The sequence below is a fragment of the Canis lupus genome, chromosome 14, assembly GCF_048164855.1.
Source record: "Canis lupus baileyi chromosome 14, mCanLup2.hap1, whole genome shotgun sequence".
Classification (NCBI taxonomy): Eukaryota; Metazoa; Chordata; class Mammalia; order Carnivora; family Canidae; genus Canis; species Canis lupus.
In genome coordinates, this window is record NC_132851.1 from 9,503,365 (window position 1) to 9,575,453 (window position 72,089).

At 36.5% G+C, this 72,089-nt stretch overlaps 1 long non-coding RNA gene across 1 annotated transcript; it reads right to left on the bottom strand.

Moving 5' to 3' along the window:
- Positions 1-388: 388 nt before the first annotated feature.
- On the bottom strand, positions 389-18,593 carry LOC140603362 (uncharacterized). Its single transcript, XR_012006340.1, has 3 exons — positions 18,528-18,593; positions 7,851-7,956; positions 389-713 (listed from the first exon to the last, which is right to left on the bottom strand). It is a non-coding gene; the product is annotated as an uncharacterized lncRNA (long non-coding RNA).
- Positions 18,594-72,089: the final 53,496 nt, after the last annotated feature.

Consider the following 72,089-nt stretch of genomic DNA (forward strand, 5'->3'; position numbering starts at 1 on the left):
TTCATTAGTCTTATACCTGGGTTTTCATTGTGTTTGTTTTTTTAACTCCTCAACCACTAGTTTTATCATCCATGGATGATTCTTGCCTGAATCAATTCTTCCATAGATGGTACGAAATGGTAATTCCCTACTCCCCCAATTCTATCATTTGTTCTACATTTATTAGTTGTCATTCCACTGTAAGGTAAATCTTTACTTTCTTAATTTATTAAATTATTTATATTAATGTTGGGTTATGGATTTTTGTTCTATTCAAAGGATTAGTATATATTACTATCACTACTCATTTTAGTGCTCAAATTTCCCAACATTTAGTCAGTCTCTCTATACTGATTCTTGTGTCCCTTTGATGTGCCCTATTATTCTTTGAGTGGTTTCTTACTTTCTAACACAGGAAGATGTTCCAGGCTTATCTTCTACTTTCCAGGCTCCATGGTTTCCAAGAAACTCTAATTTCTTTTTGTGAGAAAAAAAAATATGCTAGGTATGTTCATTGCTCCCAGAGGGTCAATGCCTCTAAGAGCTGTGAGTATGTGTGTATCTTTATTTATTTGCCATATCTGTTTATATCAAACACCATGAGGTCACACTAATATTTTCAATTCCAGTCCAGACTTCTCCATTTCTGTATCTGTATCTGTAATTTCTTCTCCTGTGAGCAGTGAGCAAATTGGTTCCTGTTATTCTCAGTATGTTGACCCATTTCCTTAATCCTGGAATAGACACAAAATAGTTTCAGAATTGCTAATGCCTATCACCGTGAAAAGCAAACTATTAACTAGAGTTCAATATTTGTTGTTGTTTTTTGTCTTTCGACTGAGGGGAGATTTTGAGTTTTATTCAGGGCAGTTAAATTTGATATGCCTATTACATATCTGAGTAGAGATGTAGAGTAGGCTTTCTGGATCTCAAGGGAGATGTCAGGAATAGAGCTAAAGATACAGGAATCATCAGCTTAAAAATGATGATTTATAATTTAAAACAAGAACACCAAGGAAGCTCATTAGGGAAAAGGAAGTTAGAGAAGAGAACTGAGGAGGAGGATCCAGCAAAGGAGGCTGTAAAGGATGGGCCAGTGAGTTGGGCATATTTAAAGCACATATTACTTTGGAGGCCAACTGTAGAAAGTGTTTCAAAAGGAGAACATCCTTAGCTGTGTCAAATACTCCCAAGAGGCTGTAAGAGATGAGATTTGAGAATGTGTTCATTGGTGATATTGACAAGTGAGGTTTCTGTGGATGATTAGAATAAATGCTTACTTAGAAAGCATTAAAACCTAGCCAGTGCCTTCCTAAGAATGGGAAATGGAAAAATGGAGACAGTGAGTATAGGCCAAATCTTACGAGATGTTTTGCTGAAATGTAATGCATACTTAACAGCATTGTGTGTGAGTTGGTAAGAATGACCCTATGGAGGCTATAACAGATTGATGTAAGTGAGAGTGAATTATTCAGAGCAAAATCTTCAAAGAACTGGGATTATAAGGATCCATTGTACCAGTGGAGTGGGTTGGATTTAAGAGCAGAAAGATTATCTGTGACAACAAATGAAGAGAACTGAGTCTCTCTGACTGCTGAGTCATTACACATAATAGCATACTAAATTCACTCTTCAATACTGCTGCAGGTTGACTTTCCAGACTGATTTTTGTTAATTCCCCCTCCCAAGCACTAGTCCATATGTCTGTGTAACATCACTGACTCCTTCTGAAAATAACTGTTACCATAACTCTTGCTGTAACTACTAAGAATCCTAAAGAGAACATCTTTATAGTTTATTTCCCACTTCCTTCTTCTAGACCAGAGACCTGTTCCCACCAGCTTTCACGTGGGAGCTCTGGGGTGCTAATGAGAGATGGAAACTTCCTTTTTTTTTTTTTTTTTTTTTTAAGATTTTTCATTCTTTCGTTTGAGAAAGAGCCAGAGCATGCAAGCGAGAGCAAGAGCAAGCATGAGCAAGGGGGAGGGTCAGAAGGAGAGGCAAAAGCAGACTCCTGGCCAAGTGTCTGACATGGCATTTGATCCCAGGACCCTGGAATCATGACCTGAGCCAAAGGCAGATACTTAACCAACTGAGCAATCCAGGTGCTCTGGGATCAAATCTCCTTAATGGAAATCTTGGCCTCCATTCCTGAGGCCAGTTTTGGTTGTTTTTTTTTTTTTTTTTTTTTATGAACTACCTCACTGCTTACCTCATACACCAAGGGAAAGTTGACAAAGAACAATTTAAAAATAGAGGACCTCAAAATCTTAACCTCCTGTGCAAAAACTAAGGGTCTTCCTTACCAGATCTAAAGATCTAAGGGATGCAATGCCCTGCCCCAGCACCCTCTCTCCCACCCAGTGCAGTAGGATTCAAGGCTCATAGTGGACCGGAACCTACTTCTGGTTTGAGATCTTAGAGTGTAGCAGTGCCTAATCCCCTCACCCCACACATACACCACTGAGTTCATTGTGGGTGAGTTGGGGAGCTGAAAATGGCAACAGTATACTGGAGTATCAGAGTTTAGAGACTGCCCTATCTTTCATCCCCGATCTGACTTTTTCAAGGCTTCAGAGAATTTGAAGGGACCTGAGGTACCCCTGGGCCTGACTGGGGAGAAAAATTGGCAAGAGGAAGTTTTCCAGACCTGCTGTTAGGTGATCATGACTAGTGGTAGGATGCATTGCGAGGGTACATAGTTTATCCCATAGATCATCAGGAAATTTGTTTGGAATTTCAAAACCCAAAAGCATGTGAGGGAGTTAATGAACTATAACAAGACTATAGCCTTAGAACTGAGTATTTGGACTGGACCGAGAACTGATCTAGAATTGGCCTGTTTTCTACCATCAGCAGAAATGAGTCCATAGAGCCAGTCAATTCCAATTATAGAGAAGGCAATGTACTTAGGCATTTGATCATGTACTTAAAATGCATGTAGATTTCAATAAGGTTATAATAATTTACACATTTATTAACTTTAAAATTAGAAGCGTATAAGCATCTGAAGATGAATCCTGACCTCCATCTCTACACTGCTGGATTTTGTAAAAAAGGAACACTTCCTAGAAAAATAACTAAATCTAGTATATAATGATGGGTTAAATATTCTACTAGGCTTATGTACAAATCAATTACTATTTGAATAGTAGAATATTTAAGTGATCAAGTCCCTGTTCATTAGTTAATTATTTTCTTTGGTAAGTTTCTGAACTTGGATTAATTGTTTTTTGGTGAAGTTCACTTGATATTATCTAAGTTAGAGTTTGGTAAACTATGGCCTGTGGGTAAAATTGGACCTGTTACCAGTTTTTGAAAATAAAGTTTTATTGGAATATAACCACACCCATTTGTTTATATATTGTCTATAGTCTCTGTTGTAACAGAGACCATTTGGCTTGCAAATTCTAAAATAATTATTTACTCTTTACAGGAAAAATTTGCCAAGCCTTAAACTAAGGCTTAATCAAGGCAAGAATATTTGTGGTCTTATCTTTACAATACTAAGTAGAGTCCATTTTATTTCCCTTGAGCATATTAAGATCTTATTTCATTAAGGCATGGTGCCTTCCAAACATAATGTTTGGAACACTGCAAGGAAAAATCTTTATTTATTTATTTATTTTTTTTTTTTTTTAAGGAAAAATCTTTAAAGATCTTGTCCTTTACAGAATGGGGCATCACATAGAACATTACTCCTGGGACTCAAGCTGACATTTACAGATGCATAAATGCAGTTGTCTTTAGCATATCATAAAACCTTAAGTACTTGCTGGAGTAGCTGGAAAAGAATAGCTGGTGTTTTGTGAGAAGAGTTCAGAGAAGAACTCTCCTGAATCACTTTGCCTTTGAATTCCATATACTATCATTCTCATGTTGCAAAACAGATCCTCCACACAGACAGCATTTAGAGTTAGACCAAGTGGACATTAAGATGTGCTGGCAGGGAAAACCTCCCATGCCTCCCCATGAAAGGATTCATTATCTTACAAAGACTAAGTGCATATTGCAAATTCTACATGTGAGGCCTGTTAGCCTATTGGTTACCCTTTATCTATCTACTGAAAAGCCTCTTCTACTTAGTTGAATCAATTTCTTCTTCTGTGCTTTCTATGCTATTCCTATTTTCCACTTCAGATTGTAGGCTGTACTATATAGGACTCAAAACACTCTTGTAAGAAATTGTATGGATTGAGGACTGGAGGTCCATCTCTGGGAATAGGCTCTGGAAATCACAATGTCTCAGACTGGACAGGGTTGAAATAATTATCAGTGTTTTAAAAAATAAAGCCCTGTATTCATTTTGGAAAAAACAATGTTTGAAATAATGGAAAAGGGAAAAAATGAAACTCATCCATAATGCTTCCCCACTTCCCACAGTTAATGATTTTATAATTTTTGCATATATATCTTTTCATAATTTTTTCTATGGACACAAGATTTGTATTGTAATATAAACTCACAATGAATATTTTTGCATATTGACTAGAACAACTAGACCCTTTGGTATAGGTTATGTATCTGCCACAAAATTTATTTAAAGCATTACTGCATCACTTGACTCTTGGGTTTTTTCCAGATGTTCACTATTCAATGCTGTAAAAAAATTCATGTGCCTAAGTACTTGATCAAATACTTCTTTGGACTAAATTTTGAGTGGCAGAATTATAAGACCAAAAGATCTGAAGATTTTTGATGCTTTGGGTGCCTGTTGCTACACAGTCTCTAAAATGTTTGTAGCATTTCATAGTCTCTGGGAAGTGTACAAGAGTGCCCCTTTCCCCAAACTGTCACTATTATCTGGTTACCTAATCTAGCAACTTCCAAAATTTTCTTGAATATGATCCAAGAGTAAGAAAAAATATTTTACATTGTGACTTGAAACACGTACACATTCATATACATATAACAAATACATAAATACACATATTTAACTATAAAATCTTAATATACTAAGTATATTAAATACATTCAATTTTTTTAATCCTATTCCATTTCATTTTAAAAAATGCTGGCTGGGGGCAGCCCGAGTGGCTCAGTGGTTTAGTGCCACCTTCAGCCCAGAGCCTGATCCTGCCCACGTCAGGCTCCCTGCGTGGGGCTTGCCTCTACCTCTGCCTGTGTCTCTGCCTCTCTCTGTGTGTGTCTCTTAAATAAATAAATAAAAATAAAATCTTTTAACACAATTCTGGCTGAGACCCACTAAGTTGATTTAATGAATGATAAATTAAGGTGGAAAAAAATGGTAAAGCTTTGGGGATGAAACAAATAGGAGCTAAAAAGCTTCCTTCAAGTCCATACAAGATGAAATTTGACAGAGATATTGGATACTCCTCCACCACCATCAATACCACTACCACGTATGTCCAGGGGTTCCTGCCATGCTCATCCTGCCCTCATTTGCTAAAAATCTTTTGAACTTTAAGATTTCAGCATTCAATTCATCATCAAATTTGCTTTATTTCCTTCAATATACTCCCTGCTTCTTAAACTCTATAGTGATGGTGACTTAGCAATTGAGCATCATTCTTCAATCCTCTCACTCTGCAGCAATCACCTTCAGATTAAGTCCAGTAACCCCTCTTGGTCCTTAAAATTATCTAGAACCATTTTTCTCAAATTATCATTCTGCCTCTGACTGTGCCATCCATCCTTCCACACTGTCCCTTCCCTGTATGTGCTAATAAACTTCATAGAATATTCTCTCTTGGCTCCTTCCTACCTTAGAATGACTTCAATACACTCCTTAAACCCTAAATCAAATGAACTTGTGTTTGGCCTATCATATGTACTTGGGCATTCCTGAATTTTAGTAAAAGGTCCTAGGTTTCTCCTTTCTCCACAACTACCATTCCCATGAAGACCTTCTTTAAAATGAATTTTACTGGCTAACTGGCAGAGTCTTCAAAACATGATTTTCTTGGTCCTCAGAACATGTTCTGTATCACCTGCAGAACTCAAGAGTATTGCCCATTAGTTTTCCACTCAGTAATAGCCAGTGGTTTTCAAACTGCAGTCTGGAGGCCGAGGGATTTCATAAAGACCTTTATGTACTGCCTCAGAAAGGAGGGAGACAGAAGGATGAGTTAGGGAGGGTTGAACTCCAAACCCCTTCAATAAAGCTGTCATTGTCAATATTTTTATATATCAGGCTTCCTTGTAAAATCCACTTTTTAAACCCTCTACCACTAATTGCCATAGATTTCCAAGTCCAGAAGACTGTGCTAAGAAAATAAATAACAAATATTAAATACTTTTTAAGTATTCAGGAAGGCCAGCCCCAGTGGCTCAGTGGTTTAGTGCTGCCTTCAGCCCAAGGCATGATCCTGGAGACCCGAGATCGAGTCCCACATTGGGCTCCCTGGATGGAGCCTGCTTCTCCCTCTGCTTGTGTCTCTGCCTCTCTCTCTGTGTGTCTCACATGAATAAATAAATAAAATCTTTTTAAAAATATTCAGCAAGCAGTATTAAAAAGACATCAAGTTCCATTAGAGTTTTTGTATTGCTCTATTAGCTCTTACATGGGTGAGCGAGTGAGCGAGTGATTGGCATAGTCTCTAAATGATCCAAGAGGGTTTCCTCTGGCATGTCTTGATGGCATAATAATAGTTTTGAATTTTAAGTGTGCAGAGAACAATCCAAATATTTTCCTTTTTGGTACCTGCCATTACCTACTATAACATAAAACAGAATGTAATTGGCTGTTAATTTCTATTTGTCCTTTATCCTATGCTATTTATCTGCCAAATAAACAAAAATTCATTGCACCTTCTCCAAACAACCCCTTTCAACTTTGAGCTCTCCCACCTGAGTTGGAACATTAAGGCTGTTTTCAGTTTTGTTCCCCGTGATGGTCCTACAGAGCCGTACTAAACACTTAGGCATAAAATCCTACCCCTGATGGCTTCTTAGAAGCTGGGTTATGTGGAGGCTCTGAACGCAGAATGCCTGAGTTCAAATCCTGATCTGCAACTGCCTAGATGTGGGTCTTGGGAAAAGTTAGACTTTTCTGTGTTTTACTTTGCTCATCCATAAAAGACATTTGATAAGTGTAATACTTGGCACATAGGGATATTATGAGGATAAAATACACTTAAAGCACTTAGAAAAGTGCCTGGGGCATAGTAACTTCTCGGGAAAAGTTGATTTTATTATTCCCATGTAATTTTAATCCACTCTGATCTAAGTTAAAATTGAAATTTTAATGTAAATGAAAGCTATAGGTCACTATCACTGCGGATTGCTCCTTAATGGAGCCTAGCACAAAGTGCTTTCACGGTTGGGAGTATAAAAAGCACAGAAGTGTGAACTGGAAGAAAACATGGAGATCACAGAGTCCAGACAGCCCTGTTTGCTATGACTTCTATCTCCTAGAAACAAAAGGTGTCAATACAAGATAATTCTATCCTGGGATGCATGGGTGGCTCAGCAGTTGAGCTTCTGCCTTCCTCCCAGGGCATGATCCTGGAGTCCCAGGATCGAGTCCCACATTGGGCTCCCTACAAGGAGCCTGCTTCTCTCTGCCTAGGTCTCTGCCTCTCTCTCTCCCTGTGTGTGTCTCTCATGAATAAATAAATAAAATCTTTAAAAAAAAGATAATTCTATTCTTAATGACCCAGGGAACTGGTGAAGTCCTGTGACAGAGATCTGAAAAATATATTTTTTTTAATTTATTCATGATAGTCACAGAGAGAGAGAGAGAGAGAGAGAGAGAGAGAGAAGCAGAGGGAGAAGCAGGCTCCATGCTCCGGGAGCCTGACGTGGGATTCGATCCCGGGTCTCCAGGATCACGCCCTGGGCCAAAGGCAGGTGCCAAACCACTGCGCCACCCAGGGATCCCTGAAAAATATTTTGGTCCCGATTCTCACCTGGTAGGTGGTCAATGATATTGTTGAGTAGATTGACTCCTAATAAGACCACTTCCATGTCATCAGGTTATCCATGGACTGGTCTGTGTCCTCCATTAGTTATAGACTATATGAAATAAGAGGCGACATGTTAACTGCACTATTTCAGTTTATGGTCTTCAACAACTCTATATGACTATATGGTAATGCTGTTTCTATTTATCATGATGAAGTATGTATAAGTATTGAATCCTGAGATTTGGCTCTTAATTTTTATTTTAATTTCAGTATAATTAGCATGCAGTGTTATATTAGTTTCAGGTGTAAAACAGTGATCTAACAATTCTATATATTACTCAGTGCCCGTCAAGAGAAGTGTATCTTAATCTCCTTCACTTGTTTCATCTATCCCCCTTTACCCGCTCTCTGGTAACTACCAGTTTGTTTTCTATACTCAAGAGTGGTTTCTTTATTTTTTCCTTAAAAATGTTTTGTCTTTTTAAAATTTATTCATTTTGTTTCTTAAGTCCCACATATGAGTGAAATCATATGGTATTTGTCTTTGTCGGACTTGTTTCACTTAGTGTTACAGTCTCTAGAACCATCCATGTTGCAAATGGCAAGATTTCATTCTTTTTTTTTTATGGCTGAATAACATTCCTTTGTGTATATATACCTCTTCTTCCTGATCCATTCATCTACAGATGGATATTTAGATTGCCTCCGTAATTGGGCTATTGTAAATACTGCAATAAACACAAGGGTGTATGTATCTTTTTGAATTAGTGTTTTCATTTTCTTTGGGTAAATACCTGGTAGTGGGATTACTCAATCATGTGGTAATTCTGTTTTTAATATTTGGAAGAACCTCCATGTTGTTTTCCATGGTGGTTGTAGCAATTTGCATTTTACCAACAGTGCATGAGGCTTCCTTTTTCTCCACATCCTTACCAACACTTGTTATTTTTGTGTTTTTGATTTTGGCCATTCTGACAGGCCATCTGGACGTCTTCTTTGGAAAAATATCTATTCATCTGCCCATTTTAAAATCAGATTGTTTGTGTTTTGGTGTTGAACAAATTATTCTTGTCTAGTGAAAGGAAGATAAAAATGTAAATTCCTTGGGATTTGAGAGCCCAACTTCTCAGAAAGCTATTAATCTTTTCTGTAAAGTTCATTATCTGGACCACCAATTAGTAATTAACAGTGATAGCCAAAACATGAGTAGAGTTGGCTCAGCTTCTACCAAGGTCCTACCATATTTATTTGAGGAGTGAGTTTTTAGATTAGGCAACATGTCTTTCCTTCTTCTATTTCCCACCTCATATTTTTCTTTCATGAATTTTTTTTTTTTTGCCTGTGCTTTTTTTGTTTTTCCCTATTCTTTCCCCTACTATCCACAAAGCCTGTTATTGGGGAAATGGGGTAAAATATGCACCACTCATATACAAGCCAAAATGATAGGATATAAAACAAAATAGTACATGAAATTATCCATGGGAATTGTACTGTTTAGGTCATATTTGTTTTGCAGTTATTTTTAAAATGCCTATTTTATCAGGAAGATTCTGAAAGTAAACAGTGGTGGAGAAGATGTCCATTACCACACCAGATTCTGTACTTCTTTCACCTAATGGTTCTTTGCTTTTGCCATTATTCCTTTTGTTTGACTCCCTTTGTGCTTCTTACAATATCATATCTTTTTTTCTTTCTCTCATATTAATTTCTCCATGACTTATAGTTTTTCCAAATAAAAGCAAGAATAGAAGATAAAAAGATTTTAGTGAAGATATTTTTGATAAACATTAATACTTAATATATCTCTCACAAGGCTATGCACCGCATAGGCAGGGATTGCGTCTCCAGCATCTGGAATATTACCTGAGACATGGCAGGTGCTTAGTTGTGCTTGCTGAACAGATTGAGTACTAATATATTTTTAACTTTTTATTTGGCATAATTTTAGATTTAAAGGAAAGGTGCAAATATAGAACATTCCAGTATACCTTCACCCTGCTTCCCAGCCCTAATATTAACATGTCATAAAACTTTGGTTCATTTGTCAAAACCAAGAAATTAACATTGATACTATACTATTAACTAAACTACACATTTTATTCAGATATGATCAGTTTTTCCACTAGTGCCCTTTTTTCCTCTTTCAAGATTGAATTCATGATATCATCTGGCATTTTGTACTCATGTCATTTTAGTCTTTTCTAATATTGGATACTAACTTAAAATTTACCTTTTATGATTTTACTTCCAATACTTTGTCATGTTAAATGGTATGGAACATTAAGAAAATGTGTGAATAAGTAGAAATAAACTATCACTTTTCAGTGACTCCAATTTTGCCTAACATCAGTGAGGTATAAGAAAATCTATCAGATTTAAATTTCAAGATCTGGAAAGGGAAAAATCTTCCCTGGCATCTCTTGACCTTTCAAATTCCCTTTATTTTAAAATTTAGCTCTATTTATTGGCTTTTGTAATATATGAAGGTTTATTTCTTGGCATTGATTATTCAAACTCTACTCAATTGGCAAGGTTAACACTGGTTTCCGGGGTAAAAATATTGTACAATTTTATTGTAAGCAAATTCAATTCAAAAGGAAAGACTTAGAAAAGGGTTGGGATTTTGGAGTCAATACAGATTTTTTTGTGATAATCCCACTCGGATTTTTAAAAATTGCTTGACAGTCTTTTATCTTGATTATTGCTTTATGTGCTATTTCCCCCCTACTTTTTAGTTATAGCCTCTTGTGCCTCATTGAACTATAGTAGTGTGTTGTCAAAAAAATCTTGCCTTTTTTTCTGTAAAATACCCAGTATTTTTTTTTCTAAACCATATGGTAAGTAATGGTCAATTTTAAGAAACGAATGCCATTGCTCAACCAAATCTAGCATAATCCTTGGCACAAACTATGCATTCAAAAAAGAATTCTTGAAAGTTGAACTCATAGAAGCAGAGAGTAGAATGATGATTTTTGGAAACTAGGACATGGGAGAAATGGAATGTTAGTCAAAGGGTAGAGACTTTCAATTATGAAATGAAAAATTCTGGGGGAGGGTCTAATGTAGAGCACGGTGACAACAGTTAACAGCATATCACATACTTGGTATTTCCTAAGAGAAAAGATCTAATTGTTTGCACCATGAAGATAAAGACAACTGTGTGAGGTGATGTGTGTTAGCTCAATGGGGGTAGTTGCTTCACAATGGACACGTATATCAAATCGCCAAGTTGTATACCTTCAATACATTTTTTTAATGTTTCAGATATACCTCAGTAAAGTTGGGCATAGAAAAAAAAAAAGAGGCTTGTGGATGCATTCAATAAAAGAGGCCTGAATGGGGGTAGAAGGAAAGTCTTTCCTAGAGCTCTGAAGCCAGTCTAAATCCCTGCCTGCCATCTTGAGGACACTATGAGAATTGCACCCTTGGCATTTATATCCTATAATCCTATAAAGTGAACATGATGGGGTGGGCTGTGTCTATGGCCAGTTAATTCCAGCCCACTACTAATCTCTCCCACTCTGAATTTTATTCTCTTACAGAATCTTTTCTGTATGCACAGGGCACAGCCCCTTTCTCTACATTCACCATTGATTATACCTGATGGCACTTCAAACCTCCTAAGTGTTTGCCACACAATAAGTGCTCTGTGGGAGTCTTGAGGCAGGGCCCACATCCTATCCATCAAGGTCCTTTGTGGGGTGATTGCCTCCTTAGCATTTTTATCCTCTCTTCAACCCGTTGTCTCTTGATTGGGTCTTTTTGAAATGTCATGGGTGTCTTTCTCTGTAGTAATAATTTCAAGTCTGTTGTGTTGTTCAGCTCACTGGCCTTTGTCTCTCCATCTCCTATTTTCTTTACCTCGTCTGTCTTATCCTTTCACATGTTTCTGATTCCAAAAACACAGCTGTCTTTTCTTCATTGTGCATTGCTAGCCAGAAAATGAGAATACTTACATCATTAAGGACACGTTTTCCACATGAGGACATGGTGGGCATGAATTTACGCAGTGAGATTGACAAAATGATTAAAATGTCAGGGGTAGCACATCCAAAGAACCAGTTCTGTGCAGGCAGCTTCCTCAGTATGGTGTAGACTGTCAACACTAGGTGAGTATCCTTAGCTATTTTTCTTTTGCTCTAGTTGTACCAGTTACCAAATGATAGTGCATAGATCTGCATAAATGTGGAGCCTGTAAATCTCTACACAGCCTGTTTGAAAGTTAAAATTTCTTACAAATGGCAAATATGCTATATAAGAGTACTGTGGCAGGGATTGTTCAAAGTTCTTTACATTTAGTATTTCATTATATCCTTACAACAGCCCTATGAGGGAAAACTATATATTTTAGAAATGAAAAAACTAGAAAACTTGCAAAATGCTTCTGCCTCCATAGCTTCAACAGGCATCCTCCAAAGCAGGTACCTACATACAAAACTCCAACTCGTGGAGTCAGGATTTGGACATAAGCAATAGAGCTCTAGAATCTGTCCTCCAGAGCATTATACTGTGGATTATCAGGATGCCTGCTGCCTGCAAACACCACCTGAAGAGAGGCAAGAGGAGTATTTCATTGGTTTTAGGATGATCTAATATGCTCCAGAAGCCTGAAGTTAATTCAGCACACTAACACTAAAAGAATAAATGTTAGACATCAGGAATTGGTTTAGAGGTGGTACATATCAACTACAGCACCAAGTCCAAGTTCTCAGGGAGAATATTCTCATGCTGTTTTTGTGAAAAATACTGCAGCTGAATAGAGCTCTCCTCACTGAAACACAAGGAATCAGATGAAAGGAACATTGGACTTAGGGAACGATTCTACAGTCTAAAGAATGAGAACATTTTTTTTTTTCGAGTTGTAGAAGAAAAATCAGACTTCTGACAACTAATTAAAACACAGAAGTATATTTCACAACACCTGCTTTGGGTTTTCAATAAAACACAGAAAAAAATTCTATAAAGATAATATATACACACACAAATGTGATAAGAAAAAGGAAGGACTTTTATGCAGATAAAGATAAGAAAAACCTTGTTGCACAAAGTTAAATAATATATGATTTATAGCTTTACTAGAAGCAGTGAGGGGTATAATCAGTTCAAAGAATTCTTTCAAAATTTGAGAAAAGTTCCTGATCAGAAAAAATGAAGAGTAATAAAAATCAAATACACAAGACCGTAAAGCTTTACTGACCTAAGAGATACCAGTTGTAAATAAAAGAGACACCAAATAGCAAACACAATTGAAAAGAAAACCCCTAGATATAGCTTGATGAATTATTCCTGAATTTCAGAGAAAGGGTGCACTCTATTTAAATATCTAGATGTGGAGAGGTAGAATGGATAAAAGCAAAGCAGTATTATTACAAATGAAATGAAACTGAGGTGCCTGGCTGGCTGAATGGAAAGAGCATGTGACTCTTGGTGTTGGAGTCATGAATTTGAGTCCCATGATGGATATAGAGATTACTAAAAAGAAAAAAAAAAAAAAAAGAAACTTTTAAAAAATTTACAAAATACAAAATTATTTCAAGAAACAAATGAAACTTTTTATGCTTTGCAACATTAGTGTTAGACTCTAAGGATACAGTGCTTATGCACTATTGGAAAAATTTGTGATCTGAGTTTTATTTTTCTTTTTAAAAATATTGTCAAAAAATATTATCAAAGTAATCTGACATAATATTTAAATTTAATATATACAACATGTTAATACATTTATATATCATAATATTATCACTATTGTAATGATAATTAAAACTTCTATCATTTTTATAATTTCATTTCAGTAGTTGGAATAATTCCATTCTAGTTTCTTATTAAGTTTTATAATTACAATATAATATTGTCTATATTCACTATAATGTGCATTAAATCTTTAGGACTTATTTACTACTAGTTTCAAGTTTATACCCTTAAACATTTGTCCTATCCCTTCTCCCAACCCCACCACTCATCCCCTGGTAACCACCATTTTACTCTATTTTTGTGAGTTTGACTTTTTTAGATTCCACATGTAAATATTGGTCTTTCTGTCTGACTTATCTCACTTAGCATAATGTGCTGAAGGTCCATCCAAATTGTCAAAAATGGCAGAATGTCCTTCCTTCCCATGGGTGAATAACATTCCAATATATATATGTATATATAAACATATATACACACCATATCTTACCCATCTGTCCATTGATGGGCACTTAGGTTGTTTCTGTATCTTGGCTATTGTAAATAATGCTGCAATAAATATTGGAGTACATAGGTCTTCAACATCCTGTTTTCATTTCCTTTGGGTATATAGTTCAATTACCTTTGGAATTGCTGGATCATATGGTAGAATCTATTTTTAATTTTTTGAGAATCTGCCATATTGTTTTCTATAGTGGCTAAACCAATTTATATTCCAACCAACAGTGACCAGAGTTTCCTTTTCTCCACATCCTTGCTAACACTTATCTCTTATCTTTTTTGCTTTATTTTTTAAAAAGATTTTATTTTCTTATTCATGAGAGAGACGCAGAGACATAGGCAGAGAGAGAAGTAGGCTCCTTCTGGAGAGCCTGATGCAGGACTCAGTCCTAGGACCCCGGGATCACAACCTCAGCCAAAGGCAGATGCTTAACCAGTGAACCACTCAGATGCCCCTTATCTCTTCTTAAAAAAAAAAAAAAAGATTTTATTTATTTACTCATGAGAGACACAGAGAGACACACACACACAGAAAGAGGGAGGAGAAGCAGGATCCATGCAGACAGCCTAATGTGGGACCCAATCCTGGGACTCAGGATCATGCCCTAAGCCAAAGGTAGATGTCAACTGCTGAGCTACCCAGGCATCCCTGTTTCTTGTTTTCTTGATGATAGTTATTCTTATAGGGTGAGGTGACAGCTCCTTGTGACTTTGATTTGCATTTCCCTGATGATGAGTGATAGTGAGAGCATCTTTTTATCTACCTGTTCACTCTTTGGATGTCTCCTTTAGAAAAATGTCTAGTTCCTCTGCCCATTTTAATCCAATCTTGTTTTCTTACTGAATTGTATGAGTTATTTATATATTTTGGATATTAACCCCTTATTCAACCCTTTATCCCCTTATGGTTTACAAATATTTTCTCCCATTCTATAGATTGACTTTTCATTTGTTTCTTTTGCTAGGCGAGAGATTTCAAGTTTGTAGTCTTTTTGATTTTTGGTTTTTTGTTTGTTTGTTTGTTTGTGCTTGTCCTATCAAAAAGATCATTACTAAGATCTATATCTCAGACCTTCTTCCTTCCTTCCCTGTGTTTCCTTCTAGTTTTACATTATCAGGTCTTATATTTGAATTTTTTATTCATTGTGAGTTAATTTTTGTGAGTGGTGCAAGTTAAAGGGCTCCTCCCACCTTGTTGATCTTTCCTAGGATTGCTTTGTTAGTTCAGGGTCTTTTGTGGTTCTATACAAATTTTAGAAGTTTGTTTTCTGTCACCAAGAAGAATGCCTATGGTATTTTGAGGAGGATTGCATTGAATCTATAGATAGCTTTGGATAGTATCAACATCCTAACAATATTAATTTGTCTGATCCATGAACCCAGGATGTCTTTCCATTTGTTTGTCTCTGTTTCAATTTCTTTCAACAAAGTCTTGTACTTCTCATTGTACAGATCATTTACTTCCTCAATTAAATTTACTCCTAGGTATTTTATTGTTTTTGATGCTAATGTGAATGGGATAGTTTTTTAAATTTTATTTTTCAGATATTTCATTATTAGTGAATAGGAATGCAAATGACTTCTACATGTTGTTGATTTAATATCCTGCAAATTTATTTAATGCATTGATTAGTTTCAGCAGTTTTTTTGGTTGAGTCTCTGGGATTTTACATATGCAAAACCATATCTGCAAATAACTGTTACTTCTTTTTGACTTGGATGTCTTTTCTTTCTTTATCTCACCTAATTTCTCTAGCTAGGAATTTCAGTACTATATTGCATAAAAGTGATGAGGATAGGCAGCCTGTCCTATTCCTGATCTTACAGAAAAGCTTTCAGTTTTTCAATTTTAATCTTAAGTTTGCTTTTTTTTCTGGAGAATGTTCTGTATGCACTTGAGAAGAATATGTATTCTAGAATGTTCTGTATATGTCTAAGACCATTTGATCTAAAGTATGGTTCAAGTCCCATGTTTCCTTGTTGCTTTTTTTCTGGGTAATCTACCTATTGCTGATAATGAGATATTGAAGCCCCCTCATATAACTGTACAGTTACCTGCTTCTCCCTTTAGACCTATTAGTATTTAACATATTTAGGTTGTCTGATGTTGGGTGCACACACATATATGTGTATGTGTGAGTGTAATTATTAAATCTTCTTGATTTATAGACTCTTTAATCACTACATAATGACCTCCTTTGTCTTTTGTTACCAATTTTTGGTTCAAATCTATTTTGCCTGATATAAGTATGGCTACTCTTACTTTCTTTTGGTTTCTACTTGCCTGGAATATTTCCTTATGTGCCCATTCACTTTGAGTCTAGGTGTGTCTTTCAAGCTGGAATGATAAGTAAGGACTTCTGTCATCTGATTTATCCTCTAGTTGCCTTATAATTCCATTGTTTCTTTCTCTCCCTGTTACTGCCTACTTTTGTGAATTGGTTTTCCATAGTGGTTTGCTCTATCTCCCCTTTTCTTTATATTTCATGAATTTGCTGTAGATTTCTGCTTTATGGTTAGCATGAGGCTTAACATAAAACATCTTGTAGATAAAACTGTCTATGTTATGCTGATAGCCACTTTCCTTCCTTTGCCTGTAAAGGCCCTACCTTTTTACCCCTCCCCTTTTATATTTTTGACATCACAATTCTTTTTATGATGACATCACAATGCTTTTTATGCAAATCATAGCAGCTACAGTTATTTCTAATGCTCTTTTACTTTAATGTTTGTACTATAGTTAGGTGGTTAATGCACCATTTACTATAGAATTACAGTTTTTAAATTCTGGCTAGTTTTCATTTTTACCAGAGTGTTCTATGCCATCATAGATTTTCATGTCACTAATTAGTGTCTTTTTGTTTCAGCTTGAAGACCTCCTTTCAGCATTTTCTGCAAAGTAGGCCCAGCAGTGGTGAATTCCCTCAGCTTTTGTTTGTCTAGGAAAGCCTTTATTTTTCCTTCATTCTTTTGCCAGATAAAGTATTCTTGGCTGGCAATTTTTAGCTTTCAACACTTGGAATATGTCTTACTACTCTTGGCCTGTAGAGTTTCTGCTGAGAAATCTGCTTGTAGCTTAATTGATGTTCTTTTGTAGGCTACTTTTTCCCCCTGGATGCTTCTAAGATTCTTTATCACTGATTTTTTTTGATGGTTTCATTACCATGTGTCCTGTAGAAGATGTCTTGCATTGAACTAATAGGGTGTTCTATTAGCTTTGCAGATGTATGTGTCCACATTCTTGCCTGGATTTAGGAAGTTCTCAGCTATTATTTCTTTAAATAATCTCTCTGCTCTCTTCTCTTTTCCTTCAGGTAAATCAATTCTTATATTTGCCTTTTTTATAGAATCTAATAGCTCTTGTAGGGTTTCTTTACTTAAAAAAAAAAAAAAAAAATTTGGGCAGCCCCGGTGGCGCAGGGGTTTAGCACCGCCTGCAGCCCGGGGTGTGATCCTGGAGACCCTGGATCGAGTCCCACTCAGGCACTCTGCGTGGAGCCTGCTTCTCCCTCTGCCTTTGTCTCTGCCTCTCTCTCTCTCTCTCTTTCTCTGCACCTCTATGAATAAATAAATAAAGTCTTAAAAAAAAACTTAATTGGAAGAGGAAAGTGAACTATTTCTATATGCCTATCCTCCAAGTTACTTAGTCTTTCTTCTGTTTGGTCTGCCCTGTTACAAATGTTCTCTAGTGCATTCTTCTAATTTTATTGAATTCTTCAGCTCCCGAATTTGTTTGTATCTTTTAATAATTTTAATCTTTCTTAAAGTACTCTTGTGTATTAATTTTATTCCTGGGATCATTCAATTGTCTTCCTGAGTTTTGTTATACCTAATTAATTTTTTTCAGAACAGCTAGTTTGAGTTCTTTATTTTTTACATTGTAGAATTCCATGCCCTTAAATTTGGTTGCTAGAGAATTATTTTATTTTTGATATCATATTTCCTTTTTTTCTTTCAGCGTTTGAAGATGTACACTTCTGCTTTTTTTTTTTCTTTTTTTTCTTTTTTCTTTTTTTTTTTTTCCTGTGTTTTAAGTAGGCCACCCATCCTTAATTAATGTTGTATGTCTGGTCCTTAAGTTCAACAGGTTGCTATTAGAAATCTTTCTTTTATATTCCAGAAGGTGGCGCTGTAGCTCAAGTTTGGTCTCTCCTTAGGCCGCTGCCTCTCAAGTACTTGGGAGGGTGTTCCTGGAACTGGCCGCAGAATTGTGGCAGGTGTGGGCTTAGCTTTGAGGCTTTGAGGGTACCCATGGGTCCAGTGGGTGGATCTTGCAGAGGGGCAGTCCCAGAGGTCCCTGAACAGACGTCCTGCTGAAGGCCCAAAGTTGATGGCACAGAACGCATTCCTTCAATGCCCTTTGAGATTTTTACCTGCTTCCTTTCCTTTTCTTCCCCTCTCAGAATTCCTTAGAATTCTGTGTGCTCCTGGAGAGAAACAGGTTTCTCCAGACACAACCTACACAAATGGGACAGCCAGGAAGTCACTCACCACTTTGGCTCCCCACCTCCTCTGTAGGAGAGTTCGCCCCTCTCCACCTCTGTTGCCAAGGTAGCCACTGCCACAGCCAGAAACACAGCTGCTTTTAGTGTCCCCTAGGGCTGGGGGGGGTGGGGGTGGGGGGAGGGGGGACCATCTTTTCCTCTGCATCCAAACTCTTCTCTGTCCTACTCCAGTGGCTTGACAGATTCTCCCTTTAGGCACACTGGACTTCCACAAAATCTCCCTTACCTATGGGTATCTGCTTAGTTCTGTACTCTCCAGGTTCCCTTTTTCCTTCTCTGGGATAGTGGAGGTAGAGCAGGCTCGTGGACTCTCTGGATCCATAATCCCTGCTTGAGGCCCTATCTGTCCACTCTTGAATGCACAGCTGGGTAGAAACTTCCTAGATGTTCCTGTGTAATGTAGAGTCTTTTCATTTGGTTATGGATGTCCAAATAGTTGCTAATCAAAGGGGAGAGCAAAGAGAAATGACTCCTGTTATAATGATGCTGAGGTCGCTTCCAGCTTCCCTCCATTTGTCTAAGGTAGATAGGAAATACAAAAATAAGAATATGTGAAAAAGTTACATAAAATGAAGACATTCTCATAAAATCAAATATACAAAAATTATATTGCCCATCCATCTTTAAAAATGTACATTGGAGCAGGACATACGTTAGTAACAAATTCAAAAAAGGATAAATTAAGCCATAAAAGGATTGATGTTAAACACTGATAACAGTGACTCATAGATACAAGTCGGAATTCTTGCTGTAAATATAAATACAAGGATAATGCAAATGTAAAACTATGCTCAAAGAAAAGATACAAAATATAATTCTTGCCTTAAAAAACCATATTTAAAAAAAACATATTTTATAAATACTGAGCAAGTGAGAGAAAATGAGGGGAAGCAAAGACATACTAATTTTTTTTTAATTAATTAATTTATTTTTTTTCAAAAAATTTTTTTTAATTTATTTATGATAGTCACAGAGAGAGAGAGAGAGAGAGAGAGAGAGAGGCAGAGACACAGGCAGAGGGAGAAGCAGGCTCCATGCACCGGGAGCCCAACGTGGGATTCGATCCCGGGTCTCCAGGATCGCGCCCTGGGCCAAAGGCAGGCGCCAAACTGCTGCGCCACCCAGGGATCCCCTAATTTTCTTATTTACATGGGAGAGTCAAAAAGTTCTCAAAAAAAAAATTCTCTTGCATTCTTGATATTGATAATTGAAGAAAGTGATTTCAAATATGTTTGAGTTTTAAAAACACTTTAGATAACTTCTAATTGACAAAAGCAGAGAAAATACAACTGTAATCCACAAAGTAAAAGAAAAGTTAGAGGGAAAATTATACACAAGAGGTATATTAAGATATATGCATATAAATAATAATTTGCCTTTAGTAAACATAGGTTGTTTTTAAATCAAAAGAGAGAAGAAAAAAATCAAATTCAAATATTTGCTGTTTCCAAGTGACAAAACTAAAATAACAAAGGTATTAAATATAGAAGGACTGGCAAGGATAGATTGGGTACATGAAAATTCGAAACAATGGTAACATCAACATTCTACAAAGAATTTATAGGGAAAATCACTAAATGAACAAATATATCTGTTTATCTGATTATCTCTGGTTATCTGTCTGGTTATCTGGGTATCTATCTCTATTGATAAATCCATGTAGGTATATCTATATATCATATATTTATATGTACTTATACCTATTTGTATATGTATATGTTTGCACATATGTATGAGGGAAGTCATCCAACTGGATGATGAAATTAATTTTAGGCAAGTAATAACCTCACATCAACATATGTAAAGTAAAAACATCAGTACTTGGAGAAATTACAGATGTCCTTTACATAGTATAACAAATACATTTGGTAGACTCTGTTCAAGCATGTAAAAATTGAATAAGATAGATAATTGAAATACCAAATTTTTTCAACCAGTGAGAACATAACTTACATTTAAGAAAGTTTCAAAATTTTGTCATTTGCAATGAGCCTAATAGTCTCAAGTAGGAGAGTGGAATAGATACCCAAACAATACTGGGGTAAGAAATTTTGGAACTTCTAATTGTGTTTATTTTTATCTCACCTTTTAAGATGTAGATATACAAAAAAACACAAAGGTATATTATATAAAATAAAAATTAAATGTAAAAATATATATATATGAGATTATATGATTGTGCATATGTTTGTGTGTATATGTTTATTGGGAATGAAGGCTCAAAATTTCACTATTAGAATTATATGACCAACAAGTTTGGACCCTACTGCATTCATTCACAGCAACTTTTCCAAAGCAAAAATTGTGCAGACCCCACTGTCTACCACAAAACATCCCCAAACCCCAAAACCAAAGGTAGCACCCCTCACTGAAAACCAATCAGCAAAACAAAACCCCCCACCCAGTCACACATACAAATCCTGGAAATTAATATTTGAAGTACAGTAGGTATTTATTAACTTGCTCATTTTGAAGAGCGCTTTCAAAATCTACAATGTCCCCTACCCTTCACATCCTGTTCGTATACTTCATAGTCTTTTCATGGCCCCTCTCATTTTTTATTTCTGTGCTGTATTTACTGCTTGACTAATCCCTACTTCCACTCTAAATTCTGTCAACAGTTCTTAAAATCCTTGGTTTTATGACCTTTTCCCCCAACCATCTTTCCTAGATATAAGTTATCCTTAAGATCTAGTGGTGGATTTCCCCCATTTCAGCATTTTCCCCAATCTCAATCTTAAATCAACTGTCCTCTTTATTTAGGGGAGCCAATTTATATCTCTCATCTTGATCTCTTTCTTAAACTGCTAGATTAAAATTTCAACCATGTATACCTATTTAGAAGGATTTGCTGAACATCTACTATGTGCTTGGTCCTGTTTTAAGCATGTTCACATGTTCTTTCACATCATCTTTGGAAAAAACCTGTGAGACAGATGGTTTCACTATATTTACTGACAAGAAAATTAGGTAACTCGTTCAGTCCAATGTCAGAATCTGTACTCAAACCTGATTCTACCCAACTCCTATGCCCAAGTAGAGGACTAGTGAAAACCAAATTTTAGGAAAAGCATTATTTTACTCTTTTATCTAGGAAATGACCAGGTTTGTGAAGGGCACCCTACTGACAAGGAGCAGATGAAGGATTTGATTTGATTTGATTCTGGGTCTTTTTATCTTGTTCTATCACTCTGCCTCAATTAGCTATTAGCTGTTAATTTCAGATTAAATTGTTTTCTCTCCTAATCTGTGCTTGGTTTCATTATTTTTTAAATGAAGAACTTAAATGTCTGATAAACCAAATTTCCTTTGGTTCTCTTAAAATTGAATAGCTCTAAACAGCAAAGCTGATCTCTGAGAAATTTAGGTACCTTAGTAACAGAGCTGCACTTGGATATTTTGCCTCAAAATTTGCCTTCTGCATTGTCATTATACCAAACCTGTTCCTTCTCTCGTGGCCTATGTCTCAATTAGTGACACCAGCCACTACTGAGCTGATGGACACAGACACTTGTGAGTGTGCCCTCCCCACCTCTCTAATCTCTCAGTCCTAAGCATGATGAGTGTGTCCATCATAACATCTAAAATAGCCACTTCTTCTCACCCCCACTGGTACTTCTTTAGTCCTGATTTATCTCTTGCTTATAACAATTGTAGATCATGTTCCTGGTCCTTCTGTCTCCACCACTGCCTTTCTTGAAACTGTTCTCCACAAGGTACCAGAATGGTCCTTCTAAAATGCAAATCTTAAAAAAAAATAAAATAAAATAAAATAAAATAAAATAAAATAAAATGCAAATCTTGGTGTTGTGTACCTCAAACAAATATAACATTGTATGCCAACTATACTTCAGTAAAAGATAAAAATAAATAAAAATTTAAAAAGAAAATGCAGGGACGCCTGGGTGGCTCAGCGGTTAAGCTTCTGCCTTCGGCCTAGGGTGTGATCCTGGAGACCCAGTTTCGAGTCCCACATTGGGCTTCCTGCATGGAGCCTGCTTCTCCCTCTGCCTATGTCTCTGCCTCTCTTTCTGTGTGTCTCTCATGAATAAATAAATAAATAAAATCTTAAATAAATAAATAAATAAATAAATAAATAAATAAATAAATAAACAAAATGCAAATCTCACCCTGAAGCCTGCACAATAGGATTTCATGGTGCTCAGGGGTCTTAGGGCAAGTGTGACCCAGCATGCTCCTGCCTCTGTTGACATGCCTCGCTTTACTACGTGTCCTTTTGTTCTGCCTCTAGGAAACACTGAATTGCTTGCAGTTCCCATACTCAAGTTCTCTGGACTCTAAGTTATAGATACACCACTGTCCTTACTTAACTATTCTTTTCTTTACTCATTTTACTTTTCAGCCCTTTAGGTTTCTTATTCCTCAAAAAATTCGGTCAGGTGTCCTTTCTCTGAGCTTCAACATTACCAGCATCATCCTGGGCTTACCTGTGGTGTTTATTACAGAATCTTGAAACTGCCTGTTTATTATTTGTCTTCCCACTAGGTCATAATTTCCTTTTAGATGGAGAGTATGTACAAAATCCAGTGTGTGGCACATCTAAGGTGCTCAGTAATATTTGTGGAATGAAGGAAATAATTTCTAGAAGTCTTAGTCTTTTTTATATCAACTAATCTCTTTACTGCAAAAACATTTGTTCTTGTGCTCATTTTTTGTCCCTTTATGCTTCCTAGGAGTACCTACTAAGGATATTAGAAGAATAATGATGAGGAAAGGTAATAAAGCTCATTCAAAAGAATATAAAAGGGGCAAATTAACTTCCCTTCACAAGGTAAACTGATCCCATTCCAACATGGTCTTTTTGGAAAAGGAGCCACACTAGGGACACATACTCAGCTGTGCCAGGTGGGGTTTTATGTTGGTATGAAGGAAGGAAAGTCTCAAAACAAAATTCCAAAGACCCTGGAAGATCTGTTTTTCAGCATTCATTTAAAGTTAAAGATCAGCTTGCCTTAGATGATACATTCTAAAGTAAACTTTTCCATCTTTAGTTGGTCTTGTGTTTTATTTTCCTCTCCTAGAGGAGATGCCTTCTCTGCTTGAAGCTTATCCTGTTTTGTACAGGCAGCAATACTCTGGAGGGGCAGCGCCATTGCTAAGTGCTGTTTTGGAAATCTGGGGGTGGCGATTTGTAGCTGCCCCAGTGATTAAGAGGCTCTACTAGCATTGAGTGAACATGGGGTATCAGGAGGCTGCATGCATGTCTAACCATGTTCAGGAGAGTACTGATGAACAAATCATTGTTTCTTATACTGCCATTCACTTTTCAAAGTCCTACCAGACCTTCATATATGTGAAGAACTTATTTATAATTATCTGAAGGAAGAACCAAATTATATTTTTACATATTAAACATTCAGTATTTTTATGCAGCTTTAATATAAACCAAATTTGCTAGAATCCAACTATTGTACATGTAGAGAAAGATTTTACTGTTTCACTTGGAGCTTCACCAAGAGTTGTTCTTCATTATAGTACTTCTCATCACTGATGACACTGATGTTTGTTATATTTGAGTCAAAAATGCAAAACACCTGTGTCAGTTTGCATTTTTGGCGGTTTAGATAATAATTTCTTCAAATGTTGAATTATCCATTATTTACTATAACTTGCTTTATTTCTCCTTTATGTAACAACTAGGGAGTTTGGGGTGTTGTTTTAATTATATCTGTAAGCAGATTACATTCTCTATAAATTTTACTTTAGGATTTTGAAATAGGAGTTACACATTATTTATTTTATAGGGTTAAAAACAATTGATCGGGTTAAAAATAATTGATCTATGTAGAGGACCATAATGACTTAAGAGCAAGGACTATGGAATAGATCTTTGGTTTGAATCTCATCTCTTGCTTGCTCTGAAAGCTTTGGGAAGTCATTCCCCTCCCCCCTTTTTTGTTTAGTTTCCTCATCCATAAAATAGTTAACTTTTGTAGGGTTGTTGTGGTGATTGTTTAAGTTCACACAGCAGAAGGTGCTTACTTAGATCTAGACCTGGGACAGAGAAAGTAAATGTTATTGTAATTATTATAAGCCTTGAATATTTAAATACTCCTTTCCTATCTATTTTTAATGGCATCTGAAAGCATCTGTTTCATTTTTTGTTCTGTTATTTACTTTTAGACTATTAGACTTTCCAACATATTTTGATCTTTGAGAATGAAATATAACTTGTCAAACTCTGTTAATATTACATAGCTTGAAGTATAAAATCAATCACTTAAAATACTTTTGAGACACATATGGGATGAAGAGAATTTATAATCATTACAGGAAATTATTTTAATAGTAATAAATAGTTACAGACTGGAGTTTGTAGATTTTCTTGGATGATAAATGATTTTAAGATTTGTCTTTGAGTCGTCTTCTGGAATGGTGGCAAATGTGAAGGTTAATTGGTGGAGAAAAGAGGAGAGTGCAGGGTATGGTGGTGAGGTGGACTTCATTAATCAAATGATTCATTTTGGTTCCTTTTTGGATGGTGGATAACTGCCTGTAGATGTGCCCCCACACTGTGGTGCTAATGCTTAAAGCTCAGCTTTGCTGCAAGCAGTTATCACTTTGATAAATTACTGGCAGTTCCAGTTAAAGGGTGCAGGAGAGAGAGTGAGGGGGGCAAGCCAAAGTTGGCTTATCGGGGGAAGGGTGGAGGAGGCTCAGATGGAAGGCGAAGTGTCCCAGAAGATAATCATGGCTGCCAAAGAAATGGAGATGGAAAAAGGGAAGTTGTATTTCCAAAGAGGATCATCAATTATGGAGAAAGATGGCCAAGAAATAGATGTCTGGCTTGTGCAACGCTAAAAGTTTTTTATTTAATTGGTAAGTTTGGAATTTTTTTAAAAAGCTAAATCTCAAATAGAAAATTTAAATTATACAATTATACAATTTGTTAACACATTAGAACATATGTAATTAATCATTATATTGCCATCAACTATGTTTCCAGTGAGTGCATTGCTGTGTATGAATGCTCCAGATGTAGAAGAACAAATGAGTGGAAGAATTAATTGGATTTAAAGTTCAAAAAGACAACCTAAAACAAAAACAAGAACAAAAAAACCCAAAAGACAACCTAGGAGGTAGGCTGATAGGCTGAACCACAACATTTATCAGCCAAACCAGGACATGTTTCCATGTGAGAGGGGATGCTATGAAAGCTCAGGGACTGTTTGGGGAAGTCTGATCACTTTCCAAGAGGTCACCTAGTTAAATCTCCTCACAGTACATATTTGGAAACAAAGCCACAAAGATGTGCAGTTTAGTGAAGTCACACTTTCATCAGGGACCAAGGAAGGACTAAACCCAGCTGTTGGTAAAACGGTACATGTCTGTTTCTCCTACACACTTGCCTGCCTTCCCAGTGATCTCTTTGACAGATTTCTGTAATTGCTTTGCATCAGAGGCTAAATAATGACCTTTGCAAATAGAGAGGTGAATAGAGCAAAAAGTGAATTCTTACCCTTCAGCTCGTTTTTAAAAGTTGGCCTTTTTGTCCTTTATGCAGAAGTATCAGGAATAGAATGGATGAAAGCTCCTTAGAGTACACTCTTCCTAAGCTATTCAGTAGCCAAACATCATGGCTTCGTGATTGTGCTTTTCATCTACTTTAGACAGTTTTCTGAAACCTGACTTCAGATATGAGTTCCCCTTAGTGTTCTTTTCTGCTCTTTTTTTCTTGACCTCTGTAACCTAGTGACTCTGCATGGCCACTGCTATAGTTCTTTTCCACATTGCAGGTCTTTGCTATTTATCCTTCTATTTTTCACATAACTGCATTAAAGCACAAATGTCCAGGCATTACTAAATTCAGTACACTTTCTTTGTAACCTGTTCAAACACTTAAATCCTGGAATGGATCAGGGCTTCTAGGGAATCTGCAGAACATGTTATCTGCATTTATGGCCTTCCAGTACCCACAGTGCTGAATTTTGTGGGTCCCTCATGGGGACCATCAGTAGCTTGAGCCAAGACTGTGGGCTGTGTATTTGGGGACCTCTTGGAGCCACCAAACACAGTGGGTTCTGATTCCATAAATGAGGTTTCTTAAAGCCCTTCGGCCTATGGGTATGACAGTGAGTGTCCTTGTACTATGTTACAGGATAGCGGTAGTTCTTAGCAAATGGGAAAACATTTGGCAAACATTTAATTTTGCTTGTCAGAATTTTATGAAGAAAGAGATCTGACCTTAATAGGATTCCTGTTTTTTTAAATTAAAAAAAAAAAAAAGACTGGTTCATTAAAATGAACTCCATAAAAATTCCTCCATGTAAAATGATTATTTCATGCACTTAAAATAGGAATGATGTTCTTTTTCATTGAAGTGACCTAAAGAAAATAACTTTTATCCAAAAACTGTAAGTGTGTACAGAGAACTGAAAAATGACATTGTAAGAGCTCCCATCGAGCCTTCACCACATGGCAAGCAGGCATGGCATTATGTGATTCATAGGTCTTAAAAAATTAATCTTTATAATAATGTAGTAGAGTACACATTACTATGATCATATCCCAGATGTGGAAGCTGAGGCTCACAAAGTTGGAATTTATTGGCCCAGACCACACAGATAGCAGGTAGGAGAACCTGGAGTCAGCAAAGATTCCATTCCAAACAAAGCACAGGACCTATTTCCTCACCTAGATAGTCGGCAAAAGTAACCTGTTCCAAGCAGTGTCAACTAGCTTAACAGATTCTATCAGCGATAGCACAATATCAAAAACTCCCTGTAACATCAAGAACCAGTCTTTACAGGGTTACTAAAGAGAATCAGGACCATTGTTAAAAATCAATCTCAGTCATCTATCCTCAGAGGCGAGCATACACAATGCACAGGGAGAAGCAGCTTGAACCCATCATAGGAGTTTGAAGCATCTGCACTTGGGGTTTTCTGCTCAGAGACCAGATTTGAAAGCACAGTTTTCTCTTCTGTCAATGGTGTCTTCACATATTTGGCAAATCTCCTCCAGTTGGCAGCCATACCGGGCTTTCCCTGTTCCTCACTTTCAGCCAGTCAGGTGTTTGGTGCAGAGCCCATATTAAAAATCGATCACCTCAAATGTAGCATAAAGGCTTGATGACAGTGTATGCATCCTTACTCATATACTAGAGCAGTAAACAAATAATGCTTACACTAGAACTTTATTTTAATAGATAATTTTTTTCGTACATCCCTGTGTCTTTTCCACTGAAGCACTGTAGAAAAATGAATCTAGATACTTGGAATATATCATCTGTATAACAACAGGCCTCCCCCTGTGGTAGACATTGCCAGTGCTCACTGACTCCCTCCTCTTGTGTCCTGTGCCTGAGGGAGACCTGACTCTCCAGTCCACACAGCTGTGTGAGCTCTGTGACTAGTTCCTGGTAACAAAATAGGGACAGAAGGGAAATACGTACTTTTGAGTTTCTCTGCTAAATAGCCTACCTTGACTTCCTGTTCCCCTCAGGATAAGTATCAAGCTTGGAATATGGTTTAAAAGGTTTTTCATGATCTGTCTCTATCCCTTCTCTATTTCCTGCCTTGCTCTCTGTCTCAGCCACCCTAAGGCTTCCAGAAAGCACTATCCTCTTTCTCACCAGTGGAAGATCCACAACCACTTCTTCCAAGCAGTCCACTCTGACCTCTAAAGCACTAGATAGAGGCCCTTCCTGTGTACTTCTACAGTGCTCCACAGATTCCTGCTTATAGTACTTCTCACATCTTAATGAAAGTTGTTTCGTGGGGCACCTGTGTGGCTCAGTGATGGAGCATCTGCCTTTGTCTCAGGTCATGATCCCGGGGTCCTGGGATTGAGTCCTGCATCAGGCTCCCTTTAGGGAGCCTGCTTCTCCCTCTGCATGTTTCTGTCTCTCTCTGTGTCTCTCATGAATGAATAAATAAAATCTTTTTTTTAAGAAAAGAAAGTTTTTTCTTGCTGCTTATCTGTTTCCCCACTGAGTCATATGCTCCTTGAGGCAGACTGATGTATCATTGCTAGTTCATCATTTGATATTTATTTCCAATTCTAAAAAGAAGTTCTTCCTATTATTACTCATAACTCCCCATTCTTACCTTTGTTTAGAGAAATTACTACAAGTCTTCTTTGTAACCACTCCCTCCCCCCCGCTTCTTCTTCCATTTCTCATCCAACAGCAAGTCTTAGTGGTTGCAGCTTCCAAATTATGTATTCATCCATTTCACTCATTCATTCACTACCACCTTAGTCCAATTTCTTATTTAGATTATGAAAATGCCATCCAAATTGGATTCCCTACTTCCACTTTGCTTCCTATTTGTGAAGCCAGCTACATATTACTTCCTTTCTTAACTATATCAATATTTTCCCATTATATTCAAAATTTAATGCAAATACCTTTTTATGGCCCATGACCCTATGTGAGTTGGCCACTACCTACTTGTCAGACCTCATCTCAAATATGCTCAATACTTTATGAGCACTCTGGCCCTCCTGCTGTTCCCTTAGTGAAATAAGCTAGTATTTTCATAATCTAAATAAGAAACTGGACTAAGGTGGTAGTAAGTGAATGAGTGAAATGGATGAATACATAATTTGGAAGCTACAACCACTAAGACTTGCTGTTGGATGAGATATGGAAGAGGAAGGGGGGGGGGAAGGGAGTGGTTCCAAAGAAGTCTTGTAGTAATTTCTCTAAACAAAGGTAAGAATGGGGAGTTATATGTGTTTCTGTGTCTATTGAGTTGTATAGATATCCTAGTGTGACACTGTAGAGTGTTTGGGGGCAGTGATAAAGGAGTAAACACAGTGACATACCATCTTTGTTACTAGTTTTATTTCTTTATAGTAAACTATAGTTTACAGCTTATAATTAGTTTTATAGCCATAGATTTTTTGTCAGCTAATGATGATTAGGCTAAGTCACCACATAATGGTTTACAGAATAAGGAGTATCATTGTAGCCAGGAAAAATTCCTGCTTTCCTGGAGTTCAAATCTGTTCATTTGGCAGAAAGCTAATGAGGAAGTAGCAGTACAGAGACAACTAGCTGAAATATTGAAGGTATTTATAGACTATTTGATTCTCCAATTCTCTCCCATATTTTATTTTTCAACAATACAGCTGGCACTCAAAATTTCATAATAACCAGAAAGTAACTAGGATGGAATATCTTAAAATATTGGAAGAAAAAATCTGAGAAGGAATGTGACAAAATACTTGAATTGGAAAAAAAAAATACTTGAATTGGTTGAGAGGTATTTTACCAGGAAGCAGGCAAATATTAGGATAGAAAATATATAAAGTTCATTAGTGACTACCCTGAAATAAATGCTTAGAGATAAAGCAAAAGAAGGTAATTAAAAATATTAAGTTGGTAGCACTTAGGCAAGAAATATGAGAAACACAACCATATCAGAAATGGAAAACATAGAAGAATTAGCAAAAATAAAACAGAAGATTAAATAGTGCTGAAAAGACAGGTATGAAGAAATTGAACAAATTAAAAGATGCTAGAAAGTTGAAGGAGATAACATATACACTGATATTAAGAACAGAATGGGGAGGTGGGCAGGATGGCGGAAGAGTAGGGTCTCCAAATCACCTGTCTCCACCAAATTACCTAGAAAACCTTCAAATTATCCTGAAAATCTATGAATTCGGCCTGAGAATGAAAGAGAGAACACCTGGAATGCTACAGTGAGAAGTTTGCGCTTCTATCAAGGTAGGAAGACGGGGAAAAAGAAATAAAGAAACCAAAGGCCTCCGAGGGGGAGGGGCCCGCGAGGAGCCGGGCTGAGGCCGGGGCGAGTGTCCCCAGGACAGGAGAGCCCCGTCCCGGAGTAGCAGGAGCTGCACCGACCTTCCCGGACGGAAAGGGGCTCCCAGGGAGTTGGAGCAGGACCCAGAAGGGCGAGGATGCCCTCGGGTTCCCTGGGACAGTAACAGACACCTGCGCCCCGGGAGAGTGCGCCGAGCTCCCTAAGGGCTGCAGCGCGCACGGCGGGACCCGGAGCAGCTGGGGGGGGCTCGGGGGCGGCTCAGCGGAGGGGGCTGCGGGGGGGGGGAGCAGCTCGGGGGAGGCTCGGGGGCGGCTCCGCGGAGGGGGCTGCGGGGCGGGAGCCCGAATCCAATAGCGCAGGCTTCGGAGCACAGGGCGCCGGGACACAGCTCAGGATCCGGCCTCCCCCGGGACAGGCAGAGGCCGGGAGGGCCCAGGACAGCGAGGACGCTCCTGCCCCAGCTGAGCAGATCAGCGGCCCCGCCCGGAGCCTCCAGGCCCTGCAGACCGAGAGCTCCGGAGCTACTGCGGGGGCTGAATCCAGGGCTCCAGAGCTGGCCCCGCCACTGGGGCTGTTCCTCCTGCGGCCTCACGGGGTAAACAACCCCCACTGAGCCCTGCACCAGGCAGGGGGCAGAGCAGCTCCCCCAAGTGCTAACACCTGAAAATCAGCACAACAGGCCACTCCCCCAGAAGACCAGCTAGACGGACAACTTCCAGGAGAAGCCAAGGGACTTAAAGTACACAGAATCAGAAGATACTCCCCCGAGGTTCTTTTTGTTTTGTTTTGTTTTGTTTTGCTTTTTGATTTGTTTCCTTCCCCCACCCCCCTTTTTTCTCCTTTCTTTCTTTTTCTTTCTCTTTTTCTTCCTTTTTTTTCGTTTTTTTCTTCCTTTTTTTTCTCTTTCTCTTTTCTTTCCTTCTTTCTCTCCTCTCTTTTTCTCCTTTTCCCAATACAACTTGCTTTTGGCCACTCTGCACTGAGCAAAATGACTAGAAGGAAAACCTCACCTCAAAAGAAAGAATCAGAAACAGTCCTCTCTCCCACAGAGTTACAAAATCTGGATTACAATTCAATGTCAGAAAGCCAATTCAGAAGCACTATTATACAGCTACTGGTGGCTCTAGAAAAAAGCATAAAGGACTCAAGAGACTTAATGACTGCAGAATTTAGAGCTAATCAGGCAGAAATTAAAAATCAATTGAATGAGATGCAATCCAAACTAGAAGTCCTAACGACGAGGGTTAACGAGGTGGAAGAATGAGTGAGTGACATAGAAGACAAGTTGATAGCAAAGAGGGAAACTGAGGAAAAAAGAGACAAACAATTAAAAGACCATGAAGATAGATTAAGGGAAATAAACGACAGCCTGAGAAAGAAAAACCTACGTTTAATTGGGGTTCCCGAGGGCGCCGAAAGAGACAGAGGGCCAGAATATGTATTTGAACAAATTCTAGCTGAAAACTTTCCTAATCTGGGAAGGGAAACAGGCATTCAGATCCAGGAAATAGAGAGATCCCCCCCTAAAATCAATAAAAACCATTCAACACCTCGACATTTAATAGTGAAGCTTGCAAATTCCAAAGATAAAGAGAAGATCCTTAAAGCAGCAAGAGACAAGAAATCCCTGACTTTTATGGGGAGGAGTATTAAGATAACAGCAGACCTCTCCACAGAGACCTGGCAGGCCAGAAAGGGCTGGCAGGATATATTCAGGGTCCTAAATGAGAAGAACATGCAACCAAGAATATCCAGCAACGCTCTCATTCAAAATGGAAGGAGAGATAAAGAGCTTCCAAGACAGGCAGCAACTAAAAGAATATGTGACCTTCAAACCAGCTCTGCAAGAAATTTTAAGGGGGACTCTTAAAATTCCCCTTTAAGAAGAAGTTCAGTGGAACATTCCACAAAAACAAGGACTGAATAGATATCATGATGACACTAAACTCATATCTCTCAATAGTAACTCTGAACGTGAACGGGCTTAATGACCCCATCAAAAGGCGCAGGGTTTCAGACTGGATAAAAAAGCAGGACCCATCTATTTGCTGTCTACAAGAGACTCATTTTAGACAGAAGGACACCTACAGCCTGAAAATAAAAGGTTGGAGAACCATTTACCATTCGAATGGTCCTCAAAAGAAAGCAGGGGTAGCCATCCTTATATCCGATAAACTAAAATTTACCCTGAAGACTGTAGTGAGAGATGAAGAGGGACACTATCTCATACTTAAAGGATCTATCCAACAAGAGGACTTAACAATCCTCAATATATATGCCCCGAATGTGGGAGCTGCCAAATATATCAATCAATTATTAACCAAAGTGAAGAAATACTTAGATAATAATACACTTATACTTGGTGACTTCAATCTAGCTCTTTCTATACTCGATAGGTCCTCTAAGTTCAACATCTCCAAAGAAACGAGAGCTTTAAATGATACACTGGACCAAATGGATTTCACAGATATCTACAGAACTTTACATCCAAACTCAACTGAATACACATTCTTCTCAAGTGCACATGGAACTTTCTCCAGAATAGACCACATATTGGGTCACAAATCGGGTCTGAACCGATACCAAAAGATTGGGATTGTCCCCTGCATATTCTCAGACCATAATGCCTTGAAATTAGAACTAAATCACAACAAGAAGTTTGGAAGGACCTCAAACACGTGGAGGTTAAGGACCATCCTGTTAAAAGATGAAAGGGTCAACCAGGAAATTAAGGAAGAATTAAAAAGATTCATGGAAACTAATGAGAATGAAGATACAACCGTTCAAAATCTTTGGGATGCAGCAAAAGCAGTCCTAAGGGGGAAATGCATCGCAATACAAGCATCCATTCAAAAACTGAAAGAACTCAAATACAAAAGCTGACCTTACAGTTAAAGGAGCTAGAGAAAAAACAGCAAATAGATCCAACACCCAGGAGAAGAAGGGAGTTAATAAAGATTCGAGCAGAACTCAACGAAATCGAGACCAGAAGAACTGTGGAACAGATCAACAGAACCAGGAGTTGGTTCTTTGAAAGAATTAATAAGATAGATAAACCATTAGCCAACCTTATTAAAAAGAAGAGAGAGAAGACTCAAATTAATAAAATCATGAATGAGAAAGGAGAGATCACTACCAACACCAAGGAAATACAAACGATTTTAAAAACATATTATGAACAGCTATACGCCAATAAATTAGGCAATCTAGAAGAAATGGACACATTCCTGGAAAGCCACAAACTACCAAAACTGGAACAGGAAGAAATAGAAAACCTGAACAGGCCAATAACCAGGGAGGAAATTGAAGCAGTCATCAAAAACCTCCCAATACACAAGAGTCCAGGGCCAGATGGCTTCCCAGGGGAATTTTATCAAACGTTTAAAGAAGAAACCATACCTATTCTCCTAAAGCTGTTTGGAAAGATAGAAAGAGATGGGGTACTTCCAAACTCGTTCTATGAGGCCAGCATCACCTTAATTCCAAAACCAGACAAAGACCCCACCAAAAAGGAGAATTACAGACCAATATCCCTGATGAACATGGATGCAAAAATTCTCAACAAGATACTGGCCAATAGGATCCAACAGTACATTAAGAAAATTATTCACCATGACCAAGTAGGATTTATCCCCGGGACACAAGGCTGGTTCAACACCTGTAAAACAATCAATGTGATTCATCATATCAGCAAGAGAAAAACCAAGAACCATATGATCCTCTCATTAGATGCAGAGAAAGCATTTGACAAAGTACAGCATCCATTCCTGATCAAAACTCTTCAGAGTGTAGGGATAGAGGGAACATTCCTCAACATCTTAAAAGCCATCTATGAAAAGCCCACAGCAAATATCATTCTCAATGGGGAAGCACTGGGAGCCTTTCCCCTAAGATCAGGAACAAGACAGGGATGTCCACTCTCACCACTGCTATTCAACGTAGTACTGGAAGTCCTAGCCTCAGCAATCAGACAACAAAAAGACATTAAAGGCATTCAAATTGGCAAAGAAGAAGTCAAACTCTCCCTCTTCACAGATGACATGATACTCTACATAGAAAACCCAAAAGTCTCCACCCCAAGATTGCTAGAACTCATACAGCAATTCGGTAGCGTGGCAGGATACAAACTCAATGCCCAGAAATCAGTGGCATTTCTATACACTAACAATGAGACTGAAGAAAGAGAAATTAAGGAGTCAATCCCATTTCCAAGTGCATCCAAAAGCATAAAATACCTAGGAATAAACCTAACCAAAGATGTAAAGGATCTATAGCCTCAAAACTATAGAACACTTTTGAAAGAAATTGAGGAAGACACAAAGAGATGGAAAAATATTCCATGCTCATGGATTGGCAGAATTAATATTGTGAAAATGTCAATGTTACCCAGGGCAACATACACGTTTAATGCAATCCCTATCAAAATACCATGGACTTTCTTCAGAGAGTTAGAACAAATTATTTTAAGATTTGTGTGGAATCAGAAAAGACCCCGAATAGCCAGGGCAATTTTAAAAAAGCAAACCGTATCTGGGGGCATCACAATGCCAGATTTCAGGTTGTACTACAAAGCTGTGGTCATCAAGACAGTGTGGTACTGGCACAAAAACAGACACATAGATCAGTGGAACAGAATAGAGAACCCAGAAGTGGACCCTGAACTTTATGGTCAACTAATATTCGATAAAGGAGGAAAGACTATCCATTGGAAGAAAGACAGTCTCTTCAATAAATGGTGCTGGGAAAATTGGACATCCACATGCAGAAGAATGAAACTAGACCACTCTCTTGCACCATACACAAAGATAAACTCAAAATGGATGAAAGATCTAAATGTGAGACAAGATTCCATCAAAATCCTAGAGAAGAACACAGGCAACACCCTTTTTGGACTCGGCCACAGTAACTTCTTTCAAGATACATCCACGAAGGCAAAAGAAACAAAAGCAAAAATGAACTATTGGGACTTCATCAAGATAAGAAGCTTTTGCACAGCAAAGGATACAGTCAACAAAACTCAAAGACAACCTACAGAATGGGAGAAGATATTTGCAAATGACATATCAGATAAAGGGCTAGTTTCCAAGATCTATAAAGAACTTATTAAACTCAACACCAAAGAAACAAACAATCCAATCATGAAATGGGCAAAAGACACGAATAGAAATCTCACAGAGGAAGACATAGACATGGCTAACACGCACATGAGAAAATGCTCCGCATCACTGGCCATCAGGGAAATACAAATCAAAACCACAATGAGATACCACCTCACACCAGTGAGAATGGGGCAAATTAACAAGGCAGGAAACAACAAATGTTGGAGAGGATGCGGAGAAAAGGGAACCCTCTTACACTGTTGGTGGGAATGTGAACTGGTGCAGCCACTCTGGAAAACTGTTTAGAGGTTCTTCAAAGAGTTAAAAATATACCTGCCCTACGACCCAGCAATTGCACTGTTGGGGATTTACCCCAAAGATACAAATGCAATGAAATGCTGGGACACCTGCGCCCCGATGTTTCTAGCAGCAATGGCCACGATAGCCAAACTGTGGAAGGAGCCTCGGTGTCCAACGAAAGATGAATGGATAAAGAAGATGTGGTTTATGTATACAATGGAATATTACTCAGCCATTAGAAACGACAAATACCCACCATTTGCTTCAACGTGGATGGAACTGGAGGGTATTATGCTGAGTGAAGTAAGTCAGTCGGAGAAGGACAAACATTATATGTTCTCATTCATTTGGGGAATATAAATAATAGTGAAAGGGAATATAAAGGAAGGGAGAAGAAATGTGTGGGAAATAGCAGAAAGGGAGACAGAACGTAAAGACTGCTAACCTTGGGAAACGAACTAGGGGTGGTAGAAGGGGACGAGGGCTGGGGTGGGAGTGAATGGGTGACGGGCACTGGGGGTTATTCTGTTTGTTAGTAAATTGAACACCAATAAAAAATAAATTAAAAAAAACAGAATGGAAAAGCAAACAATAATGTATTAAAAAATGAGGCTAGGTGAAATGGGTTAAAAGTATACATACTGTGATGAGCTTTGAATAATGTATAGAATTATTGAGAGGTGCCTGGTTGGCTCAGTTGGAAGAACTATCTAATGGCTTTTTGATGAAGTCAATATTTTTTTAAATCAGAAAGAGGGAGGGAATAAAAGAGAATTAAACCCCAATTTTGAAAGGTCTTGATGAATGGGAGATAAAATCAAGGACCTCCTCAATAGAAGATTCTGCTAAACCTGGAACCTCAAAGATGCATACTTTCATATCTTGGAAAGGAGTAATAGCTCTGTCTACAGAGAAGGACATAACTTTGGCATAGGTTGGAAGAGGAAAATATCTTCCTTGATTATTTGTGGCACAAGTTAATCTTCATGCAGTTTTACTACCTGGATTCATGTAATCTGTTTGTTCCAAAATATGTCATGTATAACCACTTTAAATTCACTAAGACATCTATAAAAGAAGAGTATAATTAAATTTTTGAGATTACATATATAAAGCGATAGAAAATATATGACAGATTAAGACAAAAGAAGGATACTGGAATACAGTCTAACATGTACCTAATTAGGATTTTGGAAGAAACAGAGAAAGAAGTAATATTTGAGGAGATAAACAGCAAGACTTTTCCAGACTTTTGGAAAGGCCATAACTTGTCAATTGAAAAAAGACTAAGGTGAGATAAAAATTAACAGGATAAATAAGAAATACTAATTTAATGAGTCAGAGTAAACTATAAAATACTAAAGGCAAAAATAAGATGCTAAAACAAAGACCAAAAAAATTACTGCAAAGAAATGGCAATTTGAGGGACAACTGTGTTCTTAATAGCAATAGCCAGAATATAAGCATTATCTTAAAAGTCTGAAGAAAATAACGGTCAACCTAAAACTATATATTTGGTGACAATATTTTTTAAGAATATTACTTAATTACTGAAATTAAATAATTGTCAGGCAACCATAACTGAGAATATGTATCACCAATAAACCCACACTAGAGGATGCTATAAAGGATATACTTAAGGCAGAAGAAAAATTATATTGTAGGAGATACTTCCAATTGGCGAGGAGGAATGATGAACTGAGATGTTATTGTGTGAGAAAGATCTAAACATTGTTGTGGAAAAACATCTGTAAGTCTATAACTAAAGTTTTTTGGATCACGTAGACAAAGAGATAAAAATGTTAAACTCTGGGGGTACCAGGGTGGCTCAGTTAGTTAAGTGTCTAGTTTTGGATTTTGGCCCAGGTCATGATCTCAGGGTTGTGAGATCAGCCCTGTGTGGGACTCTGCACTCAGCACGGAGTCTGCTGGAGATTCTCTCCCTTTTCCTCTGTCATTTCCCCTGCTCACATGCACATGTACCTGCTTTTTCTCTCTCAGATAAAATCTTATGAAAAATGTAAAACTCTGAGATGTTAAGCAAAAAGGATACTGAGATGTAATCTTAAATATATCCCATGGTGTGAGTGATATGCATCATGTGGTGTGCCATGATGAAATTCATATAAGATAGAACCAAGATACTGGAAACAATACCAAATGTGTCAGTGGAGGCTGTCAGAATGAAAGTGTTCTAAGATTCTTATATTTTCAGGGAGTAGAGTAAGGATCTCGATTAACATTAGATTTGGTCTGGATTTAATCATGGAATGTATTAAAAGAAGAACCCTAAAAGGATAATGTGTAAGTTAATATAGGGAATAAATGAACTGAGAAAAAATGACTTCTCCCAGTCAATTGAATAAGCCAAGGTATGAGGAAAAAATAAGAAAATCATAACAGTGAGAAACTACAAAAATAAGATGGTAGAAATGAAATCTGTCATAACCAAAAGAAATATAAATCAAATATACTCTTAGTTACAATAACTGTGAGACTAGATTTTAAAAATCCAACTTTGTGATATTTATGTGACAATCAGCTACAACAAAAAGATCAAAAGATATTAAAAATTGGAAAGAAAAAGAAATGGAAAAAATATGGTCATATACTAGCCAGAAAAAAGTGAAAGTAGCAGAATTAAATCAGGCAAGAATAGACTTTAAGGTAAAAGAAAGACTTTATAGATGGCTTCAAAAAAGATAACTTATTTTATGTATTCACTTCACAATGAAATAATGTTAGATTCACTTGGGAGAAATAACAATTCTGAACTAAAAATATAGCTTCAAAATACATAAAACAAAAATGGAAATACAAAGAGAAATGGAAAAATCCATCATCATCTAGGGAGAATGTATCTTACCTCTTTCAGTACATGGCATAAGCAGCAGTCGAAAAAAATCATTTAACTACTTAATAAATTTGAAAAGTGATTTAGAAACTAGACCTAATAAAATAACAAAAATAGAAGGCTGTACTCAACAACTGGAGAATATACCAGACAGAAGGCTGGAAGCAAAACATTTAAATGGTAGTTCACAAAGATACTCCTATTAGTTACTGATGTGAAAGGGTTAAAATTTTTAAAATTCTAGAGATCTAAATCCAAAGCTTTTAGAGACAAAGCTTATTCTTCAATCTTTACCTGTGTTTTTCTATTTCCCTCCTAAACTTCAAATATTTATACACAATGATGTTGGCTGTATTTGAATAAAAAACCTGCTGAGCAGTTTGTTTTCCTCCATCTGTGTTTAATTGGATTTCTTTTTTTTCCCCCATGAGCTGGTCAGATTGAGTCAAGCTTGTCTACAAGCAGAGCGGATTGTAAATTCCCATCCATATTTGTGATTAGACAAGGATTTAACAAGTGTTTATCATTTTATTTGGGGAAAGGCAAAATGTTCATGCATAAAGTATATATTCAGAATGTTCACAGTATACTTAGTTTATACTAATATGCTAATAGCTTACTCTATGTATTTCTATTTATTTTTTTCCTGTCCTGTCCTCATTTCATGTTGGGCCTTATAAGAATGGCCATTCCATATAGATATTTTAGAAAAAGAAAATAACTTTTTAAATCTCCTGATACGCTGCACTGGCATCTTGTTCTACAAGAAAATGGAGAGTTTTATGTATTTTTCTCTCATTCTCTTCCTATTCAGAGAAGCAATGAATGGTCCTATAATATATGTAGTAAATTTTATCTTTCGTATCAAATCTCAAGAAAACAACTTCTATTAGTCTGAGGTAACTTCTGTTCTACTCTGAAGAGATACTCTGCCTACCAAAATATAGCATAACCAGTATAGTTCATGTAATTGGCTAGAAAACACACCTTAGAAAAGGCTTCTGTGTAAAAAAGAAGTAATGATATTGGCAAAGGGTTAAAAATTCTTTTTTCCTATAGAGTTTCAGAATCACCTATCTGTATCTGTTCTTGTTCAAGAACAAGTTCTTGTTTTTTCTTTTCTTTTCTTTTCTTTTTTTTTTTTTTTTTTTTTTTTGGTTTATTCATTTGAGAAAGCAAGAGAAGAAAGAGTAAATGAGTGGGAAGAGGGACAGAGGGAGAGAATCTCAAGCAGACTTCCCCACTGAGCACAGAGCCCATGCAGGGCTTGACTTCAGGACCCTGAGATCAGACCTGAACTGAAACCAAGAGTTCATGCACAATGACGGAGCCACCCAGGAGCCCTAAAGTTCTTGTTTTTTAAGTTGAGATAGTTCTCCATTTCCTGGTCTCTTTCTCCAATTAACCACAGAAAAGTTTACTTCTCTTTTTTTTAATGATTATTTTTATCTTTTGGTGCATAATAGACAAATACAAATTATATATATTTAAGGTTTATAGCCTGATGTCTTGACATACATTGGGAAATAAGAACCACAACCAAACTAATTAACATATCTCTTGCTCATATAGTTCATTTCCTTCCATCTTTCCTTTCTTTATGATGAGCTCATAATGTCAAATAGTAAATGTCAAATATACAATTTAGTACTGTTAACTATCTTTACCACACTGTGCACTAGATTTCCAGAACTTCTTTATCTTGCATTAACTAAAACTTTGTACTCTTTGACCAAAATCTCCCTGTGCCCCCCTCATTTCAGCCCCAGGAAACCACATTCTACTCTGTTTTTATGAGTTTGACTCTTTTTGATTGGACATACAAGTGAGATCATGCAGTATTTGTCTATGTCTGACTTATGTCACTTAGTGTAATGTCCTCTAAGTCCATCCATCCATGTTATCATAAATGGCAGGATTTTCTTCTTTTTAATTAAAGCCTAAATAATATTCCATTATATATATTTGTATACTACATTTTCTCCTGCATTTGGGAAGTGGGTATAAGCTTTTTTTGGACAACTGAATATAAAACAGTTGAATGTGAGATGTTGTCATGTGTGTGGGAATTTCAAAGTGGGTTCAGAATAGAAATTCCTCTCAACAAACTGACTAGCCAAGTAACTGAATTCTGTCAAGTTGCAAGATGGTAGCACGTCTTTGCAGACACTTTACAGATGCTCACTGCTTCAGAAAAATCTTCAATGGGAAAGTTCAGTGTAAATTTATTTTGTTTGTATATATATGGATCTGTATCAATGAACTTAAAGTTATCCTACAATGACTACTTTAGTAACAACAATGCTGATGTACAAAGAAGTGTTATAAAAGTTGAATGTGCATACATATAATTTGGGGAATCTTTTTAAATACAGAATATGTTTCAGTATATTTCAGGTATGGTCTGAGATTCTGCATTTTTAACAAGCCCCCCACATGGTGCTGATGCTGCTTGTTCTTGTACCACACTGAGTAGTGAGGGCATAGAGCTTATCAATTCTGTTGTAATTCTCCAATAGCTGTGCAGAGTAGGTATTAACTCCTTGTACAGATGAGAAAATGGAGGCTAAGAGAACTTATCTGATACTATCAGGTAGCCGTAAGTCCTCTGATTCAGCCTTTTTTTTTTTTAAATCCTTCAACTGTATTCTTATCTATCTCTTGAATTACTATTTTAAAAAAAACAAACAAACTTGGTTTTCATGTAGTAGCAACTTCTACCCTTTCTTTAGGAATCTTGTATCTTTGTAAGTTCTTTTCAGATATTTAAGTCAAATGCAACACATGAAAGCACTAGGTTTTCACATATTATGGGCTTGTAATATGTCCAGTCTCTTAGATATGACACCCCCACTGTATTCTGTGTATCTGACCACAATATAACTTCATCTTTTTAATGTCTGCTTTAATAGAAGATAGGTGGATTCTTACATCTGCTTCTGCATTTAGTCTTTTGCAGTATGTTGTTTTGCTTGAAATACGTGAGCAAAATCTAGCCTCAGACGTATATATGATTGGAAAAGAAATATGTCTTTTAGTAGCCTTTTTAGATGATTATGAATATTCTAGTGTTTACAACACTAAAATTTAGCAGCAGTTGCTTACAGCTTAGTTGTGCTATGGTTACAGGACTAGCTCAAAATTAAGATACCTAATCATAAATCCCACTTTCACTTCCTGGAAAGAACAAAGAAAGTTCTGCTTCTATGAACCCTCCCAGATCACCTAACATGAGCCAAAACCCTATTATGAATCCTTTCTGAAACCCTCTAACTGAGATTTCTCCCACCGGTCTCAGTAGTATGTGTTCTCCTTTGATGCAGTGAGTCAACCAAAGATAGTCTGTTTAACCACAGAGGTATTACTTATGGTCTAAGGCTGGAAAGAAGCAACATTGTTTTTTACGGCCACTTATGAGTAGGATTTCAAGATCTATTGATGCAGGTAGATAAAACTAACCCATTTTCAAAAGATTGCTGTAATGATGGAGGAACCACAGTCCTACTTTCAGGATTGGTGTTATTCTGACGATAGAACTGCCTTAAGTTCTTTGCCCTTCTTTTTAAAAGACTCTGATAGCCAGTAATCAACACCAAAAATATTGCTGAATTTTAATATTTGCCTCTGTGCTTTGTGAATCTGTATGCAGAGTCAGACTTCCTGGATTCAAATTACAGCTCCACTACTTACTTAACTGTTGTGTGATCAGGGGCAGTTTATTTATGTTCTCTGCGTTCAATTTCCCCACTTTTAAAATGGGGATAATAATAGGACCCACCTCAAAAACTTGTTACATTCAGGCTGCCTGAGTGGCTCAGCGGTTTAGCGCCACCTTCAGCCCAGGGCCTGATCCTGGAGACTCAGGATCGAGTCCCACTTCAGGCTCCCTGCATGGAGCCTGCTTCTCCCTCTGCCTGTGTCTCTGCCTCTCTCTCTCTCTCTCTCTCTCTCTGTGTGTGTGTGTCTCTCATGAATAAATAAATAAAGTCTAAAAAAAAACTTGTTACAGTCACATGAATTTGTGTTCACTTTAAATCATGTCACTGGGTACTATGTGTATTTGTTAAATAAAAAGTTTCTTAACAGAACCTGAATTCTGCATGTTCCCTTAAATCTTAGCCTAACCGCACAGGTTTACTTAGAAGCAATGCCAACTATAAGCTGATGAAACTTTGTCTCCAATTGTCTTGTTTGGTCATCACAATGAAACAGTAATGTTATGGGTAGAAAGATGCTATTTTTACAACTGAAAATTGTGCAGTTTTAAAAATGACAAGCAAAGGTAAATATATGATTATATAAAGTAGGAGATAACCTATGTGATCTGAATTCTTATACTACAATTAGCTAAGCTCTTTGATGTTAGATCATGATCTCACATGAACTTTTGTGGTAAAGCTCATTTTTATAGCTATATCAATGAAATGTTTTAATGTATAAGGAAAACTTGGTGTTCGTAAAGGACTCTAGTTACCAGAATTTTGACTAATACAGAATTACTGGATGTATGAGTTTCAAACTTAGTTTTCTACATCCTATGTATGATTTACAAATTTTATTCTATTTATAGATCTATGAGATTGGAGCAATCACCCATTTGTTATTTATGCTCATAATTGATTAATAGACTAAATTCTATTATATGAATAATATGATCTGTAATATTATTTCAAGTTAATATATCTGATTTTCTTAACACTATAAAGATTCAGACTTACACATCTAACAAGTAGAATATTCTTAAATATTTTGATACAACTTCTAAATAAACTTTGCCTAAATTTATAAATTAATCAGATTATATTTAATATTAAGACTACTATCTACAAATTGATCAACCATCTTTTATGCCTTTCAAAGTAAAATCACATCTATAATACCAATTTTAAAAGTTTAAATGAAACTACATGTCTAATAAATAAATAGAGGGTCCACATAGCATAGTGGATGTTAGTATGAACTGTGGAACTTTACTATCTCAGGTTTAAACCCCCAGGTTTGCCACTTAACTACCTTGAGTGAATTACTTCTCAGTGCTTCAATTTTCTCATCTATACAATGCATTATTTTAGGGGTGTTATGAGCAGTAAATAGTTTCATGTTTCTAAAAACTTAAAAGGGTACCTTACACAGAATTATATAGTTTATTAAAAATAAATACAAAAAACTTCTCTAAAATATCAAATTATTTTAAGCATTTAAAAATCTAAAATCATTTAATGATTGTAGAACTTATTTCTAAACTTAATCCTAAATTGATATAAAGTTGACTTGATTTACTTATTGCTACTCTTAAACAACTTCTTGTGGTTTTAAATTCATTTGTCTCATACAAATGGAAGTTACTTATTGGATATTGGTGACTATGATACAAACATGGATTTGAGTTACTGACCACGATTCAAGGAACAGGATGTAGAATCTGTCCTAGCTTTGACCTTCCAAAATGATGTTTTTCCTAAAATGTATCAGTAAGCTAGTCTCATTCTTACAGATGGGACTCTGCTTGCTTTGTCAATAGGAAGCTGAGTGCCTATAACTACAGCTGAGTCTCATTTTATCAATCCAGTAAATTTGGCTCTAACACAATTTTCAACTTCAATCTCTTTTTTAATCTGGACTCCAAATGTTAATTGAATGGAATGGATTGAATTTTTTTTATCCCCTGCATGCACTTTAATTTATTCACTGTTTGGATTAAATGAATCTCATTATTGCCTGATATAATGTTTCATACTTTTTCATTTTTTCTTTTGGTACTGTGAAAAGTTCTATTATTTTCTTGACAGCTTTCTCAATTCCTCTGGTCCCTCTTTTTATTTAATCCTGGCTAAGGCATGAAGGAAACAAATTGCACTATTTGAATGTTTGCAGGTGGGTGACCTTGCATTATTGGACCTCTCTTAACAAAGCCTCCTAACTATCCTGTTTGCTTCCTTCAGCTGGAATAAGTTGGGTCACGTGCTTCCCTCTCTTGCAACACTTTATCAAAATCTGAAAGAAGTAGCTAACATGGTCCATCATTCTGACATCTCCTATCCAGCCCCCTGAAATTCGTATCTTTAGTCATATTATCTGAGCCTCGAAACACAACAGATGGTTGCTTAATCCAACAGCTTTTCTATTTAGAGTAGCAAAGATCGAAACCATACTAGCCTCAACATAAAAAAACCTCACTGTTTCTCATTCAGTCTCCACTCATTTTTACAATTTAGCACATGACACTTGTGATGCTCACTTCCAACAACCAATTTCAGTATTAATTAGGACTCTTGGTTGCGAGCAATGGAGGATTACTCTAGTTAACATAAGTTTAGAAGAGGAGACAGAAGTTGTTGGAGAAAAGCTGTGATAAGCCATAGAATCAAAGGAAGAGTGGAACAATTTAGTCCTGGGGAAGAGGAGGAACAGCTGGACTTTGTAGATCTTCTCTGAGTGTTGTGACATTTTGATGACACCACTTGAAAAAATATTCATTAATCATCTAAACCCAAGTCTACTTGCAAAGTACTCTTTAGAACTCTTTTTTAAAACTCAGTGTTGCACCTGGTCTGAAAACTTCCTTCATTTTACAGATAAGAAAACTGATCCAGAGGGTTTAAGTAATTTGATGATAGTAAATGTAATAAAGTTCCTTTGGCGCTTAGGACTATTCAAAGGGATTTATTTACTTAAGAGTCAATTAACTCCTAAAGCATTCCTAAGAGTAAATATGATTAAAGTGCCATTTTACTAGGATGCATTGTTAGTTCCTTCGTTGTATCATTGAATAGGACACCATGGTCTTTATACTTAGTCATTCTTTATGCTTTTCTCAGCTCTTTTCCTTTATCCACAACAATACCAAGATTATGTATGTATTAGTTGCCTAAAGTCACTCAGTAACCCTGAGAACATATTGGAGAATTACTACCTAGATGTGACCATATAAAAAAATGATTTTTTTCAAAGGTATTCTTTTTTGTCTAGTGGCTTGTTAAAATGAGAACCTTCTGAAAAGATTAACTCTCTGTAATTGTATTTATTCAACAAAGATTTACTGATTATATATCTTGGGTATAGCACATAATAATATGGGGTGCATTAATAACAAGACATAAAAGCAAAGATAAGATATCTGTGGCTTTATGGAACTTACATTCTAGCTTGAGAATACATAGTAAACATACAATTTAATAAATTATATAGTATGATAGCTGTTACTAAGCATAGGAAATAAAGTGGAATAAGGGAATCAGAAATTGGAAATAAGGCTTCAAATTTTAAATACAGTAATTAGGAAAGTCCTCATTGAAAAGACGACATTTGAACAAAGACTGAAAGGAGTTGAGGGACTCTTTCATGTGGATATTTAGTGAAAGAATATTAGACTATATTTGGAATTATTTTAGATATTTAAATGAAACTTTTTTGAAGTATAATTGACATATAATAAAATGCACCCACCCATTGTAATTTTAGGGTTTTAGGAGTTTTGATAAATGTATATTTCACGTTACTGCCTTTAAGAACAAAATATAGAACATTTTTGTCACGTCCAAAAGTTTCTTTATGCTCTATTCCAGTCAACCTCCACCTTTCACCACTAGCCCCAGATAGTCACTAATCTTTCTATACCTGTAATTTAGATTTATCTTCCTCGAGTTTTATAAAAATAAAATTAAATAATAGTGGGTTTTTTTGTGTTGGCTTTCATTTGCTCAGCATAACTTTTTTTGGGTTGAGCTTTGTTGCTCTCAAGAGTTCATTTCTTTTCATCCCTATTAGCATCCCACTGCATGAATAGTTTGCATAGTTTGTATTTCTATTTACTTGTCAGTGGACATTTGGGTTGTTTCCATTTTCTATTATTGCATATAAGACTGCTATGAATGTTCAAGACAAGACTTTGTGTGGACATATATTTTCATTACTCTTAGATATGCAAGTGTGTGTCTATAAGATGTCAAGTTGTTTCCAAAGTGTTGGCCTGATTTTCTATTCCAAACTATTAACACATGAGATTCCCAATAACTCCATATCCTTGCCCACATTAGGCAACGTCATTCTTTTAAAATTTTAGCCACTGGAGTGTTTGTGTAGTAGTATCTCATCATGGTTTTCATTTGTATTTTCTTGATGACTAATGATGTTAAGTCACTTGTGAATCTTCCTTTATGATGTATTTGTTCGAATATTTTTTCTATTTTTAAAATCAATGGTCTGTCTTGATATTACTGAGTTGTAGGAAGTTTTTCTATATTCTGGATATAAATCCTTTGATATTTGTGTGTATTGCCATTATTTTCTCCCAGGCTGTGGCTTGTCTTTCTTTTTTTTTTTAAACATGCTGTAGGTGACTAAATCTCCCAGATTTCCAGAGGACATGAAATAATTCGGAAATGTTAAAAGTAGGTATGGAAGGAGTGAATTTTGTATGCCATTCATAATTTTGTACATTCTAAGAATATCTCTTAAAGTAAATCTCTTTCTTTTGTTTACCATCTAGCACTCAATTATATTTTTTATGTAGTTTTACCTTTGCTTTTCACATGTATACATATTCTTTTGATAGTCATATATTTCTTTCCTTAGTTAGATTACAAGTCATTTTTCTTTCACTAGACTAAAAGTTTTGTGTTTTTTCCTCTGTGTCCACCACAGCAACTTTGGGCTCACTAGATATTTAAAAATATATTTATTCATTTTATTAGACTTGGATTCTAAAGTTTTAGAAGTATTTGATGAATCTGTGATTATTCTGGTGGTTTTCGTCATATGTGTTAGAGTTCTCCAGAGAAACAAAACCAACAGGATGTATATATATACATAGAAAGAGATTTATTATAAGGAATTGGCTCACATTGTTATGGAAACTGAGAAGTCCCAAGATCTACAGTTGGCAAACTAGAGACTGGAGAGAACCAGTGGTGTAGTTCCAGTCTGAGTGTGAAGGCCTGAGAACCAGAAGAGCTAATCATATAAGTTCTAGTTGGAAAGCCTGCAAGCTCAAGATCTAGAAGGGTTGATGTTTCAATTTGAGTTGGAAGATAGGAAAAATGAGCTGTCCTGGCTCTAAGGCATTCAGGTAGGAGGAGTTCCCTCTTAATATAGGGAGTATCAGCCTTCAACTGATTGATCGAGGCTCCCCCACAGTAGGGGGGAGCAATTTGATTTACTGAGGCTACCAATTCAAATGTTAATTGGACCCCAAAACACTTTCAATGGCACAGAATATTTGACCAACTATCTGGGTACCCTGTGGCCCACTCAAATTGACACATAAAAAGAACCAGCATACCCATGGTAGAGGGGAAACTAAAATGGAAAAAAAAATTCTTCAAGATTTGCAATAGGGTATGGAAAACCTAAGTAGGCAAATTTCAGTGTGAAGGAAAGATGTGGATATATAAACATTTATATTTGGTACCTACTTAAATATGTATTGAATTACTAGATATTTGAAATGAATAAATGCCCACTTGTACTATCAACAACTGTTCACTGATGGCTGTTATGACTATTTAGAAAATGTATTTTAGAACTATAGTGTTGAATATGTTTTCTAGATAGCTTGAAATGTTCAGATGCCAGTTCATAACCACCCAAACCTGGAGAAAGGTATATTCCTCATGCAATCACTGCATTCCTATTATTTCCTAAGTTTCATAGGACATAGAAGAGTAGATATTTAGAGAAAGAAGGAGTCCATATTTCCAGTTTCCATGAGGTACCATGCTGTTGTCAGACTAACCCATGACAAAAACTTTGCCTGAGGATACATACAAATCCCATCTCCTTCTTAAACAACCAGAGCCTAGGCATGACTCAGGTTGTATCAGAAGCATTCCTTTGGCATTTCAAGGACTCAGAATGATGCGCTAGAGAGCAAGGTCAGGACATCCTTCCCTAAACCTACCATACTCATCAGAGACATTGGTTCATGCTAACAGAGGGGAGGCAGGATAGTGTAATGGGATGGAAGCACGTGGAAGGAGCAAAGAGCTAGTAAATTTGTAGGTAGCATTTGTAAATAACATTGCCTACATTCTTGTTGATTAGAATAGTATGTCTTTTGGAATAGCTTCAGATGGGCAAACAAGGAATTGTTGGGTTTAAATGAGGACTGGAAATCCATGCAGGATATGGTATCACTCTGTAACATTTCCAGTTCCAGTTTTTTTGGCACTGACTTCACCGCTGTGGGGAAGAGTCCACACAGTCCTTCACATCACAGCTTTCTTTTAGTTTGACAGAGTTTCTATTGTACCAGGCACAAAAAATCCCAGAGGGATTCATTTGGATTTAGGCTTTGGGTGGGAACTGGGTTAAACTGTGTTCCCAGCTCATGTTCTACAAATCATATTCTTAAGCCAAATAAAAAAAAAAAACACCCATCCCTTGAAGGTTAACAGACAACTGGGTTTTACTTCACCTAGTAAGAATGGATTTTCGAGCAAGAAGCCTAGGGGCCACTTACAGCTAAACACAGCACTTGGGCAGCCTGTTTGGCTCAGCTGTTTAGCGCCGCCTTTAGCCCAGGGCCTGATCCTGGAGACTCAGGATTGAGTCCCACTTCAGGCTCCCTGCATGGAGCCTGCTTCTCCCTCTGCCTGTGTCTCTGCCTCTCTCTCTCTCTCTCTCTCTCTCTCTCTATTCCCTCATGAATAAATAAATAAAATCTTAAAAAAAAAATAAAACAAACATAGCATTCACTTCAAGTTGTAGGAGAAATCTCAACAGTGTAAGAATGTTCAGTGAGACTATCAGCATTCTTATCAGGATGCAGCTCCTGTTCAATTTGTTTGTAGGATGGGTTCTTGCTTATTAGGATTTCTCTCCTTAGGGTAAAATTGAATGGTTTTCTTCCCTTAAAGAAATACTTTCAACAAGAAGATTTTTATTCCTTAAGCCAGGGCAATTCCAGTGATCTTTACCTAACCTAGCCCATCATTCTGAGTCCTTGAAATGCCTAACTTTTACCTAACCCTCACTGGCATCACATGTTCATATTAATTCAGTTTACTTACAGCTTTAGCTATTTCCTAAAAGAAAGGAATTTATTTTGAGGATATATTTCACATGACACATTATCTTCCCAATTAGCATATAATTTTTACACCATTCTAAATTTGGATCTAAAAGTCTATATCATTATTTTCTTTCTTTTCATATATATCATCACGTTATTATATTTAGTGTTTTGTGGACAAATTTGGATGAACTCTTTTTTGGAGAATTTCAGATCACTCAGTTCCACATCACTAAGGTAGAAATCCATTTTTGTGTCCTCAGTTGATTATAATATAATATAATATAATATAATATATAATATCCAAACAGTGCTATGTTTTCATTTGATTTTATAATGTAATGCTTTGAGTAAGATAATATCATATAATAATATCTTATAATGAAACATTCATCATGCTGCCATTCTCCTCTTCATACATTCTTACTGTCCTGAAAGAGTGGCATGGAAAATATAGTAGACATTTTTTCATTTTATGTGCATGTGTAGGACTGACTACTGGTGGTACTTCAGGAATTTTCACAGCATGTTTTCTTCCTGGGAATTATGAAGTTAGTTTTGGGATCTGGACAAGTTACCAAGAATTCTGAAAATCTGAATTCTAAAAGTAGTTATTTCCATTCAGAGGTCAGGTGGCCTGGCCAGTGAAAGGGCAGTACTGGGGCAAGTGATCATTCATCATGTTGTCTGTCTTAGAACTGTTTCCTTCTATAATCTGCAGTGTGGAGAATGCTGCTTCCCAACCACCTCACTCCATTCTGTCTCCTCAGTAAACATCTACTCTGGGGGCCTGTAGCCCCTGTTGGGGCAAGAACTTCTTGAAGATTGATTGCCCCAACTTCTTGTTGGGGCAAGACCAGCAATGTTTGGAAGTTAACTGCAATTTTTTTCCTAAGGGATGATGGTACTCCATCAGAGGCCAGTCTTGTTCTCAGGTATTCTTGAGTTGTGTTTATGGTAATAATATTAATCAGACTGGAGCACTTTTGAGAGCAAAAATGGTGCTTGCCTGGTGCCTGTGTAAAATAAGACTGTGCCAGGCCAACAAGGATGAAAGTCCACTCTAACTATAACAGTATAGAGGCAGTTTCATGGGGCATTTATAGTGAGAAGGATTGACCAGGAGGGAGATGAGCTGTGTTATAAGGTGAACTAGGTGATGGATTAATGCCATGCACATGCAACAACCTTATAAATCACAGGACACCAGGACCAACACAGGAAAGAAACACAAGATGGTTGCTTGCCACTCACCCCAGCTTGGTTTAAGTAAGCCAGGATTTGTTCAATTTTGTGTCACAGATCTTTTTTGAAGTCTGATAAAAGCTAACAAAATGCTTTCAAGAAGAATACACAGACAGGTCAAATTTTGCATGCAATTCCAGGGAAACCTCACTTCCCAGGAAGCCACCAATGAAAATATGGACCCTAGGTTTAAGCCACATAAGTAAGGCATAAACTACAAAATAGACCTTTATTACTTTTTTCAAAGGTGTTAGAATTTAGGAGCGTATAACTTGTAGAATCTATTGAAATAGATAATGATCAAAACCCACTGTGAAACCTAAAGTTCAGTTTTCTGAGTACACATCACTGACTGATTTTGAACCAACTGGGGAACCGTAAAGGAATTCATATCAGAATTCAGCATGTTCTGATCCCAAGAAAATTATTTCACCAGAAGTGATAATTTTTGACAGTGATGACAATTTGATGATATTCTGTAGTTATAGTGTTGTGGGGTTTTTTTTATAAGAAATGTACAACAATAATAAAACACTAGCATCTGCTGAGTATTTTGTACCAGGTATGCATCCAAAGACTTTACATGCATATGTCAACTGTCCTACACGTAACCCTTGAAGAGGTATAGTTTAAATTACATTTCCATTTTACAGATCAGGAAATCAAAACTTGGAGAGGCAAAATAACTTCCTCACACAGTATTCCATCAGCCCAGGCTGTCTGACTCTAAAACTTAGGCTCTCACCTTTTGTAAAATGTAGGCCATGATTCGTGAGTATCTTGCCTTCTTCTGCTGATGTTATAGGATTGTAATCCTCTGTACAAGCAGGAAAAAACATGGCCACAAAGCCTCAGGAAAAATGGTCTATGGAAGGACACAATTTGTTTCACATGTCATTTTAGAAGTGCCTCATGGGAAAAGCAGGGAGGATTTTCAGGAGTCTCAAGGTAGCTGTAATAGAAAGAAAATGAAGATGTGACAGAAATATATAGGTAAAAATTAGTCCCCTGGCTGGGCTTCAGGAAACGTAGATCCCAGTTAGCTTTCATCTTGATTCCTTCTTAGATCTTTTCTCACTCTTGTTTTCTTCTGCCCTCTGTAGTGCCATATTCAATGGCTTTCCATCCCATCCAGAGATTCTATCCTTTTCCCTGTATATTTAAAGAAATTAAAAATTGATTTGGGCATTTCAAAACCCTCCTACCATTGCCTTCAGAAAAATGGAATCACTCTTTATACAAGGAATCAACCGGAAAATAGATAAACTCTAGTGTACACATACAGTTGAAATCTATGCATTAGAGAAGACAAACGAATTAGAATTAACGTGAATGCCTTTTACAAAGATTTGAACAAATATCATACTCCATATATTCCTCTTTATAATTTAGTACTGTGTGTCATTAAGGATACATACATATGTAGTAAAATGATAAATTCATGACAATGCAAAACATCTAATCAAAATGAGTGATTATCTTTGGAGCAAAAAGAGAAGTGTCCATGGAATATTATACAGGGCACTTCAATTCTGGTGTCTTCAGCCAAAGGACTTGACAGAAAGTTCAGGATGGAGGAGTTATCCAAGAACTATCAGTTGTCAATACTTTTAGCAGAATGGGTGTATTTATTCTATTGTGGAGACCTAGGTGGGCACCACAGCATCTACTAAATTATTGTTTTTGTAAACTTGCATATTAGAATCACTTGGGGTGATTTGCAAACTCCTAGAACCCAGTCTGCATGCCAGAACAGTTAAATCATACTTTCTGAAAGTGGGGCCCAGGTGTCAGCACTCAAAAAAAAAAAAAAAAAAACCCAAAAAACTCATCACATGATTCCAGTGTGTAGACACAGCCTAGTGAAGAAACACTGTGTTTCAGTACATCCTTCCACTTATCCAGCTATTTTTTAATTCTTACAGGAAGGTCTTAAACTATTACCTATAGAGCTCTTAAATTTATTTCTTTCATCTTCTTTTGGTTGTTTAAAATGTTACTTTTAAAATTTTATTTTGTAGTGTTGCTAGTGGATAGAAATAAGACTAATTTTTTAAAAAATCTACCTTGTGTCCATCAATCTTGATGTATTTTTTAAAATTCTCACATGTTGTCTATGTTCTTTCACAAGTGTTTATGTTAATAATTGTACAGTTGTGAATAATTGTTTTGTTTCTTTCTTTTCTATTTTTATCCTTTTAAACCATTTTCTGTCTTACTGTGATTGCTTAGACCTCTAGGGCTATGTGGATTAAAAGTGATGATGGCAGGAAATTATTCATTCTTGAATTTAAAGGGAAGACTTTTAAAGCTTCATTATTAAGTATGACATTTGTTGTTTTTTTTTTAAGATTTATTTATTTATTTATTTATTTATTTATTTATTTATTTACGATAGACAGAGAGAGAGAGAGAGAGAGGCAGAGACACAGGCAGTGGGAAAGCAGGCTCCATGCAGGGAGCCTGATGTGGGACTTGATCCCGGGACTCCAGGATCGCGCCCTGGGCCAAAGGCTGGCGCTAAACTGCTGAGCCACCCAGGGATCCCCTAAGTATGACATTTGTTGTAGGTTTTATGTATATCTTCTTTTTGGGGGTAATAAGTTCTCATTTATTGATTTTTATAGTTTTACCACTAATCGGTATAAAATTTATTGAATTCTTTTCCTATCTATTCTTCAATCTGTTAATGTGATGAATAACATTTGCTGTTGTTAAATTTTTCTTACATTTATGGTACAAACCCAGTATATATTACCCCTTTCTCTTTCAATTTTGTTCATAAGTGATTTAGCATAAAGTTTCCTTTTCATACTATAATATTGGTATTAAGCTTATTATATTCAAAGTGTTACTAGCATGTTCTTTCTCTGGTAGAGTTTGTGAAGTTTGTAACATCTTTTCCTTTATTGTTTAGTAGAATGTACCTGTAGTACAGTCTGAGATTTTAACCACTAATAAAATTTCTTTAGTGATGTAAGGACTATTTATGTTTTCTATTTCTTCTTGAGGGAGTTACACCAAGTATATATTTGCAGGAAATTGTCTATTTTATTTTGATCATTAAGCTATTGGTATAGTGTTAATAATACATGATTATTATATCTCATTATGAATTTATGGCTCCATAGTTGCGCCTTATATAATTTACCTGTTCCTTTTCTGTTATTTTTTATTGGTCTTTTCTGGGGAAAATGTATAAGTTGATTTCTTCTCATGTTAAGGGCCATACGTATATTCATATTCGAATACTTGGTCTAAAGAAAACATTTGTATCTGACGGGTGCTCTTCTGTAAACAAGTAAGGTAATTCTAATGATACAGACAGTAGGCATATTTTGAAAAAGATGTGCATTAAACTGAAGACTTGTTAGAAGCTGTGCATTCTGCTCATATGTAAAACTGTTTTGTGGTCATACACTGCCCAAGGTTTTTTGTTATTGTTCTTGTTGTTAACAATTTAAAAATCTTAAAACATATGGAAAACCAATAAATTTAAAGTATCCAAACAAGCTCATTAGTTTATTCATTCATTTATTAAAGAAGTATTTATTACATACTGTATGTCAGGAATGATCTTAGGCATACCATATTACTAGGCATTGCCATTCTCCTGATCTAAAATGCACAATGCCCTTGTATTTGAAGATGTGCTGTTCCTAGAAATCTTAAAAAGAGAGAGAGAGAGAGACAGAGATAGAGTCAGTCCATAAGGGATTAGCAGTAGAATGAAAACACTGCATCAAATAGTTGATGGAAACTAAAACATTGGGCTTCTTCTCTGCCTCTCTTCAACGTAAGTCCTTGTGACAGGAATATATTTCGGTATGTTCCTCTCCTGGTGCTATTGTTTATGTCGGGTTGATGTCACCCAGTGAAGTGATCATTTACTTCATACCATTTAAATTGCTGGTGGAATTTGAGTAGCATACATAAGTCTTTAACTGAGTTTTTCTTTTAATCTCATCACTGTCATTTCTAATATATTCTGAGACAGATTTGGTTGCTTAGTTTTGTCCACTCAAATAAGGCAAAACATTTTGGTTTTGAGAATACAGAGTTCACAATGGTATTGCCAAAATCTAAGAGTCACTGACAGTTAGGTGAGAACCATTTTACAATTTCAGTTTTAACTTGTTGCAAATTTCTTTCCTAGGGGATGATATTTGGCTCCCTCATTGTACTTTGATGGAATATAGACATTAATTATCATTTTCCATTATTAGTATAAGTAAATTATCTGAACATGCTTTGAAGACCATTCCTATTTCCATTTTGCAAGATGTGGAATGGGCTGGGGTTTTGTGAAGCAGGGCAAATTAAAGGAATTCAATATTAATTAGCTGGATTATAGTGTATACTGGAAGAATTGAAGCAGTTTTTGGATATGGTCTCTTTGTTTTGTATCATCTTACTTTTATATATTGTAATGCTTTCATTACATGTATAGAATTTATCACCCCTTACAGTTCTATCCTACTTAGGATCAAAGATTAAAAGCATAAAATGGCAAAGGAGGTATTTGGAGAACTGTGATGGTGGTAGTGGCCTGTCTAGCAAAAAAACTAAGAGCACCAAATTTAGTATAAGAAAACCCCACTTTAAACTTTTTTCAGCTCCAGTTTATAGAAATCATACAGACTAGCTTCAGCCAAAACAATTTATTTTAAAGATACTGGTGTACTCAATAAAAATCAAGGAAAAAAATAGAAAGAATCTTCATTTCATGAATAAATGGGACAAGGACTCCCTCACCCTCTTTCCTCTTCACTTTTATTTTTGTATTCTTTTCTCTAACTCAGAATAACATTCCCCATTCTGCAGAAGTCATGGATGCCAATAACTCCAGAGCTAAACATATTGAAACCTTGTAATCAGAGAGAAACTTTCTTGGCTTAAGTCCAAAGAATCTTGAGAAAGAACTCCCTGGCTGAGATTGAGTCAGATGTCTACCCTAGGACCAGTCATTTAGACCACTGAGAACATGGGCTGTTATTAATGACTCCACTTGAATCTTATTCCTATTATTGGACCAATCAACCCTAGCTAGGAGCATGAATTTATAGAAGTCTTGGAAATTCTTAAAGAAACTCTGTGAAGTGGAGGGCAGGTATTTTTGTTTTAGATTGATTTCATTTATTTGTTTGTTAATTATTTGAGGGGGGCTGTGCAGAGGGAAAGGGAGAGAATATAAAGCAGACTTCATGCTGAGTGCAAATCTTGATGCGGAGCTCAATCTCATGACCCTGAGATCATGATCTGAGGGGAAATCAAGAGTTGGGCTCTTAACCCACTGAACATCCAGGTACCCCTGGAAGGCAGGATATTTTTCAAGACAAAGAAAAATCCTAGGCAACCAAAGTACATCTACTACATTAGAAATTATTAAAAATAAAAAAAATAAATTATTAAAAATCACTTAATTCCTCTGAATCTCAAGTATCTCCTCTCTAAAAGGGTATGGATTTAACTACTGCTATGGATTCATATGGAATGAAATATTAAGTGTTTTTAAATGGTAAAGTCTATGCAATTATAAAATGTTGCTCAGGTTATATAATGATTTAGCTAAAGTGAGTACTAGGGCAAAACTCTTAGGAGCTTTAATTTGTGAAAGGTGGACTAATTTCCTCTATTTCTTATGGTTAGGGACCAACAAACAAAACTTCCATTTTTGATGCTTTATTATATAACAAGAATTAAGGAAGGAGCTTTACACATATTATCTTCTTTGATCTTCACCACAGTTGTGTAAAGTAGATATCCTTTAAAAAATATTTTATTTAAGAACAAGAGCAAGAAAGAGAGAGAGTGAGTGAGCACAAACGGGGGAGGTGGGCAGGGGCAGAGGGAGAGGGAAAAGCAGACTCTCTGTAGAGCAAGGAACCAGATGGAGGGCTCCATCCTAGGACCCTGAGATCATTACCTGAGCCAAAGGTAGATGCTTAACTGACTGAGCCACCCAGGTGCCCCTAAAGTAGATATTTTTAACAAGTGCACTGTCAACTGAAGTAGCTTAAATTCCTATAACAATTAAGTATCAGAAAGATTTAGACTGAAGTCAGTGATTCCAGAGATAAGAAATGGATGGTAGGGATTTTAAGGAGTCCTCTAACTCATTCTATGAATGTATTTTAATGGTTTATTGTTCATCTTTATAGTGGTTGGGTTATTTCTTAATTAGTATTCTTTTAAAAATACTGTTTTATGATTCTGTTTCTTTTTGATGATCTGGTGATTGTACTCAAAATCCTGCCTTTTATTAAGACATTAGATTTCATACTGTGGACTTGCTAAGAGATGCTCTGCTTCTTGTTTTGAGAAATTAAAAATTTAATTCTGAATGAAAAACTTGATGTTTGTAAGCAACTTCAAGAAGAGAGGGATAAATAATCATAATTTGTCCAGAAACAGGATGATAGTCTTCAGAGTGGTTTCTGGAAAATTCTCAACAGCAGGTCAACATTTCTGGTTTTAATAATGGAAAGTACAAGTAATGAGAAATTATAAGAACTTTTGGATTCTGACCCAGCTGAAAGAATACATCGTATTTTTAAATTTGTATCAAGAAGGAGATACCTGGCCCATCTGAGCACGTGTGATTGATTTGGTGGAATTGTGTTCTAAGCATGAATATTAGAGTCATAATCTTTACAAGACAAATCTTTTTCAATCAAATAGTTAATACCTAAAAAATATGGTCTCCTACTTTTATGTTCTTAATATAATGAAGTGTTATAAATCCCAAATTTCATCCAAAGAGATGAATCAGCCAACTATCAGCTTGATAGTTCTCATCACTTGGATATTTTATGACCCTTTTAGCTATTTTTGAAAACACATGGAAGACAGAGTCTATTCTTCATTAAGCAAGGTGTGGCGTCCTCTTTAGTGTCTCAGTGTGGTTACTGTTAACTTCTTGACTATCTGGATGTTTCTGCACAATGCTTTCTTCTTTTGGCTTGACTATAGGTCTCTCCTCTGTTAATCTTATGTGTATACTTACTGGTTCCCTTTCAAGGAGTATATTTCCTTTAAGACTTAAGCTCCTTTGGCAATTAATCCAAACTTGTGGCTTTCCAGAGAAGTCTAGGAATTATGACATTATTTATATATCTAGGAGAACAACTCTATAACACATTATCACATCATTTACTCAAAGTATTTTTCTTTGGACATCTCTTTAAATTTTTTATTGAATTTGACATACAACATCCTATTAGTTTCAGGTGTTTATCATAGTCATTTGATGTTTTTATACATTATAAACTGATGTTCCTAAGTCTAGTTACCATCTGTCACCATGCAGAATTATTACAATATTATTTACTATATTCCCTATGCTGTACATTACATCCCCATGAGTTACTTATAACTGGAATTTTGTACCTCTTACTCCCCTTCATCTATTTTGCCTGAGCACCCCCATCCCAACCTTTCCCATCTCTGGTGACCAGTGGTTTATTTCCTGTATCTATCACGGATATAACTTCTTGAGAGAGAGGGCTATCACTTTCATGTACCAAAAAGTTCTCAGATGTATATGGTGTTCTTGTAAATACTTGCAAAGATGGTGCCTTGTGAAGTTCAAAGGGAATGTTTATTTATTTCTGTTTTGCAGAGGTTAGAACTAAAGTTTTGAGGACTGAAATGGCCTAGTATACAGTGTCACATGGCTGATTGGGAAGTAACATTCAGGTCTCTTGACTCCTAGTTCAGTGCTTTCAGGATCCCTTTACACAACACTTTTATCTCTACCATATCATTTTGGTTCTTAAAATAATGCAGCATGTAGGCAGAAACAGATTTAGTCCTCCATTAGTTTACAGATGAGGATACTGAGCCTTAAAGAATTTTTACCCAAGACTACACAATGAGAAACATTTTGCTTCAAAGTTCAAGTTTAATTTGCTGACTTGTCAATTTTAATAAATCCTAAATGGCCTATTAAAAATTCTAAAACCTCTTGGTTTTAAAAAAATTTCCCTTTATATTTATAATAATTAAAACATATTAAACTAATAAATCATATTTTATGTAGAATTCAGCCTGAATTCTCTAGGGAATCCAACCTGCTGTTCTTAAAGTATTAACAACTGTAGCAAATAGCCTTTTTTGATTGAGACCTACATCTGCTGCCAATAAAATAAACATTTCTTAAGTGATATGTATGAAATAAAACTTTTTAAAATGTATAAATTCTTTTCATTCCTCTAACCAAAATTAAAAAGTTCTATGATTCCTTTCCTTGAAAACTAAATTGATATTAATTTAATAACACTATTATCTGTATCTTTCAAAACATCTGTTTTGTTTGCTAAATGTCTGTTAGGAAGTAGTTCAATATTTATTACCAGGAAAATAAAGATATATTATGATTCCACCAATGGGAAATTAATAGAAAATGGAATAACAAATGTTCCAGCTCAATATTATCCTTAAAAGTTGCATGAGAAAGTGCACTTTGAGAAAGTCACTTCTCTATTCACTGAGGTCCTACAACAGTGTTCTATTATTGCTCTTACACATTACCACAAATTTAGTAGTTGAAACACACAGATTTATTATGTTCTATCTCTGTAGGTCATAAGTCTGACCCAAGTCTTGTGCTAAAAACATAGTGTCAACAAGGCCACTTCCTTTATACAGGCTCTAGACAAGAATCTTGTTTCTTTGCTCATTCAACTTCTTGGCAGAATTAATTTCTTTGCAGTTGCAGGACTAAGATCTTGTGGAGGTGGGGTAGGGAGTGCAGGTTGCTGGCTGGTTCTCAGCTTGGAAAGAGCGCTTGAATTCTTTGATGTGTAGGACCTTTTGTCTTTAGAGTCAGCATGGTCATGATTGTCCTTTTCTCACCTTTTTACCTTTTTATCTGTCATCACATCTCTCTGATCAGAGTTGGAAAGGAACTCCACTATTAAGAGTTACATCATTCAGTTGGGCATAATCCCACAAAATCTTTCCATCTCAGATCCATACTTTTTTAAAAAAGATTTTATTTATTTATTCATGAGACACACAGAGAGAGACAGAGACATAGGCAGAGGGAGGAGAAGCAGGCTCCGTGCAGGAGCCCAATGTGGTATACGTTCCCAGAACTCTGGGATCACATCCTGAGCTGAAGGCAGACATTCAACCTCTGAGCTACCCAGGCATCCCTCAGATCCATACTTTTAATCATATCTGCCAAGCCCCTTTTGCTAGATATAAAGTAACATTTACAGGTTTTGAGAATTAGAGCATAGACATTTTGGGGGGTCCACTACTCTGCCTACTACAGGTCCCTTACGAGATTCTGTGACTCTTTGATTCAAGTTTATAACTGCAGAATAACTGCTTTTGATGTCAGGGAAATAAGAAATATTAGAAACATTGTGACTCCTGTTTTCCTGGAGCTCAAGGTCTTTCAGTTTAATGGCATTAAAAATAGCTTTCTGGAGGGGTGCCTGGGTGGCTCAATTGGTTAAGCATATGACTCTTGAGTTTGGCTCAGGTCATCCTCTCAGGATCATGAAGTTGAGCCTGCAGGGGCTCCAAATTCAGTGCAGAGCCTATTTGAGGATTCTCCCTCTCTCTCTTTCGCTCTCTCCCCCACCCCCCCTCCCTCTACACACTCACTCTCTCATATGAATATCTCAATTAAATAAATAAAATCTTAACTTTCTAGAAAAACAGTCTGTTCCAATTTATGCTAAATAAACAAAATAAAAGGTTGATTTTTTTTGTTAATTCGATCACTCAATACAGTGAAAACAATTATAGTCTTGGTTGTTTAGTGTCAAGATGATTGAAGGTCCTACCTTGAAGATGTGAAGCAATTCTATGCAAATGTAATCATGATAAATGTAAATGGCTATTGTTGATTGAAAGCAATGTTCAATTTAAAAGAAATGTCATATAATAAAAAATAAATGGTCGTTACCTATGATTCCTGGCAAACAGTTCCTAAACCCTTGAACCTCCAGAGTGATAAGAAAGTCTTTTATATGCTAATGAGGTATCTGCTGGCTGGGGGCCCCTTGGTCAGGATGGAGGCTAGTTGCCAGAGAGACCAATGTCCAATTAGAAAGTTAGAACTTTTATCTTCACCCCCTGTTTCCTTTACCTATTATTTTTTGTCAAGTTTAGTGACATTCAATGAGCTTTTAAATTTCAACATATATAATTTCATCTTAACTTTTTATTTCTGTATATTACAATGTTTTGGTTCTTCTCTGCTTACTTCTCATAGTTTTACTACATACTTTATAATTCCATTTTTCTTTTACACATTTTACAACTATCTTTGATTATGTCAAACAGTCTCAATATCTGCAATTCTTTCCACTTAGATCTTTGCTTCTTATGGGCTGATTCTTATACATAGTGGCTTGTTTCTCTGTGTGTTTGGTGATCTTTATTTGTAAGGTCATTCTGGCATTCAATCTGTAGGAGACCTGTGGATCTACTTTAGGGAAGCTTTCCACTGAGGGCAGTTTGCCTCCATGGTTGGGTGGGTAGGTAAGCTATCCCAGACACTGCAGATCCTTGAATCTCAGTTACAGCTCAGAGGAGGAATGTCAGACTTAACCTTGCCCCCAGGTGATAGTCTAATGTTGTTTCTTTGAGACTCTGCCTCTCAATGGTGTCTATTGATTATAGCTTATCTCCCTGTTCCTCTAGCTACTCACTACTCAAATTCTCTATGTATTTAGCCTAGACTCCCTTCCTCTATGGGACCTGGCTCATTTTTATCAAATTCTTTTCATAGACATTTTGATCATATTCTTCAGAGATTCCTGCTTTGTCTCTGGCTTACCCAGTCTCTGTCCCCTGGAAGCCTTGGGGTGAGCTCTACTTTGTTGGAGGGAGGGAATGTGACAACTCTAGGAATTGTCTCCTACCTTTTGAGACACCAGTAGTATCTCCAAGAATGTGCTGTATATGGTTCTAGTTGTGAATAACATGGTTGCCCAAACCACATAGATACTAGTGATGCTGGAAGTAAAACAAGCCAGGCATGAGGATATACAAGTGGAATCCCAGAAGATAGCTGTGTGTTTGCATACCAAGGAGTGAAGGAGCCATATTTAGAGAATTATATTTTGAGAAGCAAATGGGGCAATGACCATCTCACTTGTATTTGTGACTAACTAATAAGAAGCCAGGAATTGGACATTATTGCAAAGGTTAAAAAAAAATACAGTCAAATCTATGTGTTTGCTTTGTGGAAAGAAAGGCATGATAGTTTCCATGCTGTTAAGAATATTCTAATTATCGATTATGAAATAGCTTTAAATATGAGCTTGTCATGAACACACTAAAAATAACTTGTTATGAGAACACTGTGCAGGCACTCATGAGTTGTGTCTTTACTCAGTATTTAATGTCATAAAGCAAAGTTAACATAATTGTAGAGTAGAGTCAGGATTCAAACTCAATGACATTTCAGTATGTATTTAATTTGGCTTTGTACACAACACAAAGCAAAGCATAATATAGTCACACAACAAACAAGATACAAAAAGGTGTAAGAAGTGAGGGACCTGAACACAAGGCCAGATCATGAGTGTGCAGTTGAGGTGAGTCCTCCATCTGGTCAAGGTCAGCTCTAGGGGCTTAGTGCTTATTGAAGCCACCGAGGATCTCTGTTACCTATTCAAGCCATAGAGGAACTCTATGGAACTGTCTTAAGTTCAGAGAGCAAACAGGCAGAGGCTTTGGCAGCAGTTACCTTTCTGATGTGGTCAGGTACGAAAGAATCTGGAGAATCTGACCGGTTGCTGCAAAAGTCCTCCCTTTGTAAAGGAGTTTAATCACTCTTGAGCCTCTTCTGGTTCTGGTGATTATCACCTCTTGGTTCTTCCAGGCTCCTTTGGTTTTGCTGGTTATCAGTTCTGGGTAACATCTGCCTGTGCTGGTTTTGGGGATATCCAGTCTTATCTGTAATGCTTTAATGAAAATTTAAATTCAAGAGAGATTGATTTCATTTGAAATCATTAAGATTTTAAGTAAGCCTGACCGCCTTATAACACTGATTAACCTATTGACTCTATCATGCTCTCTACAGAACAATTTTGTTTTCTCTAGAAAGCATTATAAATCTGGGTAATACATGAATGGTCTAGATGAGAATTCATCTTCTGTATAACTGTATGTAGATGTTCATCTGTGGAGGAATTAATGTCATATTGTCAAACATCTATAGATAACATGTGAAAAGATACTGAGAATTATGGAGTGTTTAATTACAAAGGGGCATCTCCATTTAGCCCTTGCAGGGAAAGAAGTTCATAAAGGGACAAGCTCTGTTTAAAGAACCAGTGAATGACACCATCAGTTTAGGACAAGTTTTTGATTTCCAGACCCATGCTCTTCTCAATGTAACCTGTTGCCAGTCTAGGGAATACATGAATAAAGTCTTCAGGGACAAGCTGAATAGAAAACTAGGGTCTTTAAATTATAAAAGAGGGGGTGCACCTGGGTGGCTCAGTGGTTGGGCATCTGCCTTCAGTTCAGGTCATGATCCTGGGGTCCTGGGATCGAGTCCCACATTGAGCTCCCTGCAGGGAGCCTGATTCTCCCTCTGCCTATATCTCTGCCTGCGTCTCTCATGAACAAATGAATAAAATCTTAAAAAAAAAATCCCAAACTTTAGTTGGCTTTATTTAGGCCTTTAACAAAATACACTAATTTGTGAAGAGACTTTAGCAATAACAAATCTTTCTTAAATTATCACTGATTAAAATGTCATGTTGTCTATTGATTAAAACAGTATGTGGGAGGAAAGGAAAACTTGTAGGCTCATTTCTTCCTAATGAAGTAGAATTTGGCATTCATCTGAAAATTTAAAAATGTGTTTTAATTTTCATGGTGCCCATTTCTATCATTTCAGACTATTGAATAGTGGATGAAGAAAAAATATAGGGGGTGATAAGAATAAAACCTTAATAGCAGGCACTTTGTAATGCTCACACTACTGCCAAGCATGACTCTAAGTGATTTATGAATTTTAACCCACATATTTCTCACAACTCTATGAAGTAGGCCTTGTTGCAATCTATATTTTGCAAAGATGGGGAAACAGAAGCAAAGATGATTAACCAACTTGCTCTTGTCAAACAAACAATTAAGAATATGGACAACATATCTCAATATTAAATTCCCAAAGTGAAATAATTTCTAAATCCTTATATATTTAGGGGTAGCTGGGTGGCTCAGTCAGTTAAGCACCTATCTTCAGCTCAGGTCATGATCTGTGGGTGCTGGAATCGAGTCTGGCATCTGACTCCCTGCTCAGTGGAAAGTCTGCTTCTCCTCATTCTGCCTCTCCCCACTCTGCATGCACATACTCTATCTCTCAAATGAATAAATAAAATCTTTTTTAAAAATCCTTATATATTTAGAAATAAATAGCAAAGGAAATGACCTTATAAATCTAAATGAAGATTTTTTTCATATCTCTTCGTTCAGTGGCTTCTGAAGACATTTTCCCAAGTTTGAGTGTGAGATTTCAGAGATATACTCAAATCCACTCATTGTTTTGCTGATCTACTTTACCCCCCACCCCCAACTTCTGGACTGCTTTTGTTGATGCTCTTCAACAAGGCACAATTTTACCATGAGAATCATTGACATTCATGTAGTAAGACAAGCAAGGCCAAAAAACCTCCATAGGCAGCAAGGCACTCTGAAGACAAGTGCCAGCAGCAATAACATTGTATGGTTTCTATGTGAACACAGAGGACATCTGTGATGAATTACACTCCTTGGATAGTTTTGTGTGATTGCCACCTTAAGTGAGGTGCCAGTGAAGTCAGTTATAGAAAGAAGAATGGCTTTAGAAAGTTGAAATAAAAAATAACTTAGAATTGGAGATGACAATAGAAAAAAAAATGTTATGGCAAGGGATGTAGAGATTGTTGGATTGAATAGAAGAATATGATCTTGAATTAAATAAAAGAATTTGATCTTGCTTATTCAACATTCTTTTGGAGATAAACCAGAATGTTTTTCCAACATTTAGGCCTAAATAAATTGTAGGACATGCACTACAGAGTATCTATAACCATTATTGGTGTTTCAGTATTTATTTTTATATTTGGTTCAGAAATTCTGCATGGAATATTGTGCATAAAGAACTTACCATGACCTAAAAAGCTTCATAAGCTTACTGTGAATAAATCATTTGAATGGATTTGTCATCTTGGATTGGATATTTTCTCAAATCATAGAATGGAATTAAAGTCAATAGAATGTGGAGTTGGAAATCTGTATTTTGCTGTTGTGTTTGTAGGAATATTGTTAAGGACATTGCTAAGGATGCTACTAGCTCCCATTTTCTATGTTGGTCCACAGAGTAGATGTCGGACAGATTTCCAGACATAAGAAGTTGTGCTTCTCTTCAATGATTACTTATTACAATTCTGGGACATTATGTATCTGTAGGGATTCTATTTCTCTCTTTTCTTTGGGCACTAGGAATCTCAAAGCAGAATTGCAAAGCAGTTTATAACTATTGTAAGCATTTTATAACTCATTTCTCAATTTGTTCTTGGCTTTGTGGTGGTATCTATAAGCACCTCCAAATCACTTTGAAAGCATGTTGGGGTATAGTTACCTAAACAGATGTTTTTCCTTATCAAAAGTTATAAGTATGATAAACAGGGATAAGGAATGAATTCTCAAATATGGTAAAATGACCTACCAGAAAATCACATACCATTATTTTCTGAGTATGATACTCCAAAGTCTGAAGAAGATCAGAAATACAGAAATATTAGTGTTCTGTAATTCCAGTAATGGAAAGGAAGAAAGAAGCAGATACACAACACAGAACAAATATTAGATGTGTTATTGAAGGGAATTATGGCAACAAAGCCACTTAGAACTTGAAATTTACAACATGGCTATATATTGGAAATACTTCTACAAAAACGTTTGAGATGTATGAGCTTTGTAACCTATTTTGTTTAATGTAAACCAATTGTAAATTATTCTACTTGTTTGTCCATATTAGCCAGTGTGGGAGTATTCAAGGAACCAAATTTGATTTGTTGTACATTTGCTTTGGCTTATTTAGCTCAGATTTTGGAACTGAATTTCAATAACATAAATAACAGTGCTGGAATAATGATTTGAGGCCAGGCAGTTTGTTGACTTCATCTTCTAATCACTCTGTTGTAGTGTTTGTATCTGTAAGGATGGACAAAGTTAATGTGCAATAACAAATTACCTCCCTAACTTAGGGGCTTTAAACCATAAAAGTTGGTTTCTCATTCTCATTAACATGTTCACTATGGGCTGGCTGGGGGTTTGCAATCTGTTGTCTTCAATTTTGGAGCTAGGCTGATGGAGAAATTCCTATCAGGGGCATTGCTGGGCTCATAATAAAGGGAAGACGGAAACATGGTGATTCATGTGCTGGGTCTGAAAACTTCTGAAAAGTGACATGTGTCACCTTCTGTTCACATTTCATTGTCCAAAGCAAGTCTGTTGGCGAAGTCTGTTGTCAATGGAATGGGGATATATAATTCTCCCACAGAGGAGCAGTGAATATTTTGAATAATGATACAATATATAATACTGTTGCAAAAAGTCTTACCCTAGTGTTTTTTGTTTTGCTACATTGAACCTGGTACGGTGTTTAGTACCTAAACTTGATGACTATCAGTCCAGCGCTGTAGATTATTACCATCTGGTTATGAACCTGGCACAAATGGATGACACTTCCCTCTTCCTATCATGTGGAGGATGCCAACTCTTTGAAGTGATAAAACCTGAAACAAAAGCCTCCCAGCAAGGCCTACTTCCATACATTCTTTTCTAACCTGCTTTATAAAGGATAAGTAGCAAGGGTATAAATGACCTTGGAAAAGCTGTGAGTTATGGTATATGTTTATTTCATAGAGTTATTTTGAGGATTAAATGAGATGTTTGGGGGGTCATCTTTAGCAGGGTGTTTGGCATCTGATAAGAGCTCAGTACATTTTTATTAGTGGTAGTATTAATTCTAGCACAATGTCTTCTGTTAATGTCATAGCTCACCTAATACTTAAAGAGTCATATAGGGAAATGATTTACTTAAAAAAAAAACTTGAAAAAACTTCCTATTCAATAAATTTGTGTTTTATTAATACAATAGGGTGTATACACACACATGTACATGGACATTAGAAAAGATATAAGAAACTGTATTTAATCTACTAAGAAAGGGAAGATAGGTGTGCCAAATGATTTTAGTGCTTTCCAATAAATCTGCACACCCTGGTCTGCTTTGACCCTCCAAAGCTTCATGGTTGACTTGTTGGTATATAAAAAAAAACTGTATCCACTCCTTGAGTAGTGCCCTAATTCCAACACTGACCTCTCATTAGCTACCAGTCATCTCACTCAACATGATTCTGTAAGTTTGGCCAATCTTTTTGGTCAATATCAAGAAGCTTTCTTAAATCTTATTGATTTCAAATGAAATCAAACTCTCTTGAATTTAAATTTTCATTAAAGCACACATGGTTTTAAAATTGAAGGGCCAAAATATTCCTTAAAATATGTTTTGAATTTAATGAATGTAAAACTGTTAGCAATCATTTGAATCCTGATGAAATCAGCATGTGTGGCAAAGATTTGTCTACTCTGGTAACCAGCAATGCATTTGTGCACCAATTTTGACTTGACATTTTGTAAAGCTATAGCAAAAGAGAATGTGGTCGCTTATTTCAGCTCAGCTCTTTAAGGCATTTTCTGAATAAAATGGAGAAAACTTTTCAGGAAAGCAAATAAATGACACCATTCACTAACATACATACAACTGAGTTGACTTTTCTTTAAAGGAATTATGTATTATCATGTTTGTACTGTGTTCTGCATTTTCTTTGTCTCTTTCTCTAAAGAAATATTTTTCTTAGAGTGGAAATTCAACAATTTTTCTCCTTATAATTGACATTTTCTGTTTGTATGAGGACGAGGATGAAACAGGAAAAATAAGCTATATGAATGACGCTGAGGAAGGAATATTTGGTGAGGAACGGGGAGAAGAATTGGATGAGAGCTCTTTCCTTGCATGTAGGGCCACAGGCATAGATGCAGGTGCTGGAGTAGTTTTAATCACTGGAAACAAGCCTTATCGCTGAAGTACTATGTGAATTAATGTCTTAGAAAATGGGGTAATTTCTTTCCATTGATTTATAACTATAAAGACATTTGGTTTTTATTTCTGATTTAACTATGTTACCTCATTTCTAATTTTGAAATTATAATCTATTTGTAAGTAAAAATGGAGAAATAAAAGGGTACCACCTACTTAGTAGAATTTTGAGAGGAGTGCTTTTATAAAGCAAAATATATTATTTTAATGGTAGTAATAACCCTCTGTTGATCTCTTTTCTAAATTGTTTTTTTTTAATGTTTTGTCATATGCTTGATTTCTTGAATGTGAATATATAATAAATAATCTCTGCCTTGTGAATGATTATCCTGTAATTTTTCTCCTTTGGAAATAAAGACCAATTATATGTTAGGCTTCAGGGGATGTACAACACAACTCTGGGATTGGGAATGGGCAGATTCTGAGGAATTTTGCCAAAATGACATGGTTCCTGAGTGTGAGGCATAAGGTTCCACAAAGCCCCACCTGTCTTATGGAAGGGAGGGCTTTCACCCCCTCATGCCCTGGTTTCCACAGTAACTTGGTATATTACTTGTCTTTGGCATTAATAGTGGCATAGTGGCAAATCACGTTAAATTAGAGCTAGGGCCTCAGCCTCAAATGCTTTTGCCTCCTGATTTATGAAAGACAGCATGATTGATAGAAAAGAATTTGTAAGTAGCAATTAGAGGAGTGAGGTAAAGAATTGAACTGAGATTTATTTTTTCAGTGAAGTGCAGTTAATGGAGCATATCAATGGAAAGGACTTTCTATTCTTTGGCTAGCTGGTACATTCCCTGATTTAATCAAATAAGACTGAAGTGTGCCTTTTACTTTCTACACAGCCTGACAGAGGTAATTTAGAAAGGAGCTTTTAGATGAGTGTCGGCGGCTGCTGCCCGGCTTATGTCTTTAAGAAGGAAATACAATTGCAAATGTCTTCTCAAGCTGATTGATAGGCAATACGAAAGTGAAACAAGAGCTCAATCTCCAAGAAACGAGAAAAAGTTGTGTTTGTTAAATGGAGCAGAAAGATATCTGCTATCCTCCTGGGATTTTTGTCTCTAATTTAGTGCCTATGCAGATCTGTACTATAAAACATGAAACCAGAGCCACATTACTAATGTAACACGCCTCATTTCAGTCCCAGCATTTTCACTGAACTGCATATCCCATATTGCTCCAGAGCCAGCCTAAAAAATTTGGCTGATTAGAATTATCTGCACGTATAAATTATTGATGTTGGATCCAGAGAGAAAAGAGAATTTGTGGAGTTTGGGACTCTAGTACATATTGAAATTAATAGAAGGATTTAGATTCAGATCCTTCTTTTCATCCTCAAATTATTTCCTTTTGTTAATATAAAAATTATCCACTAAAATTGAAGGCAATACTCTAAGATCACAATATAGATTGCTGCTTATTACTGCAAAACATTCCTCCTTTTTCCCTCCTTCCATTCTTTCAAACATACTGCATCTTGGCATACCTAACAAGGACATTGCCATTTGCTATAGAGGTGGACATAAAAGTAATAATGATGTACTGTGTCTGGACAACAGTAGATAATTTCAATACTAGAGGATTAAGTCTGTGTAAGGTGTTGGGAAAGACAGTCAGTAACTGTCAGACAGTAACTCCTGTCTGGGGGTCACTAGGGGAAGACTTCGTGCAGGAGCCCAAGGAGAAAAGAAAACTTCATCCAGGAGAGCACTGATACAAAGACATTGAAAAAGTAAAATGTGTTCAATTATTTGACTCTGGTCAAGACTTCAAGGAAAGCCTAAGAAAAAAGGGTAAGGACATTAACCTTTCTATATTACTGAGCTGGCTTACCATGGTGACTTAATATTGTAAGAGCGGATAGAGCTTTGGGACAAAAGATATAGTCAGGACCAAAGATTAAACACTAAATTTCTCCTTGATGAGGGTGGCTGGGTAGTTCAGTCATTTAAGTGTCTGCCTTTGGCTCAGGTCATGATCTTAGGGTCCTGGGATTGAGCCCCAAATTGGGCTCCATGCTCAGTGGGGAACTTGCTTCTCCCTCTGCCCCTCCCCCTGATGTGCATGCTCTTTCTCAAATTAAATAAATAAATAAATAAATCTTAAAAAAATTAAATTTCTCCTTGATGAAACTCTCAGGTGCCTTAGTGACTATAATGTGCAGCTATACAAGGTGCACATTAATAAAGAAGATCCAAATATTTGATGCAGATAGCAAAAGCCTCTTTAGTTTTGGAGAGAATATTAAGAAGCAAGAGAGATGATTACCAAAGGTTTTTGTGAGGATTCTATCTTGGATTGCTGGTCATGTCTATGCAGATATTGGATGAGTTATGTCTGAAGTACTGATGAGCCAAGATAGTTACCTTGTAGCTGGAAATACAAAGTTAGATTCCAGGAAAGAAGCTGAGATTGCAATATAGATTTGAGAGTGCCCATCATAGAGTTTGTAGTTAAAATCATGAAGTAGTGGATTAAGTACCCAGAATTGCTGTACATTGACAGCCACAAAATTTAATTCATGGTCTAGGAGGAAACTGATTAGCATTTGTGCATGATCAACCCAGCAATAATCACCCACCTCCCCCTTTCTAACAGTACCCAGATTTTGGGGAGCATTCACACATCTTTCCATTATATTGGTGATGTGTTTCTGAAGAAGCTGACTTAGACCCAGCTGTAAGAATGAGTCCTGGTTTATATAACCATTGAGAGTAATCCTATACTGTTGCCATAATGATGGGGTCAAATAACCCAAACCCAAGACAATCAGAACATAGCATTTCCAGGGTGAGAGGGATTTGCTGAGGAAGGGGCAAAGACCCAATTAAACTTAATTAGACATGATAGGAAATTTGCTAGAGATTTCTGGGGGGAAAAACTCCCAAAATACCATCTTATTCTGAGAGATGTGGTCTGTTAATGTGAAATATGGAACTGTTACAGCATAGGATGAAAGTGAAACCAGAGAAGCAGAATAGAAGGAAAGAAAGCAAGTTCTTGATGAGCTTCCTAATCAAATTGGCTCTGAAACCTGCCTTAACTGAAAATTTCAGTTATACTCATTTACAGATTGTTACTATTTAAGGTCAATTTTGGTTGTGTTTTCCTTTGTTTGCAGTGGAAGTCATCTTCACAGAAACAGTTGCATTATCACAATCAAGAAGACTGAACAAAATGACAAATGCCCCAGAGTGCTGAAGTAGGCATGGGTTTGACAATATAGTTAGCTCTCTACCTTTGCTAGAGCAGCCCTGGCCAAGTAGAGAGGTGGAAGTAGATTTCACTGGGTAGAAGATGAGAGATGAAAAAATAACAAGTTCAATAAGGGCAAGCATTTTCATCTTTAAAAAATGTATTATTGTATCCTCAGAACTTAGAAAAGAGTTCCTGACACAGTGTGCCCTCAACACTTTCTGGAGAGTGAACAAATGTGCAAACATTCATTGCATATTTCTCATTTATGGAGCATAAGGAGAAGAGAGTAGAGTGTGGTAACATGCTAAAAGAGGGTGGGTTAACAAAATAAGTTTGGAAAAATTTAGTTTGGTGACTTTTTAACTAAGTAATCAGAAGAAATTCAGGAAAATGTAAAACATGATAGAAAAGGCTGGAAAATGTGAAGAATAAGCTTAGAAAATTTTTGAGAAGGTAGAAGATGGAAAGAGAAAATCTTGTAAGATTTCAGGCTGAAAAGAAAAATAAGACTACTTACAAAGGAAGAAAAATGATACTGGAACTCTGGAAGCCAAAAGATGTTGGACTCACTGCTACAGACCACCGAGGGGAATGGGCTGCAAGCCGAGAATGTTGATGTAACTCATCTGCTAAGGGAAGTGAAAGATTTGTGGATTTGCAAAATTCCGGGAGTTTGTCAAGCAAACACCCCAAACGGGAAAGATAATTTGAAAAATCTTAAATCAGGAGAAACCTAAGTATAAATGATAAAGAAGAAGAAAGAATGGCAAGCAATTAACTTTAAAATGCATGTAAGTCTGTATAACAATACACAAATGTATATTAGATGCATGTAAATGGATAGTGATAACAGAAGAAGGAATGCATCATTTAAGTGCTGAATTCACACTGTTAAAACAGAAGGGGTGTAGAAGAAGGGAAAAGTGCAAAGTGTTTGCCTTAGAAACTTAGAATTTT